This window comes from Dendrobates tinctorius, unplaced genomic scaffold (assembly GCF_039654945.1).
Source record: "Dendrobates tinctorius isolate UK_male_01 unplaced genomic scaffold, ASM3965494v1 ptg000320l, whole genome shotgun sequence".
NCBI lineage: Eukaryota > Metazoa > Chordata > Amphibia > Anura > Dendrobatidae > Dendrobates > Dendrobates tinctorius.
The window spans coordinates 799,075-871,163 of NW_027361987.1; the positions used below are offsets into that span (position 1 = coordinate 799,075).

General features: G+C 44.9%; 1 protein-coding gene across 1 annotated transcript; it reads left to right on the forward strand.

Annotated features, from left to right (window-relative positions):
• The first annotated feature begins 23,550 nt into the window (after nucleotides 1–23,550).
• On the forward strand, nucleotides 23,551–31,586 carry LOC141073906 (uncharacterized). The gene is made up of 2 exons (XM_073561444.1): nucleotides 23,551–23,614; nucleotides 29,935–31,586. The coding sequence occupies exons 1-2, from the start codon at nucleotides 23,551–23,553 to the stop codon at nucleotides 31,461–31,463; spliced, it is 1,593 nt and encodes a 530-aa protein (XP_073417545.1). The 3' UTR covers nucleotides 31,464–31,586.
• Nucleotides 31,587–72,089: the final 40,503 nt, after the last annotated feature.

Sequence of the window (72,089 nt, forward strand, 5' to 3'; positions counted from 1 at the left end):
ATGTAGCATGTAGTATGTATGTAGCATGCATGTAGTATGTATGTAGCATGTATGTAGCATGTATGTAGTATATATGTAGTATGTATGTAGCATGTAGTATGTATGTAGCATGCATGTAGTATGTATGTAGTTTTTTTTTTTTTTTTTTTTTTAACATTTAACACATTAGCCGGATGATGGGACTACTACTGTCCCATCATTGGCTAATGTGTCAATCACTGTCATGGTAGCAGGCATCGCCCGATGGGACTTGTAGTCCCATCGGACGATGCTTGCACAGACCCCCGGACATCAGCACAGCCCCCCGGCAGGCCGGCACAGCCCCCCGGCAGGCCGGCACAGCCCCCCGGCAGGCCGGCACAGACCCCCACAGGGTGCACAGACCACCGGCAGGCCGGCACAGCCCCCCGGCAGGCCGGTACAGACCCCCACAGGGTGCACAGACCACCGGCAGGCCGGCACAGCCCCCCGGCAGGCCGGTACAGACCCCCACAGGGTGCACAGACCACCGGCAGGCCGGCACAGCCCCCCGGCAGGCCGGTACAGACCCCGGGCAGTCCACACAGCCCCCCGGCAGGCCGGCACAGCCCCCCGGCAGGCCGGCAGAGACCCCCGGAAGGCCCGAAATGACGGCGCATCATGATGACGTCAGTCTGTCAATCAATTTTGAACTTCCGATTCCGATGCCGAATTCCGATATTGAAAAAATATCGGAAGTCGGTATCGGAATTCCGATACAGCAAGTATCGGCCGATACCCGATACTTGCGGTATCGGAATGCTCAACACTAATACTCACACATACATGTATGTGTATATACAGTATATATACACATACATATATATATATATATATACATACATACACATGCACATAAAAGAAAGAACTTTATTACAATTATTATAACATTCCCTTATCTTGTAATAAAATCATCTATCTGTACACATTGGGGACAGATTTCTTTTTGTCAGATTTCACAGAACATCTTCATATAATATAGATGGAGAGTAATATGTTCAGTATATTTATCATTAAGTCCCAACATTTTCATTCTTCCAAGGTCTCCATTCCTTGATACATAGTTTTTGTTATGGCAGAGTCAATCAGTCTTTGAACAAGTCCTCTAATGCATAGAATAGCACAGTGTCCACAAACAATCAGCACTCCGGCCACGATGGTAAGAGATGTCAACGCAGAAGTGAATACTCCGGACCATTTCCCAAACCATCCTTCAGTCCAGGAATATGTCGTCATATCCAGAGTTCTCTGCTAATTCATTAGGCAGTCAGTCCATCAAGAGCTTTGGAGATACTTCCATCAGGATCTGTATTAGGGATAAATGTGCAACAAAATCCTCCAAACATTTTATATACACCTCCCTTTTCTGCTAAGAACTTGTCTAATGCCATCCTATTCTACCAAGCCATGAGAGAAGTTGGTCCTAATTGCTCAGCTATCCCTTTAACTGCATCTCGGGTATAATTAGCAAATCTCTGCTGGTTATAGTATAAGTAGTTTATCCAATCTACATTTTTATTTATAATCACCCACCAAATTATGGATTCCCACCTGGCTGCTACCTGGATCCTAGCCTTGTACTCGTTGGTCACTCCCCTGGGAACTCCAATGTCATCTCTGTAGATACTAGAATGGAAGGATCCTTGCAGAGTTTCACGCTTCTGTCTCTTCCTCTACGTACCTTTGGCCATATCCCTGTTGACAACAGGTGGAACGGAATGATTAGCTGGACCACCGCACAATCCCCTCGGGAACCATGTGGTAGTCTGGCTCTTATCCTTTATCACCGCATAACCACCATATATCCGCTCTCAGGGTAGTGTGGTCTGACCATATGGCTGAGTACTTGGCCCTGTGGGAGACAATGATCCATTCTCTACAAGAGTCGCCTTGGAGCTCTCCGAAGTCGTGTCCATGCCCTGGAAGACTAAAACAAGTATAGTTACCAGGATTAGCAATCACCTGTGGTGGGACATCCGGTTTCTCTAGTGGAGGATATAAAAATGATAACATTTTACATTTTACTTCCCTTTCTGAGCAGTTATAAGTTTTACTATATAACTTAAATTTTTTTTAAGGTTTTTGCAATATATTTAAGCCATTCTAACCATTCATTCTTCTCACAGCCTCTCTCTAGAGCTAGTTTATCTTCATAAGTTAGGTTAGACAATCTAACTATGAACCCTATGGACTCTGTTATGGTTCTCTCTGACATACCTTCCTTGGGTCTATGTATGCTATTATTCTGAACTTCTATGTAGAAATATCCTATTGGGTCTGTTCCTGACATATCAGCTCTTCTAACCTTTGATCCCTCATCTTAGGGTTTTTTAAAAGTTCTCAGTAGCTGATTACAATTATTCTTATTTGTGTAAGGGGATCTCCTTTTTCCTAATGGAGAATCAGGCTTTAAATCTATGTAGCCATAAGGCTTATACCTATAGTCTCGGGCTATTATTGTCCATGCTGCTTTACTCCAGTCACACTCATCCATCCCCTCTGCTATTAGAGCTCATAACACAAACATACTTATCAGACTCGGCTAGTTTCACAGCTTGTTCCCTATCTCTGCATCATTTATACAACAGACAGAAATCCACTAACATGGCGGCCTCCTGCCCGATTTCAAAAGTAAGATTGAAAGTCCTAAATCTGAAACCATTCTACCACCCTGGACTTTCCTCTCCTGCTGGGTCTATTACCCTCCACTCTCCCATCACTATGGTCACGAAGAATATACCTGTGGCTAACCCTGATGTACACATCCTAGATCTGACCGTCTTGTCCGGGTAGGGGGATGAATGGGAGACTTCACCAGTTTGAGACAAGCTTTCCCTTGTGGAAAACCTCCCTTTGTAGCTGGACTTTGACAAGCAAGTCAGATCTTACTCTGTCCCTACCTGTCTGACAAGTTTACAGTATGAGAGATGGATCCAGGAATCTTGACCGCAGTAGGAGAAGTCCACAGGACTTGGTAAGGACCTTCCCACTTAGGATGGTGCTGGTGTTTCTTCTTTATCACCTTCACAAGGACCCAGTCTGCAGGTTTCATGATCTCAGGTTTTGTTAGTGGGTTTCCTGGAACAAAACTACGAGTAGAAACTTCTTTGTGAGTTAATATCTTAGCCATATATTCTGCTAATGTACAACCAACTTCCTCATCTATTCTTTTAAAGGATTTTAGCTGAGGTAACAGAAAAGATCTCCCATATATGACTTCAAAGCCTGTCAGCACTACAGATGTCCGTGTGACATACATGTTTAGTACAACCAATAGGAGACAGTGCAACCAATTTTTCCTGTTTCCTGCATGGTCTTTGTCAACCTATGTTTCAAGATCCCACTGTGTCTCTCCACCAGTCCGGCTGACTGAGGATGACAGGCACAGCGGTTTCCCAACTCAATTGACAATGTTTTAGGTAATAATATCATTACTTAGTTTACTATATATTTTCTGGAACCCCAAATCTGGGTATGATTTCCTTTAGAAGGGCCTTCGGTACCATTAATGCATCAGGGTGGACAGCTTCAATCCACCTGCTGAAAGCATCCATAATAACAAGGCTGGACTTTTTCCCTCACACTTGTTCAATAAAATCCATACAAATGTGTTGGAATAAGTATTCAGGGTGAGGACATTGTCCTCTCTCTGGTCTCAGGTTCCCTTAGGAATAATTTTTTTGCACAAGTAATGCAGATTAAACAAAAAATTTTTAATAGTTAGTAAAGCCATACATCATGAATACGTAAGATATGACCTCTACCATCCCTCCTGTTGAGACATAGCTTATGCCATGGCTCAATACTGTGACATATCTTAGGAGGTCACTGGGCAGTTTATACATATAGGTCATCTGTAAAGATAACCCCTTTTGTTACCAATTTGTTTGTATTCTTTTTTTAAATGCCAATAGCATGTCATCCACATATAAGAGCATCTGGCTCCCTTCTGGTGACTCACATTGAGCTAGGTTAGCCGATTTTACCTGGAAAACAATAGTAGGTGGTTCACAGTTCCCTTGTGGGATTCTGGTGAATGTATACCTGCTCCCCTTATATGTGAACACAAACCAAACCTGGCTATCTGGATGTACCAGGATGCTGAAGACATTACTGACATCACTGTAAAGACCTTATGTTCCGGCCTCCAGTCATTCAGCAGAGTATGGGGGTCTGGCCTTGTGGGGGCTCTTGTTATCACAGCCTCGCTTACAGATGGGGGCGCCCTCCCTACTGGAAACAAGGCCATGTTACAAGGTGAGCTGGACAGGGTATAATCACCCCTTTTATCGATCCCACATCTGCAGGTCCTGAGGACCACAAAGATTCTGGGTATGTGGTCAATTCTTCCTCTAATTGTAGGAAAGGATCAGCATTTCTCACTCGTTCCCCCGCCTTCCTGCAGGTGGACACTGGGTTTAGAAATGGTGTTCCACTTTAGTACTTGTGAACATGCCTGCAGTCTGGCATTGTAGAATGAGCCATCACCCAAATCCTCCCATCTTTACTTTCCTTACACTCCAACAAAATCACCAAGGAATTCCATGATCCACCTTCACATCTGGAGAGGGAAACATGTGGCTCGGGGCCTCTAAAAAGCAAAAACAACAATTTAATTTGTTCTGACAGATTACAACTGATAGTAGAAACAAAATAGGAGAGAGGAGGGGGCGCTCCTGGTGTGATACCCGGTGGTCAAATAGAGTAGGTTAAGAACAAAGTCCACTAACCTGCCGTGGTTATGCTGCCGGCATAACCACGTTTGCAGAGCCTGCTGTGCTTATCGTGCACCATTCGTCATCCTGGCTTCCAGGTTCCAAGGTTAGCCGGTCACAAGGGGCGTCACGTGATGCTGATGTCAACACAGGTCCTCCATCTTTCAGGCCTTGCAGGATGGTTGGAAGCCTGCTGGGTCCGTGCTGCACCAAGCCGCTCACCCAAGAAGGGTGTAAAATGATGCATCACCTGATAAAGGTGCATTCACTGCCGAAAAGCTTTGTGAGGACATAATGACCAAGTAAAGAAGTTTCTTTTCCATCCAACACAAGTGTCTGTCTTGGTCTGAGCGCCCTAATCAGCCATTCTTCTCTTTCCTTGTAGTTTACAACTGGCGACACAGTTCCCTTATGATCCCAGTATAGAGTGTCCAAGAACACTCCACAGGCAGACACACAGCGTCGGACTGGAGCACCTCGGGCCCACCAGAGAAAATCATTCTTGGGGCCCACTATGTAGCTACATAGAAATAAATACAAGACCACCAATTGTGTGGTAAGACACGCTAATATCAGGGTATAATATAAGGTAGTACACGTCTTAATTATGTAGCAGGGGTTGGGGTAGAATCATAGAGGGGTAGCCCTAGAATATAATGTAGCCTCCCTCATAAAATATAATGCAACCCCCTCATAAGGTATAACACAGGCCCCACTATAGAATATAACGTAGCACCCTCATAGGGCGTAATGCAGCCCCCCCATATAGTATAATACAGCACCAACACAGAATATAATGCAGCCTCCCCATAGAGAATACTGTAGCCCCCTAATAGGGCATAATGCAGCCCCCCCATATAGTATAATACAACACCAACACAGAATATAATGCAGCCTCCCCATAGAGAATACTGTAGCCCCCTAATAGGGCATAATGCTGCCCCCTAATATAGTATGATGTAGCCCCCCAGAATATAATGTAGTCCCCTGAGAGAATAATGCCGCCCCACCACAGAATATAATGCAGCCCCCCATAGAGTATACTGTAGCGCCCTCATATAGTATGATGTAGCCCCCCAGAATATAATGTTCCCTGAGAATAATGCAGTCCCCATCAGAATATAATGTAGCCCCCTCATAAAGTATATTGCAGCCCCTCTCCACCCCCATCATTGTCCTCACCACCTCCATCATTTCCTTCTCCCCCACCATCCCTATCATTCTCCCCCACCACTGCCTATTCCATCACCTCAATCATTGCCTCCTCCCCACCATCATTGTCCATTTTATCACCTCCATCATTGCCTCCCCCACCACCATCATTGCCCATCACCTCCATCATTGCTTTCCCCACCAATATCATTTTCCATCACCTCCATCATTGCCTCCCACCACCCCTCACACACACACACATACACACAGCACCGGTCCGCATCACTCACTCACATAGCAACTCATCACACACACAGCACCGCATCACTCTCACACACACACAGCACCACATACACACAGGCACACAGCACAACTCAGCTCCCCGCAGCAGCAGCAGCACATCCCGGAAGCCTCTTTCTCTCTGGCAGCTTTCCCTCTGATACAGAACGCTGGATGATGATGTCATCCTGCTGGGCTGTCACAGACAGGAAACGCCCAGAAAGCAGGAAGCCGGGAAGTGCTGCGGCTGCGGGGAGGTGTGATGTGCTGTGTGCCTGTGTGTGTATGTGGTGCTGTGTGTGAGAGTGATGCGGTGCAGTGTATGTGGTGCTGTGTGTGAGTGATACGGTGATGTGTGTGTGGTGCGGTGCTGGGGATGGGCTGCCCACTATTAACCCCTTCCTGACATGAGACGTACTATCCCGTCCACGGTACCCGGGCCCGTATGACCGGGGACGGGATAGTACGTCTACCGCGATCAGCGGCGCCCACGTGGTGAGCGCCGCTGATCGCGGCCGGGTGTCAGCTGATTATCACAGCTGACACCCGGCACAATGTGTCAGGGGCGGTCACGGACCGCCCCCGACACGTTAACCCCTTGCACACCGCGATCAAACATGATCGCGGTGTACCGGGGGTTAAAGGGAAGCATCGGCAGGGAGGGGGCTCCTTCCGTGCTTCCCTGAGCCCCCCACGGCAGCGCAATGTGCAGCGCTGCTGCGGGGGGCTCCTTTCCTCCAGGCCCCCGAATCCAAGATGGCGACGGGGGCCTTCGGGGGCCTGGGGAAGATGGCTTCCTCAGTGCCTGCAAAGCGCAGGCATGAGGAAGCCTTGTGCACTGACTGTGACAGATTGCTGATCTGTCACAGTGATCTGTGATGTGACAGATCAGCGATCTGTCACAGGACAGTGATGTCCTACCTGGGACTATGTAATAAAGTAAAAAAAAAATTAAAAAAAAGTGTAAAAATAAATTAAAAAAAATCGCCAAATAAATTAGTAAAAAAAAAAAAAAATATTCCCCAATAAATTCATTTTTTGAAAATAATAAAAAAAAAAAACAATAAAAGTACACATATTAGGTATCGCCGCGTCCGTAACGACCTGCCCTATAAAACTGTCCCAATAGTTAACCCCTTTAGCGAACCCCTTAAAAAACAAAAATAAAAAACGAAGCAAAAAATAATGATTTAATATCATACCGCCAAACAAAAAGTGCAATAACGCGCGATCAAAAAGACGCATATAAATATCCATGGTACCGCTGAAAACGTCATCTTGTCCCGCAAAAAACAAACCGCCATACAGCATCATCAGTGAAAAAATAAAAAAGTTATAACTCGCAGAATAAAGCGATGCAAAAATAATTATTTTTTATATAAAATAGTTTTTATTGCATAAAACCGACAAAAACATAAAAAAACGACCTAAATGAGGTATCGCTGTAACCGTACTGACCCGAAGAATAAAACCGCTTTATCAATTTTACCGCACGCGGAACGGTGTAAACGCACCCCCCCCAAAAGAAATTCATGAAACGCTGGTTTTTGTTCATTCTGCGTCACAAAAATCGGAATAAAAAGCGATCAAAAAATTCCACGTGCCCGAAAATGGTACCAATAAAAACGTCAACTCGTCCCGCAAAAAATAAGACCTCACATGACTCGGTGGGTTAAAATACGGAAAAATTATAGCTCTCAATATGTGGTGATGCAAAAACTATTTTTACAATAAAAAGCGTCTTTTAGCGTGCGACAGCCGCCAAACATAAAAACCGCCATAAATAGTAAATCAAACCCCCCGTTATTCCCTTAGTTAGGGAAAAATAATAAAATAAAAAAAATGTATTTATTTCCATTTTTCCATTAGGGTTAGGGCTAGGGTTAGGGCTAGGGGTGTGTTGGGGTAGGGTTAGGGTAGGGTTAGGGTTAGGGCTAGGGCTAGGGTTAGGGCTAGGGTTAGGGCTAGGGCTAGGGTTAGGGCTAGGGTTAGGGCTAGGGTTAGGGGCGTGTTGGGGTTCGGGTTGGAGTTAGAATTGGGGGTTTCCACTGTTTGGGCACATCAGGGGCTCTCCAAATGCAACATGGCGTCTGATCTCAATTCCAGCCAATTCTGAGTTGAAAAAGTCAAATGGTGCTCCTTCCCTTCCAAGCTCTGCTATGCGCCCAAACAGTGTTTTACCCCCACATGTAGGGTATCAGCCTACTCAGGACAAATTGCAAAACAATTTTTGGGGTCCAATTTCTCCTGTTACCCTTAGGAAAATAAAAAATTGGGGGCAAAAATATCATTTTTGTGGAAAAAAATGATTTTTTTATTTTCACGTCCGAGCGTTATAAACTTCTGTGAAGCACTTGGGGGTTCAAAGTGCTCACCACACATCTAGAAAAGTTCCGTGGGGGGTCTAGTGTCCAAAATGGGGTCACTTGTGGGGAGTTTCAATAGTTTAGGTACATCAGGGGCTCTCCAAACGCACATGACACCCGCAGACCATTCCATCAAAGTCTGCATTCCAAAACGTCACTGCTTCCCTTCCGAGCCCCGACGTGTGTCCATACAGTAGTTTTCTCCCACATATGGGAAATCAGCGTACTCAGGACAAATTGGACAACAACTTTTGGGGTCCAATTTCTCCTGGTACCCTTGGGAAAATAAAAAAATGGTGACTAAAAGATCATGTTTGTGGAAAAAATACGAATTTTTTATTTTCACGCCCGGGCGTTGTAAACTTCTGTGAAGCACTGGGGGGTCAAAGTGCTCACCACACATCTAGATAAGTTCCTTGGGGGGTCTAGTTTACAAAATGGTGTCATTTGTGGGGGGTTTCCACTGTTTAGGTACATTAGGGGCTCTCCAAAGGCAACATGACACCCGCAGACCATTCCATCAAAGTCTGCATTCCAAAACGTCACTACTTCCCTTCCGAGCCCCGACGTGTGCCCATACAGTAGTTTTCTCCCACATATGGGGTATCAGCATACTCAGGACAAATTGGACAACAACTTTTGGGGTCCAATTTCTCCTGGTACCCTTGGGAAAATAAAAAAATGGTGACTAAAAGATCATATTAGTGGAAAAAATACGAATTTTTTATTTTCACGCCCGGGCGTTGTAAACTTCTGTGAAGCACTGGGGGGGTCAAAGTGCTCACCACACATCTAGATAAGTTCCTTGGGGGGTCTAGTTTACAAAATGGTGTCATTTGTGGGGGGTTTCCACTGTTTAGGTACATTAGGGGCTCTCCAAAGGCAACATGACACCCGCAGACCATTCCATCAAAGTCTGCATTCCAAAACGTCACTACTTCCCTTCCGAGCCCCGACGTGTGCCCATACAGTAGTTTTCTCCCACATATGGGATATCAGCATACTCAGGACAAATTGGACAACAACTTTTGGGGTCCAATTTCTCCTGGTACCCTTGGGAAAATAAAAAAATGGTGACTAAAAGATCATGTTTGTGGAAAAAATACGAATTTTTTATTTTCACGCCCGGGCGTTGTAAACTTCTGTGAAGCACTGGGGGGGTCAAAGTGCTCACCACACATCTAGATAAGTTCCTTGGGGGGTCTAGTTTACAAAATGGTGTCATTTGTGGGGGGTTTCCACTGTTTAGGTACATTAGGGGCTCTCCAAAGGCAACATGACACCCGCAGACCATTCCATCAAAGTCTGCATTCCAAAACGTCACTACTTCCCTTCCGAGCCCCGACGTGTGCCCATACAGTAGTTTTCTCCCACATATGGGGTATCAGCATACTCAGGACAAATTGGACAACAACTTTTGGGGTCCAATTTCTCCTGGTACCCTTGGGAAAATAAAAAAATGGTGACTAAAAGATCATGTTTGTGGAAAAAATACGAATTTTTTATTTTCACGCCCGGGCGTTGTAAACTTCTGTGAAGCACTGGGGGGGTCAAAGTGCTCACCACACATCTAGATAAGTTCCTTAGGGGGTCTAGTTTCCAAAATGGTGTCATTTGTGGGGGGTTTCCACTGTTTTGGTACATCAGGGGTTTTCCAAATGCGACATGGTGTCCGATCTCAATTCCAGCCAAAAACGTCAAATGGCGCTGCTTCCCTTCCGAGCTCTGCCATGCGCCCAAATAGTGGTTTACCCCCACATGTGGGGTATCAGCGTACTCAGGACAAATTGCACAATAACTTTTAGGGTCCTGTTACCCTTGGGAAAATAAAAATTGGGGTGAAAAGATCATTTTTGTGGAAAAAATATGATTTTTTAATTGTATGGCTTTATGTTATAAACTTCTGTGAAGCCCATGGGGGTTCAAAGTTCTCACCACACATCTAGATAAGTTCCTTAGGGGGTCTATTTTCCAAAATGGTGTCATTTGTGGGGGGTTTCCACTGTTTTGGTACATCAGGGGTTTTCCAAACGCGACATGGTGTCCAATCTCAATTCCAGCCAAAAACGTCAAATGGCGCTGCTTCCCTTCCGAGCTCTGCCATGCGCCCAAATAGTGGTTTACCCCCACATGTGGGGTATCAGCGTACTCAGGACAAATTGCACAATAACTTTTAGGGTCCTGTTACCCTTGGGAAAATAAAAATTGGGGTGAAAAGATCATTTTTGTGGAAAAAATATGATTTTTTAATTGTACCGCTGTACGTTATAAACTTCTGTAAAGCCCTTGTGGGTTCAAAGTTCTCACCACATATCTAGATAAGTTCCTTGGGGGGTCTAGTTTCCAAAATGGGGTCACTCTGTAGGGGGTTTCCACTGTTTAGGTACATCAGGGACTCTCCAAACGTGACATGGCGTCCAATCTGAATTCCAGCCAATTTTGCATTGAAAAAGTCAAACTGCGCTCCTTCCATTCTGAGCTCTGCCATGCGCCGAAACAGTCGTTCCCCCCCACATATCAGGTATCTGCGTACTCAGGACAAATTGCACAATAACTTTTGCAGTTCAATTTCTCCTGTTACCCTTGGTAAAATAAAAAAAATTGAACCTGAAGTATTTTTTTTATGAAAAAAAGTTAGATGTTCATTTTTTTTAAATATTCAAAAAATTTCATGTGACGCACCTAAAGGGTTAATAAACTTCTTGAATGTGGTTTTGAGCACCTTAAGGGGTGCAGTTTTTAGAATGGTGTCACTTTTGGGTATTTTCTATCATATAGACCCCTCAAAGTGGCTTCAAATGTGATGTGGTCCTAAAAATAAAATGGTGTTGTAAAAATGAGAAATCGCTGGTCAACTTTTAACCCTTATAACTTCCTAACAAAAACAAATTTTGGTTCCAAAATTGTGCTGATGTAAAGTAATCATGTGGGAAATGTTAGTTATCAAGTTTTTTTTGTGCCGTATCTCTGTGATTTAAGGGCATAAAAATTCAAAGTTGGAAAATTGCGAAATTTTCAAAATTTTCGCCAAATTTACGTATTTCTCACAAATAAACGCAAGTTATTTGAATGAAATTTTACCACTAACATGAAGTACAATATGTCACGAGAAAACAATGTCAGAATCACCGGGATCCATGGAAGCGTTCGAGAGTTATGACCTCATAAAGGTACAGTGGTCAGAATTGTAAAAATTGGCCCGGTCATGAACGTGCAAACCACCCTTGGGGGTGAAGGGGTTAAAGAGGAATGGTATTCACGCCTCTCCACGCCCATAGGGGCGTGGAGAAGCGTGAATATTCATTTCGTTTTAGCAGCGGGGACAGGAACTTGTCTCCTGCTGCTGCTAGCTGGCACAGGGTGGGCCCCCTTGACTCAGGGGCCCTATACCCACTGACTTGGGGGCCCTCGAGCAGTGGGGGCCCTTGGAGCAGTGGGGCCCTAGGCATTTGCTGGCCAGTAAGCCAGCAGGTGTCAGTGCCTGGGCCCACCGGAGAATCCTCCGGTTCTCCAGTGGGCCAGTCCGAGCCTGCGTAGACAATGGTCCTCTGTGTCTTACCACTTGCTCCTTTTACCACTATGCAGGCAGCAGACAGTCCAATAGTCGGTATCTCTTCTGGATGTACTAAGGTTCTAGTGCTGCTGCTGAATCAACAAGAGAAGTGACCTCATGGCTTCCCACAAGGACGGTTACTTCTGGAAATACAGTGTTTTATAAATGTATTTCTACTTTAGCCAAATTAAATATTTCCTCTCATTACACATTTCTTGTACCAAATTTTCACATTTTATCAAAGTAGTTTACCATCAAATACAACCCATCTGTCAGGGGACACCCTCAGCTCTTCTAGTGGCCCCTTCTTATCTCAAAACCACAACCACATTCCACAACAATCCTCAGGCTCACAGCTTATCTCCCACCTCAGGACTGTTTGCTCTGGGTGGTGCCGTCTCCTAGTTTTTCAAGATTAAAAAGACATTGACAGGTATATACAATGTTTACTCTCTATTTGTTATAATATGTAAGAGTTGGGCCTATAAGTTACCAATAAGGACACATTGCACATCTGATCTGAAGACTGTTCTCTCTGGGTACCTGATGAGAAAGGACCATATCCGGTCTCATTCCAGGGATACCCTCTTGGTACAATCTTAATAACTTTCCAGCCATCAGATGAAATGGTCAATAACAATTCTGCCTTAAGGGCCTGTCACACTAAGCGATATCGCTAGCAATATCGCTATAACGTCACTGGTTTTTATGACGTTATAGCGATATTGCTAGCGATATCGCTATGTCTGATACTTACCTACAACCCGCTCCCCCGCTGGTTATCGCTGATCGCGCGAGAACGTCCTGGACCGTTTCTCGTCGTCAGCTTCCTGCTGGGCTTCCTGCTGGCGCCGACGAGCAACGCGTGGACGCGGGCGGGAGGACATCAGGATCGCCTCGTCTGACAGGTAAGTAACGACGCCCAACCCCAGCGATGTTGCTGGTGAGATCTGCCTGTGTGGCAGCTCACTAGTGACCACTTAGCGATGCACCAGCGATCCTGACCGCGTCATATCGCTGGTCGGGATCGCTGGTGCATCGCTAAGTGTGACAGTACCTTTACAATGAGGACAAGACCTTAAAATATAGCTATGGGACAAAGTCCCATAAGGATGTTACATGAAATTCTTAAATACAAAAGGCAAACAAGATGAGGACTATACACAATATAAACCCTGGAGCACAATGGATTTCTACCCACTTATAAGAAGTCTGACAGATATCAGTGAAATTCATAAGTCAACAAGAAGATAATAAACCAGTAGCAACAATACAATTACTGCTACTAATATCCAGGATCTAAATAATCCTCACTGATTACACTATGTCCTAGGTTCTCACCAGCTTGTATCTCTATATCGTGCCACCTCCGTCCGATGAAGGCCTGTAAGGGGCGAGTGTGACAACACAGTGTAATAATAACAAAGTGCCCCAAGGACTATGGCTACTGATATCACAAAGATACATATGCTCACAAGGACTTCGGACTAGTGCAAAGGCCCTTTACATTTAACGATGCACCAGTGATCCGACCTGCGATCCGACCAGGTCAGGATCGCTGGTGCATCGCTAAATGATCGCTAGTGAGCTGTCACACAGGCAGACCTCACCAGCGATGCAGCAGCGATGCAGTGGACAATACTTACCTTTCACACACAGCGATCCTGACGTCCACCCGCCTCCACGCGTCGCTCGTCAGCACCAGCAGGAAGCCCCAGCAGGAAGCTGACAACGAGAAATGGAGCCAGACATTCTCACGCAATCAGCGATGGACAGCGGGGGAGCCGGTCGGAGGTAAGTATCACACATAGCGATATCGCTAGCGATATCACTATAACGTCACAAAATCGGTGACATTATAGCGATAACGCTAGCGATATCGCTATGTGTAAAACCCCCTTTACAGTACAAACACACAATTTTCACAGTTAGGGACTGGACATACACACATACACTGAGACATATAAGACAAGAGAGTAAAGTTCCCTCATACTCCTACAACCTGAACTGCTGAGATAAAGTCCAATGACACCGCCTCTTTATATCCAGAGACGTTCCCGTTCTTAATATCAGGTATTCAGAGCACCACCGGCGCAGACTCTCCTCAGTGAAACGAGGAGGGTTCAGTCACTCTGTGTTATTAAAAGAAAAACATATAACAAAACAACATAGAATATTCTCTATGGGGATCAGGTGACATGTACCTAGGTGATTTATACCACTATAATATTCTATGATTTGTCTCCAGTCCATACATGACTGTCAACCACGCCTACTGGACTCCCTTATACAGTCAGGATTTTATATTCCAATCCTTATACATTCACTCAAGATAACATTCAAAGAGTCTCATGTGTAACATAAAACATATAGTTATGGCGTTTTAGTTCTATATAATTTTAAAAGACAGACAAAACAGCACACTTACCAGGAAACAACATTCAACAAAGTACAGAAGACAAAACAGAATACCGGCAAAAATTCATCTTATACTGGATTCTATTTTAGGTTAATCCAGCGGATTCCTTAATCCGACGAGAATCTCCCTTGATTCTCCCATCTAGATCAATTTAACGTGCACACACAGTTGCCTTCTCACACTGGCTTTGTATCCATTCTACAGAATTCTTTACAAGAACAAACCCCATTCCTATGGAGCTTCGCAACTTACAGGAGTTATTATAACTCCAATTGCATGTAAACAACTTCCAACTTACAGGAGCCTCTCACAAACCCCAATTGGAAAAGTCCACAATCACAGTCCCCATTCAATTCCTAGAATAACATTCATACTGGATTAACAAGGTTACTGAATATAATGAAAACTATTAAATGTTCTTACCTGTATTCAGATACAGACGATTCCCAGAGATCCTTAGACTATACGAAATCCGTCACTTTCCCTCAGACCGGGATAACTGATAATGCCCCTGTTGACGCCTACTGTCAAGGTGGAGGACTTACTTAAGGAGTCCCAGACTCCCCCGTGCACGGTTTACAGTACTCACCGGTGAGGGAAAGGTGTTGGATTTCTCAGCCAACGCACCAAATGTCAGTGGTTTTAGTCTTCCAATTAGAAATCGTCCAGACCTGAATAAATAAGATCCTTTATTTGTCATGCCGGCATGGAGAAAGATTGACAACCACACCAGCTGTGGGCAGTCATCTAAAGTAAACCCCGGCACTCAAATGAGGAAAAGAAGGAATGTATATGCAAAAGTGAATTTATTAATTGACACACTGCAAAGGGAACCTAACCAAAGCAACAGCACCAACGTTTCGGCATAGAGCCTTTCTCAAGGTTGTTGCATCACTGGTCAGAGCAGGGAAACATGGGTCTCAAGGACTACCGGATTATTCGAAGAGAGGTGAGGTGCCATACGGTTTGCAGAGTGTGCATGGGTGAGAGATGTGATAAGGTCACTATGGAGAGTGAATGGACGCCTGCAGTAGAGGTCCAGGACAAGCGCGGGTTGCGAGGGGAGCGGCTGCAGCGGCATGGTGTAATTGGCCTTGAGACCCATGTTTCCCTGCTCTGACCAGTGATGCAACAACCTTGAGAAAGGCTCTATGCCGAAACCTTGGTGCTGTTGCTTTTGTTAGGTTCCCTTTGCAGTGTGTCAATTAATAAATTCACTTTTGCATCTACATTCCTTCTTTTCCTCATTTGAGTTCCGGGGTTTACTTTATTGCCTATTTATGATTCTTTACCCCCAGAGCACCTTCAGTGTGTGGTAGAGCCTGGAATTTATATACTCTCGTGGGCAGTCATCTGTCTGACTCCTTACAGATTCTTAGAGTTTAAATAAGAAAAGAATAGGGCGTTCAAAATACTACATTTGCAAAAATAGTACATACATTGGAATATGCTTAGCTGTTAACAATCCTTATCTACGTTACCAGAGAAGTAAAGGTATGACATTTTATTTTTGTACGTTAGATAAGGATAGCAACCTAAGCATTACAGCCAAGTATTACATCAGCTGAAAAGAGTGTCTAGGCATAATAATGGCATATATGCAATCATGTATATACTGTACAGTATATATATATACTCACACACATACACGTATGCATATATATATACATGCACATAAAAGAAAGGACTTTATTACTATTATTATAACATTAGTAGTTTGGGGGACATGTAGGACTTGTTTTTAATCACTTTTTATTCTGCTGTTTGTGAGGTAGGATGTAGAAACAGACGGCAATTCTGCTAATGTTTTCTATTATGTGACTGTACGGCCCCTTCACACGACCTGTCATGTTTTTCACAGATGCCACGTGTCTCCTATTTGACATACGGTGCTGCTCTTATGTCTGCTCCGTGTTTACCCAGCAGCACATGTGGGTATACAGGTGTATATGGGTCGCCCCATCCCAGGGCTGTGGGGTACTCGGTACCGGTGTCAGCGGGATGTGTCACAGCGGCGGTGACCCGGTCTGTGGCCCTGGGCGCCCAAATCAATGGTGGTATGTAGTTAATGAAGTGGAATAGTTTGTGACGCCACCTGTGGTGTTTGGCAAGCAAGATGTTAAGCCAACGCTGCGTGCAGATCCTCTGGGGCTGATGGTGTGTTGCAGCATAGATGGTGTAGCTTCCCACAGGTGAAGCTGTAACCCCAGGGCAGTGTATAGGCGCAGGCGGTGTGAGGAATGTTGGTACCCAGATGTAGCAGTGCTGACGGTGTTGGCGCACAAAGGAATGGAAGACACCAGGGCTTGTAGTTCCAAAGCTTTACTCACAGTTCATGGTACACACTGGCACCTGCCTCCGTGCCGTGTCCTCCGGGGTAGAGACTCAATCAACCTCCCAGGCAAGTCAGGATTCTCCTCTCCAACACCCCGCCAACTTGTACCTCTCCTGAACAACTCCTCTATTGCGCCTTGTAGTGTGAAGAGCTCCAGTACCGTGGTACTCTGAAGTTCCTCCTGTCAGATGTTCCTAACAGCTCTCCTTGTACGGCAGACAGTTGTAGCCTACTTTGGGGACTCCCTTTATCCTGAGTCCCGGCTCTCTATACAGATGCTGTTGTGCCCCAAGTCTTGGATGGGAGTAGTGCATTTACAGCCAACTACTCCACCGGTGTCTGCTGCAGAACCATGTCCATACAACCTCGGGGACCGGGCCCCGGCCTTGCGCTGAGAACCTATAGGCAGGGTTCCTCTTCCAACCCACAACTCCTCTCTGTTCTCCTACTCCTTCGTTCCGTGCTGTTCCTTCTCTCTCTTATGGAAGCTTAGGTTGCAGTTCTATGTTTGCTCCTTCTCTTCCCTTCCCATGCCAGCTGGCTCAGATCACTGAGGCAGCTGCAGAACTCCTTCCTCTCTCTCTCGGACCCATACTCAGTCTCTCCTGACTGACTGTCCTTCTCCCGCCTGACCTTCCGTCAGACTGACCTGTCATTCTAAACCTTCCCAACCTTTTATGTATCTCAACTCCACCCACCTCCCAGCACATCTCGTGTTACAAAGCAAGGACCCACGAAAAGTGCTCTGCTATCCTCTAAGCGTGGAGCTGCAATCTGGTCCATTGCTGAACTATCCTGTGTGTGGGTGCAGGTTTTGGAGCGTGGAAAGGAGTTCCCAACTTACCTAGGTGGTGGGGCACTACACCTTAGGAGAAGATGCAGTACCTCTGTGGCGACCGAGCCCCAGGGGCGCCACATATACAGTGTACACAGAGGGGTCTGTGACTGAAGCTGTGGGTATACGGGTGTATACCGCGTACATGGGAGTCTGTGACTGAAGCTGAGGGAATACAGGTGTATACAGCATTCACAGAGGGGTCTGTGACTGAAGATAGGGGAATACAGAGTACACAGAGTGGTCCCCTCCGTACACACACGGCTCCGCTCCTTACACCTCGTACACACACGGCTCCGCTCTGTACACCTCGTACACACACGGCTCCGCTCCGTACACCTCGTACACACACGGCTCCGCTCCGTACACCTCGTACACACGCGGCTCCGCTCCGTACACCTCGTACACACACGGCTCCGCTCCGTACACCTCATACACACACGGCTCCGCTCCGTACACCTCGTACCCACAGGGATCCGCTCCGTACACCTCGTACACATGCGGCTCCGCTCCGTACACCTCGTACACACGCGGCTCCGCTCCGTACACCTCGTACACACACGGCTCCGCTCCGTACACCTCGTACACACACGGCTCCGCTCCGTACACCTCGTACACACACGGCTCCGCTCCGTACACCTCGTACACACACGACTCCGCTCCGTACACCTCGTACCCACAGGGATCCGCTCCGTACACCTCGTACACATGCGGCTCCGCTCCGTACACCTCGTACACGCGCGGCTCCGCTCCGTACACCTCGTACACACGCGGCTCAGCTCCGTACACCTCGTACACACACGGCTCCGCTCCGTACACCTCGTACGCACACGGCTCTGCTACATCCCCCCTGTAAACCCCTCCTGACCCCACACAGAAACTTCCCCTCATCCAGCACCATGACAACCAGCACAGCAGAGTCCTGCACACACTGAGGCCCCTGATCATGTGACCCCTGACTCCTCCCCTCCTGTGACCTCATCACAGGTCCTGTGTGCACAGAGCAGCTGTAGAAATCTCCGGCCTCGGGGGTCTCACCAGACTTCGCTCTTTTCTTGCAGGGGCCGCAGTGGATTTCATCCTGGATCCATAGAGCTGAATAGAGGAGCGATGTTCCTTCAGTCTGATGGTAATTGATGGTGACGTTTGTCCAACGTCGACGTTACCGAGTAAATCCCCCCAGGACTGCAGCCGGTAAAGACCCCGATATCCACAGGTGTCCCCTCTAATTGGGGGAAAGGGATAGAAAAGCCTCTTATCCCGAGGGGAAACCCTGTACATGGAGACATCGGCCTCAGATCTCTCCTGTCCTGTTCTTCCAGAAAAGCCTCAAACTTCTGTGTGTGACTCAGAGCTGAGATCTAACGTGATAGAAGATTCCAGTGCGGGGAAGACGGGAAACCTTCATATAGACGGCCGGTGGGGATGGAGGCAGTGACCGACTCTGGCCACATCTGTCTCTAGAGCCGCAGTAGAAGATGAAGATGTCGTCCTCATCATGAAGGAGTTATTTCTCATGTCGCGTGTAATGAATATCTCCTGCAGTATTGCTAATGCCGATTCCAGTGTCGGTAATGAGACGAGAATTAGCGTTATGGAAGATGAGTCTATGAGGAACGTGTTCAGCTGCCGACTCCGAGGAGGAAACTGCTTGTTGTCTGTGGCCTAAATATATAGGTTTTATTAGTAGATGTCAGGGAAGAAAACTAAACCCTGTAAGATAATAAATCTCCTCATATGTTTCCCTTATTATCTCCAGTAAGTGTATTATTACACAGGATTCTTATGATGTTACATCGGATCATCTTCTTCTCATTCAGGTCTCTACAATATCGGATCCTCTCAGTGAAGATCTTCTACAGAAGAGAATTTTCCTGATTTACCCATCAAGGATGGATATGGACAGAGACAAGATGGCGGAGAGGATGTTACACCTCACCCTAGAGATCCTCTTCCGTCTCACTGGAGAGGTGAGAGATTCTGATGACGTCACATTACATCATTATCTATGGGAATAACAGATGGACAGAACTGGAGAGGTGAGGACTCTGGAAATGTCTGTAGTGAGATTTATTAATGTGTCTCTCCATAACCAGGATTACACAGTGGTGAAGAAGACCTCTAGTGATCGCTGTCAGGACCCTGTGTCTGAGGGATGGGGAAGACCCCTGAGCCCAATCACGGGGTCTCCACCTCACCCCCTGATCCATGAGGACATCAATGACCAGAAGATCTTAGGCCTCATCTACAAGATGATTGAGCTGCTGACTGGAGAGGTGACACTGCTGGGAATGCTGGGACATTATACAGTAACACTATGAAGGGATCGGGGGATGACGGTATCATTGTATGTGTCAGGTTCCTATAAGGTGTCAGGATGTCGCTGTCTATTTCTCCATGAAGGAGTGGGAGTATTTAGAAGGACACAGAGATCTGTACAAGAACGTCATAATGGAGGTTCCCCAGCCCCTCACATCTCCAGGTAATAGACAGGACTAAATACACACGGCCTCTAATTATCTGTATGTAAGGAAGCAATTCAGTCCCTGTATGTGTTTCCTCCAGATCTATCCAGTAAGAGGACAACACCAGAGAGATGTCCCCGTCCTCTTCTTCCACAGGACTGTAACCAAGAAGATCCCAGTGCTCCTCAGGATCATCAGGTAGATGGAGAGAAGGTGTCAGGAGATCTCCCCTATGATGTGTATACGGCTGTGAAGGTCTTGTGCTCAGTCTTGTTTTATCCCCCAGTATTATATGTTTTATACTTGTGTAATGAGAACGGTGGAGATGGCAGGATTAGAGCTGATCATAGATGGGACTTCTCCATCTGTCTGTGACTTTTACAATATTTGTTTCAGGGTGAAGATCTGACCCATATTAATACTACAGAGACATATGTAAGGGGTGATGAGCGGTGTAAAGAGGAGATTCCCACATATGACTACCCAGGTGAGTAGTAACCACTGAATGCAGAGAAGTCACAGATTCCTCTCAGTCACCGGCTGTGGCTGCTTTATCGGTGGTGTAGTCCAGCCGTATTACCATGATCACCATTTTGCCTCTAGACCACAACATTCTCCTCCACCCAAAACTGTTCAAATGACTTTGGGCATTGAAAGCCCTTTTCTATAGAACTTGTCACCTAGAAGATCCACCTACCCTCTGAGATTAGGAGACGCTGACCGTTACCTGCCCAGATCTGTAACTATAAAGCCAAATGACAGCGTACGTAGAATGTGCTGACAAGTTAGAAAATCACTTGAAGAAAAGTATTATGATGGGCCTGTAAGAGAAAGCGGAGGGTAATGATGCTGTTGGCTTCCTAGATCCCTGAGATGTTATCGGATGAATCTTCTCTCCCTTCTGTGCTGCTGAATATCTCATGGTCCTGTAGTAATGGCCCGGATTGGGGGGTGGTCCACTGCTTTCCGCGACCAGACGACACAGACACCAGACGGAGGCAGATTTTGGTTGCAACAGGTCCGAGTTTATTGGCCATCCTCCTGACGACCGTAGCCATACACCGCAGCTCCTTTACAGCTCTCCGTATTCAGGCCCAGGTACCTTCACCTTCCTTCTGTTGTAGTGACGTTCCTTGCGGATCTTTTGCTGGGGCTGCCCTAGGCCTATCTACCGCCAACGCTTCACCAGTCCAAGGTCGTCGTCTGTCCTGCGGTTCTTTGTGTCAGGTCCACCCCCTGACTGTCTCTTCCTGTCAGTCCCCTGGTCGAGCTCTCCACCGTCGTCAGTCCTCCGTACTGAGTCTTCTCCTCCTGAGCTCCTCCCGGGACTAGCCTAGCCTGGAACCCTGTCCTGTCCTATTTATCCCCTTCCTCAGGAATTTCCCTCCTGGGTTTCTATCTCCCCGCCCCCATGACTAAGTATTTTCTAAAGCCCTAAGCTGCTGTCAAGTCCTGAACTACGCTCCCCCTGCCATCTTGTGGTCAAATCTAGGTATTGCACTCCTTTTCTATCTTCCCCAGCTGTTTCCCTTCTGTCATTGCCAATATCCATCTATAGTGCACAAACCGTCCCTTCTTCCTTCAGTCAAGTCTATCCTTCAAGTCACCTTCCCACACTCTCCCTTCCTTTGTGTATTGTCATCCCCGACAATCATACTCCTTACCTACGTTGTCCTGAAGCTTGTCCACCGTCTGTTGTCGGACTGGTTGTTGGGCCAAACCCGCCACACGCGGGGGGGCGCCGAACCAAACCGGGAGCACCATGCTCCGAGCAGCCTACTGCTACCCGCTGGCGCGCACGGCACGTGACAGCTTCTTTCAGGTTGGCGAGGTCCACCCGGACTACTCTACGGCATGTACCTCCCACTGCTCTCCGTTTCTGTTACCCTCTACTGTCCGGAACACCATGACCGAGGCCTTTCGCCTACCAGGCCTTCACTAGCGCCCGCCCATCCTTTTAGGGTGTCTGTGGTGTCGGGGACCCACTGACGGACCACTGTCTGGCTCAATATCTTCCGTCTCTTTGTCCATCAAATTAAAAAGAGTCATGGTCGGCGTTTTTATCCTACCCTGTACCCGGGACCTGTTACACTTTTTTATACATACTACACATTAAATCAACTTGTTAGCATACCATTACCTCTACTTTAATAACAGTATGAGTAACAACTTTTCTTTTTTTCCTGTTTTTCCTTTTTTTCTTTCAACACATTTTAAAACAGAACAGGAATACTCCCCCTTCCTTTAACATTAGCACTTTCTCCCTGCATCCCCACTTGGTCAGGAGAAAACAATAAACAGCAAAACATAAAAACATTTTCCTTCTCTGGAACACGAAACTGTCCTCTAGGCCTGCACAACGGTGCATCGAAATCCCGGTAGTCCGGGCCATCTCCTGATAGCCGGTGTTATGCCGATAGTAGGGGGCTTCACAGCCGTGGAGCTCCCGGGATCCTGGGAGTGTCTTTGGGGGTTCCTTTTTTTACGGGGGCGCGTGGCCTTCGGGTTCGACGATCACGGCTACTGCATAATAGCCGCGGGGACAGTATTCTTTATAGTATGACACAAGTCCCCCTCCCGCAAAGCCCGGCCGTGACGGATGGAAGTCACATTAAGATATACCTTTTGGCCGGTTGCGAGGTCTCGAATGAACCCGTATCCCTTCTCCAGGTTGGTATACACGAGCCACTGGTGGATCGGAAAGCCACCATGCCTGCCTCTCCTTTTTCGTGGAGCAGGCTCCAGATCTCCCACTCTCGGGCCTTCTTCTCTATGACTTCTGCTACCCATACGGAGGGTCCGTAGTAGGCCACGGAGTTCGGTGGGAGGGACGCGGCCGGGGTCGAGAGCGGGGGAAGAGGCGGCCACAGATTCCGGCGGCCCAGCAGCTGCTGGGGCCGGACGGTGGGCAGGGGCAGCCGTGGGTCCCGGTGGATAGGCTACAGAGCCCAACAAGTGGGCCGCAGCCAGCTTCGGGAGTGAAGTGGACGCGGCCGCGGGGCAGGCCGCAACTGGAGTCGCAGACGGAGCCGGAGTGGTGGCAGGCTTCGGTGGATAGGCCGCCGACTCTCGGTGGAACGTGGCAGGGACGGCCACAGGTGGGTTCCGCACTGGCGACACAAGACATGGCGCCGCCGGGCAGGGTGGCTCGGGGACATGGGCAGAGGCGTCACTCAGCCCAGCAGAGGCCGCAAAGCCCTCTCTCACCCCATTGCCACAGCCTCCGGCAGGCCACCCCGCAACCTCCAATCTTCACCCCGCCATACAGCAGGGTTAGCCTCCAGGCTTGTCGGTCCCACGGGGAGGCTCCCAGGCGATGTCTTCGGCGGCTGCTCCAGCAGGGCCCACAGTCGCTCCTCTTCTCCAACCGATGTCTGGGGTGCTGTCAGTGGCTCCCAGGGGCAGGTCTCCCGATGAGATTTGACCTCTTGACGCCACTGCCACTCCAGGCGTCCGAGATCGCGGCAGCTGCAATAGGTCTGAGTTTATTGGCCGTCCTCCTGACGAATGTAGCCATACACCGCAGCTCCTTTATGGCTCTCTGTATTCAGACCCGGGTACCTTCACCTTCCTTCTGTCGTAGTGATGTTCCTCGCGGATCTTTCGCTGGGGCTGCCCTAGGCCTATGCACCGCCACCGCTTCACCAGTCCAAAGTTGTCGTCCAATCTGTACCCCTGGGGCCTCGTCTGTCCTGCGGTTCTTTGTGTCAGGGCCACCCTCCTGACTGTCTCTTCCTTTCAGTCCCCTGGTCGAGCTCTACACCATCGTCAGTCCTCTGTACTGAGTCTTCTCCTCCTGAGCTCCTCCCGGGACTAGCCTAGCCTAGAACCCTGTCCTGTCCTACTTATCCCCTTCCTCGGGAATTTCCCTCCTGGGTTCCTATCTCCCCGCCCCATGACTAAGTAGTTTCTAAAGCCCTAAGCTGCTGTCAAGTCCTGAACTACGCTCCCCCTGCCATCTTGTGGTCAAATCTAGGTATTGCACTCCTTTTCTATCTTCCCCAGCTGTTTCCCTTCTGTCATTACCAATATCCGTCTAGAGTGCACAAACCGTCCCTTCTTCCTTCAGTCAAGTCTGTCCGTCAACTCACCTTCCCCACACTCCCTACAAGACCAGGTCCAGTCTTTCTGGCCAAACTTCCCTTTTATGAGCGACAACAGTAAATGTGCCGTGAGGCCAAGTGTGAATTTCTCTACAATAACAGCAGAGTTTCCCTTTATCCTGACTTTTACATTTGTATTAAAACCAACTAACTTCCAGGAGGATTGTGATAATCTACAGGACAAACATTCCACCTGTGCCCTGATAGATCTCTAAGCTGTGCGTGGCTGATGGCTGTAATATACATTTATTCCCGCCTGCAGGAGATGTGTTGGCTCCAGCCCTGGTGTCATGGATTCACTCCACGTCACAAATTCCATTATGTTTTCCATCCTAAAGAATTCAGATTACTGCACAATCTTTCCTCAAATGAGGAGAACTAATAGTTTCTCTACTCTTTTGGTCAGGACTCACAGTAGCTCAAATAGTTCACCAGAAATGAATGCAACTCTGGTTTAGTGTTCTCCCCTCATATTTACTGTACATTGTTGTTGGGGATGAAAAATAAGTTTTTACTCTGTCTTTTTCTACATCTTCATTCTGTATGATAGTTTGTGGTGGGATCGGCCTGTCTCACTTATGTAAGTCTGTAACTCCCTGAAAGTCTTAACAAAAATCTCTCCATCGCCTCTTCCAAATGCCAAAGGGCTAAATTTAAAGGGAACCTGTCAGCAGGATTGTGCTCAGTAACCTACAGACACTGTCAGGTCAGCGCCGTTATACTGATTACAATGATACCTGGTGATGAAATCCGTCTTGTGGTTGTTGTTTAATCTGTATTTGTAGTTTTCAGTTAATGAGATTCTCGTGCTCTGGGGCGGGGCTGTGGGCGGGGCTTTATGTGGTGCTCTGACTATATATTCATTTGTATTGGCTAATGACAGGTCGCTGACCCCTCACTGACCTGCCCCCCATTATTACATAATGCATATAATAGCATTGATATTATTGGTGATAATGCCTATAATATTGTGGCTATTGTGAGGCTTAGAAAAAAAATTACATCCAGCAAAATGTCACCGGCGATGGCGGCGCCTGCGCAGTAGCATCTATCTCTTATCAGGTGCTTCTGTGGTGTCAGATGGCAAGAAGAATAGTCAGGTAGCTGGGTCAGAACCAGAAGAACAGAATACAGAATCAGAAGACACAAGAGTAGTCAGTAAACGGGCCACGGTCACAGCAGGGAACAAATACACAAGCCGCAAGCTGAGCACAGAGGACTGAACCAGAGGAGAACAGCGCTGTATCTGGCAGATTCCGGCCATGTGCTTTGCGCTTTAGTAGGGTGTGGTACTTTCCAATTGGCTGAAGTAGGGAGCAGATTACTCCAGCTGGACAGCAGGAACAGATCCCAGAAGAGTTTGGACACACCATATGCAGAAGCCCTAATATAACTAAATGACAGAAAACCAGAATAGTAAAAATCCCCATAAAGTGATTCCATTTCATAAATTAATTCACTAAGGGTTATAATCCTTAGGAGGAGTGAATATTGTGACTCCACAGCCACTTTCCGGAAATTAACACGCAGTGGATGTTGGAGAATGAAAATTACACATTTGCCATTTTCTTACCCAGCACTAGTGTTGAGCATTCCGATACCGCAAGTATCGGGTATCGGCCGATACTTGCTGTATCGGAATTCCGATACCGACTTCCGATATTTTTTCAATATCGGAATTCGGCATCGGAATCGGAAGTTCAGTTGATTGACGGCCTGACGTCATCATGATGCGCGGTGTGTGCGCATCATGATGCGCCGTCATTTCGGGCCTTCCGGGGGTCTCTGCCGGCCTGCCGGGGGGCTGTGCCGGCCTGCCGGGGGGGCTGTGTGGACTGCCCGGGGTCTGTACCGGCCTGCCGGGGGGCTGTGCCGGCCTGCCGGTGGTCTGTGCACCCTGTGGGGGTCTGTACCGGCCTGCCGGGGGGCTGTGCCGGCCTGCCGGGGGGCTGTGCTGATGTCCGGGGGTCTGTGCAAGCATCGTCCGATGGGACTACAAGTCCCATCGGGCGATGCCTGCTACCATGACAGTGATTGACACATTAGCCAATGATGGGACAGTAGTAGTCCCATCATCCGGCTAATGTGTTAAATGTTAAAAAAAAAAAAAAATACTACATACATACTACATGCTACATACATACTACATACATGCTACATACATACTACATGCATGCTACATACATACTACATATATACTACATACATACTACATACATACTGCATGCTACATACATACTACATACATACTACATACATACTACATGCATGCTACATATATACTACATGCTACATACATACCACATACATATTACATACATACTACATACATACTACATACATACTACATGCATGCTACATATATACTACATGCTACATACATACTACATACATACTACATATATACTACATACATACTACATACATACTGCATGCTACATACATACTACATACATACTACATACATACTACATACATACTGCATGCTACATACATACTACATACATACTACATACATACTACATGCATGCTACATATATACTACATGCTACATACATACCACATACATACTACATATATACTACATACATACTACATACATACTACATGCATGCTACATATATACTACATGCTACATACATACTACATACATACTACATATATACTACATACATACTACATACATACTGCATGCTACATACATACTACATACATACTACATACATACTGCATGCTACATACATACTACATACATACTACATGCATGCTACATATATACTACATGCTACATACATACCACATACATACTACATATATACTACATACATACTACATACATACTACATGCATGCTACATATATACTACATGCTACATACATACTACATACATACTACATATATACTACATACATACTACATACATACTGCATGCTACATACATACTACATACTACATACATACTACATGCATACTACATATATACTACATGCTACATACATACCACATACATACTACATGCATGCTACATATATACTACATGCTACATACATACCACATACATACTACATACATGCTACATATATACTACATGCATGCTACATACATACTACATATATACTACATGCATGCTACATACATACTACATATATACTACATGCATGCTACATACATACTACATGCTACATGCATGCTACATACATACTACATACATACTACATGCTACATACATACCACATATATACTACATACATACAATACATTCATACAATACATACATAGACATACAGTACATATAACATAGAGTAACATACTTACCAATACTTGTCACATTGTTCCCCGAAGCCATTGTCTTTCCGGAATAAATATTAACATAACAAACCACAAAAATACTCACCCACGATCCGAAGCAGTCCACGAGTGTGTCCCACGACGATCTTGGGTAGAGAACTGCAGCATCAGCTGTTGCTGCCGTTCTCTACGGGCTGCAGGAATCCAATGACGGAAGGTAGGTATCCTTCCGCACTGTATTCCTCCGCCACTTAAAAAAAAAAAAGTCCCTAGTCTCACTTTATGCCATTGCTGTGTGGGAAATTCCCACACAGCAATGGCATAAAGTGAGACTAGGGACTTTTTTTTTTTTTAAGTGGCGGAGGAATACAGTGCGGAAGGATACCTACCTTCCGTCATTGGATTCCTGCAGCCCGTAGAGAACGGCAGCATCATCTGATGCTGCAGTTCTCTACCCAAGATCGTCGTGGGACACACTCGTGGACTGCTTCGGATCGTGGGTGAGTATTTTTGTGGTTTGTTATGTTAATATTTATTCCGGAAAGACAATGGCTTCGGGGAACAATGTGACAAGTATTGGTAAGTATGTTACTCTATGTTATATGTACTGTATGTCTATGTATGTATTGTATGAATGTATGTATGTAGTATATATGTGGTATGTATGTAGCATGTAGTATGTATGTAGTATGTATGTAGCATGCATGTAGCATGCAGTATGTATGTAGCATGCATGTAGCATGCAGTATGTATGTAGCATGCATGTAGTATATATGTAGTATGTATGTAGCATGCATGTAGTATATATGTAGCATGTATGTGGTATGTATGTAGCATGTAGTATGTATGTAGCATGCATGTAGTATGTATGTAGCATGTATGTAGTATATATGTAGTATGTATGTAGTATGTATGTAGCATGTAGTATGTATGTAGCATGCATGTAGTATATATGTAGTATGTATGTAGCATGCATGTAGTATATATGTAGTATGTATGTGGTATGTATGTAGCATGTAGTATGTATGTAGCATGCATGTAGTATATATGTAGTATGTATGTTGCATGTAGTATGAATGTAGCATGTATGTAGTATGTAGTATGTATGTAGCATGCATGTAGTATATATGTAGTATGTATGTAGCATGTAGTATGCAGTATGTAGCATGCATGTAGTATATATGTAGTATGTATGTTGCATGTAGTATGAATGTAGCATGTATGTAGTATGTATGTAGCATGTATGTAGTATGTATGTAGTATATATGTAGTATGTATGTAGTATTTTTTTTTTTTTTTTTTTTTTTTTTTTTTTTACATTTAACACATTAGCCGGATGATGGGACTACTACTGTCCCATCATTGGCTAATGTGTCAATCACTGTCATGGTAGCAGGCATCGCCCGATGGGACTTGTAGTCCCATCGGACGATGCCTGCACAGACCCCCGGAGCCTGCACAGACCACCGGCAGGCCGGCACAGCCGCCCCGGCAGGCCGGCACAGCCCCCCGGCAGGCCGGCACAGCCCCCCGGAGCCTGCACAGCCCCCCGGCAGGCCGGCACAGCCCCCCGGCAGGCCGGCACAGCCCCCCGGAGCCTGCACAGCCCCCCGGCAGGCCGGCACAGACCACCGGAGCCTGCACAGACCCCCTGGCAGGCCGGCACAGCCCCCCGAAAGGCCCGTACAGACCCCAGAGAGGCTGTACAAGGGCAGGAAAGGGTTTTTCTTATTCCGATACCGGAAGTCCCATAGACTTGAATGGGACTTCCGGTATCGGAATCGGCGATACCGATACTTTTTTTAAAGATCGGCCGATACCATCCGATAAGATACTTTGAAGTATCGGATGGTATCGCTCAACTCTACCCAGCACATAGTGCCCAGATTGTGCTCCAGGAGACACACATCACAAATTAAGTGGGTTCTTCTCACTATAATATTGCTAAATACAGGGATCCTAAATGTTGTTTGCGCACACTGCAAGACTCCGAAGTGAGAGCGGATTTTGCCGGATTGGTTTATAGAAACCTTGTTGCTTTTCAACAGCCTTTGAGCCACTAATAGTGTGGGAACCTCTGTTTTTCCATTGACAGATGATGGACCTGAGTGGGGACTTGTTTTTTGTGAGATGAGAATTGGTATTATTTTCGCCTACATAACATTGATTGGTTTCTTTTTATTTGATATTTGGGAGGCAGAATGAACAAACAGTTGAACACCGCACACTACTGGTTCATCCAACAAGGTTTTCTATTAGACTGTGAACTGTCATTGTCTTGGTAAACAAGTAAAGTTTTTTTTACATAGCTTGCCATTTTTATGGACAGTTTAAATAGAAATGTTCAAAAATATAAAACTCAAGGATATTTTATTAAAAAATAATAATTATTTTTTATCTTAGCAGATGACTGTACCAGGAGATCAGAGGGACAGCTGACATCTTCAAATTTTAAATCTGATGATCTTGAGATCCTACAAGATACAACTGAAGTGATTGCTATTACTCCAGATATATCATCATCCATTCACAGCAAAGATCTGTCATCTGATGCTATGAAACAGGTCCCATCTTCTGATTCATTACTGACTAATAAGGGAAATCAAAGTCACAAAAGAGGCAATAAAAAACAAACTGCTCCTAAAGCAAAGAAGTCATTTTCATGTTCAGAATGCGGGAAATATTTTATCCAGAAATGTAATCTTGTTATACACCAAAGAACTCACTCGGGGGAGAAGCCTTTTTCCTGTTCAGAATGTGGGAAATGTTTTAAATGGAAATCGTTTCTTGTTAGGCACCAGAGAACTCACACAGGGGAAAAGCCTTTTTCCTGTTCAGAATGTGGGAAATGTTTTAACCGGAAATCAGTTCTTGATAGCCACCAGAGAACTCACACAGAGGAGAAATCTTTTTCATGTCCAGAATGTGAGAAATGTTTTGCACAAAAATCACATTTTGTTAACCACCAGAGAACTCACACAGGGGAGAAGCCTTTTTCGTGTTCAGAATGCGGGAAAGGTTTTATCCAGAAAGGAAATCTTGCTAAACACCAAAGAACTCACACAGGTGAAATATTGAAGCCTTTTTCATGTTTAAAATGTGGGAAATGTTTTAAACAGAAATCAGACCTTGTTATTCACCAGAGAATTCACACAGGAACAAAACCTTTTTCATGTTCAGAATGTGATAAATGTTTTGCACAGAAATCAAATTTTGTTACCCACCAGAGAACTCACACAGGGGAGAAGCCTTTTTCCTGTTCAGAATGTGGGAAATGTTTTAACCGGAAATTGATTCTGGTTAAGCACCAGAGAACCCACACAGGGGAGAAGCCTTTTTCCTGTTCAGAATGTGGGAAATGTTTCAAATGGAAATCGTTTCTTGTTAAGCACCAGAGAACTCACACAGGGGAGAAGCCTTTTTCCTGTTCAGAATGTGGGAAATGTTTTAACCGGAAATCGGTTCTTGATAGCCACCAGAGAACTCACACAGAGAAATCTTTTTCATGTCCAGAATGTCGGAAATGTTTTGCACATAAATCACATTTTGTTAACCATCAGAGAGTTCACACAGGGGAGAAGCCTTTTTCCTGTTCAGAATGTGGGAAATGTTTTACCCGGAAATCAGTTCGCGATAGACACCAGAGAACCCACACTGGGGAGAAACCTTTTTCCTGTTCAGAATGTGGGAAATGTTTTAACCGGAAATCAGTTCTTGATAGCCACCAAAGAACCCACACAAGGGAGAAGCCTTTTTCATGTTCAAAATGTGGGAAATGTTTTAAATGGAAAAGAAATCTTGATAGGCACCAGAGATCCCACACAGGGGAGAAGCTTTTTTCTTGTTCAAAATGTGGGAAATATTTTAACCGGAAAGCGCTTCTTGATCAACATCAGAGCAGTCACACAGGGGAGAAGCCTTTTTCATTTTTTTAATGTGGGAAATATTTTACCTTGAAATCAACTGTTAATAAACATCAGAGTCATCACATAGGGGAGAAGTCTTTTTTATGTTTATAATGTTGGAGTAGTTTTAACTAAAATTGGATTTTCTTAAAAGGGTTGTCTCTTGTCATTCCTCATGTTTGCTGACAAAAGGATAAAACTAAACTTTATTAACTCAAAATATAAAACCATACTCATTATTCACCCCCTGAAGGTCAGTCAGAAGATGACTAATAGGAAAAACATATACCCCACATGTCAGTATATAGGGTGATTAAATAGCAATTTGTATAGCAATTTGGTTATGGACATTCTTAATGATGTTGATACTTATAGGAAAGTAACAAATTACCCTACTAGTGTTTGTAAAAATGTATTGGAATCTTTTGTAATGGAGGGAGAAAATTTAGGGGCAATTAATAAAAAAAAAAACTTTTTGAATAAAGATTTTCCTGTCACTCTGGTGTTTTACGGTCTCCCGAAAATGCACAAAAAAATTTTTCCCCCTCCATTTCGTCCAATTATATCAAGTATAGGATCACTTAACGAAAGTTTAAGTGTTTGGATTGACAGACATCTACAAACCCTAGTTTCCTAGGGGAGGGAGGTGCCGGAAAACGGCCGTTTCGCGATTACTCGCTTCTACGGGTCCAGGTGAGGGGATTAGCTAAAGGTGATTCCCTTTATAGGATCACAGACCTTACTAATTAACATACATAACAAGTTGTGAACAAACATTTACAAAAAAATATATTGCTATACAATATACAGAGTGCAAGATACTAGTAAAGAATAAATCTTTCCATATCGATTTACAAGATAATCTATATTTTTACAATATCATAGGAAGATTATAATCTAAATAACTTTACATACAATTTTTTATACAACATTTTTTATAAAAATACTGATAGTCTCAAAGGACTAAATGACCGGATCGATCTATCAGTATTTTTATAAAAAATGTTGTATAAAAAATTGTATGTAAAGTTATTTAGATTATAATCTTCCTATGATATTGTAAAAATATAGATTATCTTGTAAATCGATATGGAAAGATTTATTCCTTACTAGTATCTTGCACTCTGTATATTGTATAACTATATATTTTTTTGTAAATGTTTGTTTCACAACTTGTTATGTATGTTAATTAGTAAGGTCTGTGATCCTATATAGGGAATCACCTTTAGCTAATCCCCTCACCTGGACCCGTAGAAGCGAGTAATCGCGAAACGGCCGTTGTCCGGCACCTCCCTCCCCTAGCATTCCTCCACGTCCTGCATGTCCACACATTTGATGGAATTTATGTGAAATAAAGACGCACAGTTTTTCAGCTATATCGGTGAGTGCTGCATATTTCTTCTTTTTTTGCTTCACATTGAAATATTCATGTTTTTTCATGCAAGCACCTCCGTTTTTTGACTGAATCATATGCCGCAATACTTCAGATAAAGAGCTCCGTCTGGTAATGTGGTGATGTGTGCCCTAGTATGCCGTTCATCTGTTTGCTCTTTGCTGGGATCATTCAACTTGTGTAATTGAACTGAGCACAGGGTTTATTTCACTCACTTTTTATCCATACAATGGACACAGATGAAAATATGGAGCTTTCTGATATGAATGCGGTTGAACAGGGACTTTTAGCAGGACGAGAGGATGCAATCGTAAGGAAGAGCTGCATATTATCAGCACAAGATCACTTGAATTTAAAATACAATCATTAGCTGAGAAATCTGATCATTCTGGACTGTAAAATCATTGAAATCATACACTGAATGCAAGAGAGTCCCGAGAGGTTTACGTATCTACAAGGAAATTTCACAATTTCAAGATGATCCTATTTTCCAAAAGAAATGGACTGATCTCCTTCACCAATGTTCTCTCAATTTATTACAATTGGTAGCAGAGAAAAATGAGCAGGAGTATGATCATCTGACTGAACAGTTGGAGAAAGCGAAATCAGAATTAAAGTCACACTACACAGAAAACCAAAATACACATTTTTACAAAAAATTGGATAAAAATCTCGTATTACAACAAATCGATATTAAGAAGAAGAAAAAAGAAAAATGTTTGCGAGATAAAAATGACTACGAAAATAACATGATTTTTTCCTGGAATAAAAATCGTTCCTCTTTTTCTAAAAAACGGAGATACAACATGGCTCATAAAAATAACTATGAAGGATGGACCACGGATTCGGACTCAAGTGTTGCAGACGATCGAGAGGACTCAAGCATGCTTACTGTTCCTTCTACCTCTAATAATACGCTCCCTTTAGGAAAAAACAAGACGAGGCCGGAAAATTACAAAATCAAGGAAAGAAACGCAAGCAAGTATCATGGAGGAAATAACACCTCCAAGGACAATCTACGTATAATAAACCTTTCAAAGCGCCAATTATCCAGTGAACATACTGAAGTTCTATCTAAAGGCTTACATTTTTGTATTCCAGAAAAATTTGATTATGTCGATTTTAGGATTGAATTGTTTAAAAGTATAAGAAAGCTACATCTTAAAAAATCTTTTTCCAGTGTTTCAGCTGCAGTTTCTGTTCCTATACATGAAGGTGAGAAACCTCCAACTATTGGTCCTTTAGGCTTTATGCTAAATTCAGATATCTGTCCCAGACAATTCTTAAGTGATGTTGAAATGTTAATGAGTATAACTGAACCAGATTTCTCCCTGGAATCAGTTAATTCCAACAAAGAAATACCAATACCTTTTAAAGGAGGAATAAAATCAAATTTCATGCCTCCTATATCTCCTGGGAACAGTATCGATCTTTTCCATGATCTGGTCATCAAGGATGTAGAAGCTTTACTCTATCCCATGTCAGAAAAAAATTTGAGAGCATCTGAGATGAAAGCTTTGCAAGAAATGAAGGGATGGAGTGATACTGTTTTCAGGAGATCTGATAAAGGAGGGAATTTGGTTCTTTTGGATAAGACATACTATATACAAGATGCCGTAAATCACTTGAATGATAGTAATACCTACTGTATGCTAAATGACAACCCTGTGCATAAATATAAGGACAAATTAAGATCTCTTTTAAGAAAGTATGTTCAATTGGGGATATTATCAAAAAAGAGAGCAGAAAAACTCTTTCCAGAATACCCAGAAATTCCCTATTGGTGTAGTGTGCCAAAAGTGCACAAGTCTTTAAAAGAGCCTCCGGGTCACCTTATAATTTCAGGGGAAACTCTTTGACTGAACCACTTTCACAATACTTAGACTGGCTACTAAAACCTTTACTAAAAGCTGTGCCATCTTTTGTAAAAGATTCAGGAGATTTATTGAAAAAATTGAAAGATTTTCATTGGCAACCACATTTCTCCCTTGCATCTATTGATGCTGAGAGTCTATATACCCGCATCCCCCATGATAAAGGCATAGCAGCAATAAAGGAGATTTTACACAAACAAATCACAGGATTTTATTTCCTTTATTATCGAGTCACTTGATTATGTTTTGACACATGCCTTCAAATTTCTGGATAAGTGGTATATACAAAGGGTGGGCACAGCAATGGGCACGCCAGTCTCTTGTGTCATACAAAGGGTGGGCACAGCAATGGGCACGCCAGTCTCTTGTGTCATACAAAGGGTGGGCACAGCAATGGGCATGCCAGTCTCTTGTGTCATACAAAGGGTGGGCACAGCAATGGGCACGCCAGTCTCTTGTGTCATACAAAGAGTGGGCACAGCAATGGGCACGCCAGTCTCTTGTGTCATACAAAGAGTGGGCACAGCAATGGGCACACCAGTCTCTTGTGTCATACAAAGGGTGGGCACAGCAATGGGCACACCAGTCTCTTGTGTCATACAAAGAGTGGGCACAGCAATGGGCATGCCAGTCTCTAGTGTCATACAAAGGGTGGGCACAGCAATGGGCACACCAGTCTCTTGTGTCATACAAAGGGTGGGCACAGCAATGGGCACGCCAGTCTCTTGTGTCATACAAAGGGTGGGCACAGCAATGGGCACGCCAGTCTCTTGTGTCATACAAAGAGTGGGCACAACAATGGGCACGCCAGTCTCTAGTGTCGTACAAAGGGTGGGCACAGCAATGGGCACACCAGTCTCTTGTGTTTATGCAAATTTATTCCTAGCACGATTTGAAGAGTTTTATATAAAAACAGCCCTAAATCCACACTTAAGACATTTACAAGCATATTTTCACTTTGTGGATGATATTTTTATTATCTGGGGGGGTTCTCTGGAAGAATTTGCAGATTTTGTAAAATACCTGAACAATGTGAACAGTGACAACATGCGCTTCACATTTTCATTTGGGGGAAACACAATAGATTTTCTTGATGTCAAATTTAAAATAAAAAATGGCTCTTTAAAAACAGAAGTGTTTAGAAAAGAAACCGCAACAAATAATTACTTACATTATAAGAGCGCTCACCCATTACACACTAAAAAGGGACTTCCATATAGTCAAATGCTAAGAGTAAGAAAACTGAATAACGATGATGAAACCATTTTTAATGAACAAATTTCTGAGCTGAAACATCGTTTTTTGCAAAGGGGATACCCTATGACTTTTTTAAATGAAGCATATGAAAGGGTAAGGCTGGTTTCACACTTGCGTTTTTTTTCGCGGTATTTTAGCGCTAAATAGCGCATGCGTTTTTTTTTCCTATACTTTGCATGGGATGCGCTTATGTGCGCATACACATGCGTTTGTACGCGTTTTTCCGCGCATGCGTTTTTTTGCGGTATGCGCTCGGGCGCACAAAATGCAACCTGTTGCATTTTTTGGGCGTCCGACTTGCCTCAAAAAAACGCATGCGCGCGCAATGCGTTTTTTTACAGCAAGACACCCATTATAAGTCTATGGTGAGCATATGTGCGCATTGCCATGCTTATGTATGCGTTTTTTTGCACATGCGTTTTTTTTTTTACCATTAGTTTAGACAATGGAATTTAGGGGTTTGGGTTAGAGTTAGGGTTAGTTAAGGGGGTTTAGGGTTAGGGTTAGGGTCAGGGTTAGGGTATGGTTTGGTTAAGGGTTAGGGTTAGGGTCAGGGTTAGGGTTAGGATCAGGGTATGGTTTGGTTAAGGGTTAGGGTCAGGGTTAGGGTCAGGGTTAGGGTCAGGGTCAAGGTTAGGATCAGGGTATGGTTTGGTTAAGGGTTAGGGTCAGGGTTAGGGTCAGGGTTAGGGTATGGTTTGGTTAAGGGTTAGGGTCAGGGTTAGGGTCAAGGTTAGGGTTAGGATCAGGGTATGGTTTGGTTAAGGGTTAGGGTCAGGGTTAGGGTTAGGGTATGGTTTGGTTAAGGGTTAGGGTCAGGGTTAGGGTTAGTAAAGTCATGGTTTGGGTTAGTGTGAGGGGCCACCTAATGTTTGGAAAAAACGCAAACGCGGTAAAAACGCACTAAAAACGCATACAAACGCATAAAAACGCTGCGTTTTTTTCATGCATGCTCATAAAAATGCTTGAAAAAAACGCAGCAGTTGTATGCTTTTGTATGCATTTTTTCAATGCGTTTTTTTGCGGGAAAAACGCGCTGCAAAAAAAAGCAAGTGTGAAACTAGCCTAAAAAAAATTTCTCAGATGGATTTATTAAAGGAAAGGACTAAAAAATTAAATAGTGTAGTCAAACCTACAAAGAAAATTAATTTTTGTTTCAAACATAGTGCAATGGATAGAGCAATACAAGCAGCAGTGAGAAAACACTGGCATCTCATTGATGCAGAAAAAACCTTACACACAGATGGTAAATTAGTTCCTCAATTTGCATACAAAAGGGCACATAATATAGGGGATTTATTAGTACATCATAGACTGCGTCCCCCTCAAAAAAATTGACTACGAGATTTATCAATAAAAGGAAATGATAAATGTGGTCACTGCAAATACTGTCATCTTCACCTGACAGGGAATTCTATACATTTTGGCTCTATTGAACATAAGGTACAAAACTACATTTCTTGTCAAAATAAATTCGTGGTTTATATTTTTTGTCCATGTGGTTATTTTTATATTGGAAAAACTATAAGACCACTTACGATACGTTTTGGTGAACACTATAGATCTATTACATCAGGAAAGGGCTCACTGCGATTAATCAAGCATATTCAAGATGTGCATAAAGCTAACCCAGAAATTTCGAGTTTTGCAGGGATTGAAAAGGTCAATTTTCCACCTCAAGGAGGCAACTGTTATGACTGAGTCACCGTAGGAGGCAGGCACAAAAATAGAAGCTATGTCCAGAAAACCAGAGAAGTTGGCAACTATCAGATTGCAGACCCCTGAACCTATCAACACAACTAGCAGTAGCCGTGGGGGGTCCCTACGAGCCCTAGACCCCTCACAGCCGGAGCGCTAAATAGCTTAAAGACAGAAAAGGAAATCTAAACTGCCCCAGAGCAGACCCCAAAGTAAAAGGCAGCCCCCAACATATAATGACTGTGAAGCAAGATGAAAAAACACTCACACAGATAGAAAGATAGGCTGAGCAAATGATGGGGCCCAAGCTAACTAAACAGAAAAGGAAAGGAAGGTTGCTGTCTGCAATCTGCCAAAACCCTATCAAAGACATAAGCCAACAGCTGATATGGAAAAAGACCCTGAAGCAGCTAGGCTTCAAAAACTAAATCAGCACAAAGGTATCTTCAGAAGACAGAGCTAAAGAAAGGAATTCAGCTCACCCCAGCAGGGAATGGCAGAAATCCAGAAAAACAAAGCAAAACAAAGTCAAAGCACCAATGCAAAAAGCCGAGCAGAAAACTTAGCTTTAGAAGAGAAGGAATTCAGACTGGTCTCCAAGGATCCCACAGAGAAATCACCCGCAGGGCAGAAGGGCGTCGGCAGCCTTATATCCAGTCAGTAACTCCACTCAGCCAGTCATCATCATCAAACTCAGGTGTTTGATAATCAGGCTCACTACCTTTCTCTACCAGAAGAGGGAGTTCCTCGGGCCTCAGTAGTGAAGGGGAAAATGAACTCACAACAGTACCTCCCCCTTGAGGAGGGGTCACCGAACCCTCAACCACGCCACCAGGGCGATCAGGGTGAGCCCGATGAAAGGCATGCACCAATCTTTTGGCATATCAGAGGCAGAGACCCAGGAATTATCCTCCTGACCATAACCCTTCCACTTAACCAAATACTGGAGTCTCTGTCTAGCCAGACGGGAATCCAGTACTTTCTCTACCTCATATTCCATGTTACCTTCAACCAATACGGGGTCTGGAGGTGCCACCCCCGGAACAACAGGTTCAACAAATTTCTTCAACAAAGATCTATGGAACACATTATGGATTTTAAATGTGACAGGAAGAGCCAAACGAAGAGAGACCGGATTAATAATCTCCAAAATCTTGTAAGGTCCAATGAATCTAGGCTTAAACTTAGGAGAAGCCACCTTCATAGCAATATTTTTTGATGATAACCACACTATATCACCAACCTTAAACTGGGGACCAATGGTCCTATGTCGGTTGGAAAACCACTGGGCCTTTTCCTGGGAGAGAGATAACTTATCCACCACTTGGTCCCAGATCTGGTGCATTCTCTCCACCACAGTGTCAACACCTGGGCAGGCAGAGGGCTCCACCTGCCCTGAAGAAAATCGAGGATGAAACCCAAAGTTACAAAAAAAAGGTGACATCAAGGTGGCAGAACGAGCTCTATTATTTAAAGCAAATTCGGCCAAGGGCAAAAATGAAACCCAATCATCCTGATCAGCAGAAATAAAACATCTCAAATATGACTCCAAGGTCTGGTTTGTTCTCTCTGTCTGCCCATTGGTCTGAGGGTGAAAAGCAGAGGAGAAGGACAACTGAATTCCCAGCTTGGAACAGAAAGTTCTCCAAAATCTAGACACAAACTGGACTCCTCTGTCAGATACAATGTTCTCAGGAATCCCGTGCAAGCGAACCACCTGTTGTATAAACAGGGGCACCAACTCAGAGGAAGACGGCAACTTAGGGAGTGGTACAAGATGAACCATCTTAGAGAACCTATCACAAATCACCCAAATAACAGTCATCCTTTGAGAGACAGGCATATCAGAGATTAAATCCATTGAAATATGGGTCCATGGCCTCTTGCGGACAGGCAAAGGCATCAACAACCCACTAGAGCGAGAACACGATTTAGACCGGAAGCACGTCCCACAGGACTGCACAAAATTCCTGACATCACGAGACAAGGAGGGCCACCAAAAAGACCGACTCACCAGATTTCTAGTACCAAAAATACCTGGATGACCAGCCAAAGCAGAGCAATGAACTTCAGACATCACTCTCTTCCACTGGTCAGGAACATACAAATTTCCACTGGGACAACGCTCAGGTTTGTCCTCCTGGAACTCTTCCAGAGCACGTCTCAAATCGGGCGAGATGGCAGAAAGAACCACCCCTTCGCCTAAGATGGTAGCAGGCTTGGTCACCACAGGAGAATCAGCAAAGAAGCTCCTAGAGAGGGCGTCTGCCTTGACATTCTTAGTTCCAGGAAGAAAAGAAACCACAAAATCAAAACGTGTAAAAAACAAGGCCCACCTAGCCTGTCTAGGGTTCAAGCGCTTAGCCGACTCTAGGTAAATCAAATTCTTGTGGTCAGTGAGGACCACGACTTGATGCTTAGCTCCCTCCAACCAATGTCTCCACTCCTCAAATGCCCATTTCATGGCCAACAGTTCCCGATTCCCCACATCATAGTTACGTTCAGATGGAGAGAACTTTCGGGAAAAGAAAGCACGGGGATTCATTTTAGATGTTACAGGATCCTTTTGGGACAAAACAGCTCCTGCCCCAATCTCAGAAGCATCCACCTCTACCTGGACCGGAAGTGAGACATCAGGTTGCTGCAAAACTGGGGCGGAGGTGAATCTTTGCTTCAGCTCCTGAAAGGAAGAAACAGCCTCCGGAGACCAATTTAACACATCAGCACCCTTCTTAGTCAAATCAGTCAATGGCTTGGCAATACTAGAAAATTTTGCTATAAATTTCCGATAAAAATTAGCAAAACCCAAAAACTTCTGGAGGGCCTTCAAAGAAGTGGGCTGAACCCAATCGTAAATGGCCTGTACCTTGGCCGGGTCCATTTCAATAGTAGACGGGGACGAAATAAATCCCAAAAAAGAAATCCTCTGTACTCCAAAAAGGCATTTAGATCCTTTGACATACAGGGAATTCTCCCTCAAGATCCGGAACACAGTCCGAATATGTTCCACATGAGAATCCCAATCCTTGGAGAAGATAAAAATATCATCCAGATAGATAATCAAAAATTTATCGACAAAATCTCAGAAAATATCGTTCATGAAGCACTGGAAGACAGAAGGGGCATTAGTGAGCCCAAAAGGCATCACCAGGTACTCAAAATGTCCCTGCAGAGTATTAAACGCCGTCTTCCATTCATCCCCATGCTTAATGCGAATAAGATTATACGCCCCCCTGAGGTCAAGCTTGGTAAACCAGCAAGTACCCTTAACTCTGGAGAATAGATCAGAAATCAGGGGTAACGGATACTGATATTTAACAGTAATTTTGTTGAGGGCACGATAATCAATACAAGGTCTTAATGATCCATCCTTTTTGGCTACAAAAAAAAAAAACGGCACCTAAGGGTGACGAGGATGGTCTAATATGACCCTTCCCCAACGCCTCCTTAATATAGGATCGCATAGATGCTCGGGTACAGATAAATTGAAGAGCCGACCCTTGGGAAATTTACACCCCGGGCTCAGTTCAATTGCACAGTCTTAACTCCTATGAGGAGGCAGAGACGCAGACTCATTCTCACTAAACTAAATACATCATAAAAGTCCGCCAAATAATCAGGAACATCATGCGACTGAGGAGAGGTGGAAAACACCGGAGCCTCACTAAAGGCACACCGACAACCCCAACTCACCACAGACACATATTTCCAATCCAAAACTGGATTATGAATCTGCAACCAGGGAAACCCCAGAACAATAGTATCATGCAGATTATGCAACACCAAAAATCTGCCATTTTCTTGATGGTCTGGGGCGACCCGCATGACCACCTGGGTCCAAAACTGAGGTTTATTTTTAGACAAAGGAGTAGCATCAATCCCCCTCAAAGGAATAGGCGTCTGCAGAGGTGTCATCGGAAATCCACAACGTTTAGCAAAATCCAAGTCCATTAGGTTTAGAGCTGCTCCCGAATCCACAATCCTTGGCGGAAAATGTGGACAGGGAGCAGATCAGAGTAATAGCCAGAAGAAACTTAGGTTGAACACCACCAACAGAAAACGTGTGTGCAAAGCGTTTCTCTCGTTTAGGACAGACAGAAATAATATGCGAGGCATCTCCACAGAAAAAACACAACTTATTACGCCTTCTGAACTCCTGACGCTGCTCTCTGGACAAAACTCTATCACATTGCATAGGCTCAGACACTCGTTCAACAAGTGGCAACACCACTCGTGCAGTTTTGCGTTCGCGCAAACGCCGATCAATCTGAATGGCTAATGACATAGAATCGTCAAGACCAGAGGGAACAGCAAATCCCACCATAGTATCTTTTACGGCTTCTGACAACCCCTTCCGAAAGAGAGCAGCCAAGGCATTATCATTCCAGGTAGTAAGTACTGCCCACTTTCGGAATTTTTGACAGTACAATTCTGCAGAATCAAGACCCTGGTTCAATGCCAGCAGGGTCTTTTCAGCCTGATCAATGGCATTAGGTTCGTCATACAACAACCCCAAGGCCTGAAAAAATGCGTTCACAGTAGTCAGAATAGGATCATCTGGTTTCAAAGAAAATGCCCAATCCTGGGGATCGCCATGCAAGAAAAGAGATGACAATTTTAACCTGCTGCGCGGAGCTCCCTGACGAGTTAGGCTTCAAGGCAAAAAATAATTTACAATTATTTTTGAAATTCAAAAATTTAGACCGATCCCCAAAAAATACATCAGGTGTAGGAATCTTTGGTTCAGCAGCATGTGAATGAGCAAGGTAGGCGGAAATTCCCCGCACTTCCGCAGCGAGCTGCTCCACACGATCAGACAATTGCTTTATCTCCATTGAGAGAAAAAAAAATTCCCCCTACGGCCTCAGAGATATAGAGGAAAAAATATACACACTTTTTTTTCAATTCTTTCCTGCTATTGAGTACCCTAGGATCTGCGGTATGGCGGGTGATTCTGTTATGACTGAGTCACCGTAGGAGGCAGACACAAAAATAGAAGCTTTGTCCAGAAAACCAGAGAAGTTGGCAACTCTCAGATTGCAGACCCCTGAACCTATCAACACAACTAGCAGTAGCCGTGGGGGGTTCCTACGATGCCCTAGACCCCTCGATTACAGCCGGAGCGCTAAATAGCCTAAAGACAGAAAAGGAAATCTAAACTGCCCCAGAGCAGACCCCAAAGTAAAAGGCAGCCCCCAACATATAATGATGGTGAAGCAAGATGAAAAAACACTCACACAGATAGAAAGATAGGCTGAGCAAACGATGGGGCCCAAGCTAACTAAACAGAAAAGGAAAGGAAGGTTGCTGTCTGCAATCTGCCAAAACCCTATCAAAGACATAAGCCAACAGCTGATATGGAAAAAGACCCTGAAGCAGCTAGGCTTCAAAAACTAAATCAGCACTCAGGTATCTTCAGAAGACAGAGCTAAAGGAATTCTGCTCACCCCAGCAGGGAATGGCAGAAATCCAGAAAAACAAAGCAAAACAAAGTCAAAGCACCAATGCAAAAAGCCGAGCAGAAAACTTAGCTTTAGAAGAGCAGGAATTCAGACTGGTCTCCAAGGATCCCACAGAGAAATCACCCGCAGGGCAGAAGGGCGTCGGCAGCCTTATATCCAGTCAGTAACTCCACTCAGCCAGTCATCATCATCAAACTCAGGTGTTTGATAATCAGGCTCACTACCTTTCTCTACCAGAAGAGGGAGTTCCTCGGGCCTCAGTAGTGAAGGGGAAAATGAACTCACAACAGGCAACCATGACAAAGCTTTATTGCAACAAGAAGCAAAATGGATCCTGAAAGCAAAAGCACAAGGTCCTTTGGGACTAAATGACCGGATCAATCTCTCAGTATTTTAATAATAAAAAATGTTATATAAAAAATTGTATGTAAAGTTATTTAGATTATAATCTTCCTATGATATTGTAAAAATATAGATTATCTTGTAAATCGATATGGAAAGATTTATTCCTTACTAGTATCTTGCACTCTGTATATTGTATAACTATATATTTTTTTGTAAATGTTTGTTTCACAACTTGTTATGTATGTTAATTAGTAAGGTCTGTGGTCCTATAAAGGGAATGACCTTTAGCTAATCCCCTCACCTGGACCCGTAGAAGCGAGTAATCGCGAAACGGCCGCTGTCCGACACCTCTCTCCCCTAGCATTCCTCTAACGTCCTGCATGTCCACACATCATATTGATGGAATTTATGTGAAATAAAGACGCAGTTTTTCAGCTACATTGGTGAGTGCTGCATATTTCTTCTTTTTTCGCTTCACATTGAAATATTCATGTTTTTTCATGCAAGCACCTCCGTTTTTTGACTGAATTATATGCCGCAATACTTCAGATAAATAGCTCCCTCTGGTAATGTGGTGATTTGTGTGCCCTAGTATGCCGTTCATCTGTTTGCTCTTTGCTGGGTACATATTGGGCCGTCTGAAAACTGAGTTTAGTCTAGGATAATTTGTCTGCAATACTAATTAACAGCAGTTACATTACCAAACTAGGGCAGTCCCTATAGGAGGAAAACACAAGAATTATACTGTATTGTCACATACTATCTATTCCTGACACTGGAGTGGCTTATAGACTTACACAGTATATAGTCTTAGTTCTGGGATCTGCCGATATGGGGCTAGTTTTCTGACTGTTTCGGATAACATGATACATGATTTTATTTTTTTCTTTTGTCCAGTCTCACTTGAATATAGATCAATATTAAATAGTCTCCTGATGAGTCGCCTTTGGTGAGAACGATTAAACACGCAGAAATGGGAGGCTTGGAGAGTGAGTGTGTATACGTCACCTCATCCTATATACTGAACTGTGGGGTACATGTTTTTTCCATTAGACACCTACTGACTAACCCTAAGGGGGTGAATTATGGATATAGTTTTACATTTGGAATTAATAAAGTTTAGTTTTATCCTTTTGGCAGAAAACATGAGGAATGACAAGAGACAACCCCTTTAAGAAGATTCAATTTTGGTTAAAACTATTCCAACACTATGAACACAAAAAAGGCTTCTCCCCTATGTGACGTCTATGATGTTTATTAACAGTTGATTTCCAAGTCAAATATTTCCCAGATTAATAAAATGAAAAAGGCTTCTCCCCTGTGTGACTGCTCTGATGTCTAACAAGAAGCGCTTTCCGGTTAAAACATTTCCTACATTCTGAACAGCAAAAAGGCTTCTCCCCTGTGTGGGTTCTCTGGTGAGTAACAAGATTCCATTTCTGGCTAAAACATTTCCCACATTCTGAACAGGAAAAAGGCTTCTCTCCTGTGTGGATTCTCTGGTGCTTAACAAAATCTGATTTCTCGTTAAAACATTTCCCACATTCTGAACAGGAAAAAGGCTTCTCCCCTGTGTGAGTTCTTTGATGGCGATCAAGACTTATTTTCCATTTAAAACAGTTCCCACATTCTGAACAGGAAAAAGGCTTCTCCCCTGTGTGAGTTCTATAGTGAGTAACAAAATGTGATTTCTGGATAAAATATTTCCCACATTCTGAACATGAAAAAGGCTTCTCTCCTGTGTGACTGCTCCGATGGCGATCAAGACGTGCTTTCCAGCTAAAACATTTCCCACATTCTGAACATGAAAAAGGCTTCTCCCCTGTGTGAATTCTCTGGTGAGTAACAAAACGTGATTGATGTGCAAAACATTTCCCACATTCTGAACATGAGAATGACTTCTTTGCTTTAGGAGCAGTTTGGTTTTTAATGCCTCTTTTGTGACTTTGATTTTCCTTAGTAGTCGGTAATGAATCAGAAGATGGGACCTGTTTCATAGGATCAGATGACAGGTCTTTGCTGTGAATGGATGATGGTATATCTGGAGTAATAGAAATCACTTCAGTTGTATCTTGTAGGATCTCAAGATCATCAGATTTAAAAATTGAAGATGTCAGCTGTCCCTCTGTTCTCCTGGTACAGTCATCTGCTAAGATAATAAAACAAAGATTTTTAATAAAATATCCTTGAGTTTTATATTTTTGAACATTTCTACTTAAACTGTCCATAAAAATGGCAAGCTATGTAAAAAAACTTTAACCCCTTTCTGCCATATGACGTACTACCCCGTCCATGTGCCCTGGGACTTAATTCCCAAGGACGGGATAGCACGTCATAGAGATCAGCGGCGCTCACAGGGTGAGCGCCGCTAATCGCGGCCGGGTGTCAGCTGATTATCACAGCTGACACGTTAGCCCCTGGCACACTGCGATCAAACACGATCGCAGTGTACCGGGGGTTTAGGGAAGCATCGACAGGGAGGGGGCTCCCTCTGTGCTTCCCCGAGACCCCCAGCGCAGTGCGATGTGCTGCGCTGGGGGACTCTTTACCTGTAGGTCCCTGGATCCAATATGGCTGCGGGGACCTTCAGGGGCCTGCAGGGAGGCGGCTTTATCAGTGCCTGCAAAGCGCAGGCATGATGAAGCCTTGGGCAATGCCTATGTGAGATCGCTGATCTGTCACAGCGATCTGTGATGTGTCAGATCAGCGATCTCACACATGACAATGATTTCCCCCCTGGGACAGTATAATAAAGTTAAATAAAGAAAAATAAGAGTAAAAATAATTGATAAAAAAATCGCTAAATTTAAAAAAAAAAAAAAAATATTCCCTAATAAATTCATTTTTTGGAAATAAAAAAACCCAAAACAATAAAAGTACACATATTTAGTATCGCCATGTCCGTAACGACCCACCCTATAAAACTGTCCCATTAGTTAACCCCTTTAGCGAACCCCTTAAAGAAGAAAAATAAAAAAATTATGCTTTATTATCATACTGCCAAACAAAAAGTGCAATAACGCGCGATCAAAAAGACGGATATATATATAACCATGGTACCGCTGAAAACGTCATCTTGTCCTGCAAAAAACGAGCCACAACACAGTGTCATCAGCGAAAAAATGAAAAAGTTATAGCTCACAGAATAAAGTGATGCAAAAATAATTATTTTTTATATAATAAAGACATAAATGAGGTATCGCTGTAACCGTACTGACCCGAAGAATAAAACCGCCTTATCAATTTTACTGCATGCGGAATGGTGTAAACGCACCCCCCAAAAGAAATTCTTGAAATGCTGGTTTTTGTTCATTCTGCGTCCCAAAAATCGGAATAAAAAGCGATCAAAAAATGTCACGTGCCTGTAAATGGTTCCAATAAAAATGTCAACTCGTCCCACAAAAAATAAGACCTCACATGACTCGGTGGGTCAAAATATGGAAAATTATAGCTCTCAATATGTGGTAATGCAAAAACTATTTTTACAATAAAAAGTGTCTTTTAGCGTGTGACAGCTGCCAAACATAAAAACCGCCATAAATAGTAAATCAAACCCCCCGTTATCACCCCCTTAGTTAGGGAAAAATAATAAAATTAAAAAAATGTATTTATTTCCATTTTCCCATTAGGGTTAGGGCTAGGGTTTGGGTTAGGGGTGTGTTGGGGTTAAGGTTGGAGTTAGAATTGGAGGTTTCCACTGTTTGGGCACATCAGGTGCTCTCCAAACGCAACATGACGTCTGATCTCAATTCCAGCCAATTCTGCGTTGAAAAAGTCAAACAGTGCTCCTTCCCTTCCAAGCTCTGCCATGCGCCCAAACAGTGTTCTACCCCCACATATGGGGTATCAGCCTACTCAGGACAAATTGCAAAACAACTTTTGGGGTCCAATTTCTCCTGTTACCTTTGGGAAAATAAAAAAATTGGGGACTAAAAGATCATGTTTGTGGAAAAAATATGATTTTTTTATTTTCACGCCCGGGCATTATAAACTTCTGTGAAGCCCTGGGGGGTTCAAAGTGCTCACGACACATCAAGGTAAGTTCCGTGGGGGGGTCTAGTTTTCAAAATGGTGTCATTTGTGGGGGGTTTCCACTGTTTAGGCACATCAGTGGCTTTCCAAACGCGGCATGGCGTCCAATCCCAATTCCAGCCAAAAAAGTCAAATGGCGCCGTTTCCCTTCCGAGCTCTGCCATGCGCCCAAATAGTGGTTTACCCCCACATGTGGGGTATCAGCGTACTCAGGACAAATTGCACAATAACTTTTAGGGTCCTGTTACCTTTGGGAAAAAAAAAATTGGGGGTGAAAAGATCATTTTTATGGAAAAAGTATGATTTTTTAATTCTACGGCTGTACGTTATAAACTTCTGTGAAGCCCTTGTGGGTTCAAAGTTCTCACCATATATCTAGATAAGTTCCTTGGGGGGTCTAGTTTCCAAAATCGAGTCACTTGTGGGGTTTCCACTGTTTAGGTACATCAGGGGCTCTCCAAACGTGACAAGTCGTCCAATCTGAATTCCAGCCAATTTTGCATTGAAAAAGTCAAATGACGCTCTTTCCCTTCTGAACTCTGCCATGCGTCGAAAGTGGTTTCCCCCCACATATCAGGTATCAGCGTACTCAGGACAAATTGAACAATATCTTTTGCAGTCCAATTTCTCCTGGTACCCTTGGTAAAATAAAAAAATTGGACCTGAAGTAATTTTTTTGTGAAAAAAAGATAAATGTTCATTTTTTTTAAACATTCAAAAAATTCCTGTGAAGCACCTGAAGGGTTAATAAACTTCTTGAATGTGGTTTTGAGCACCTTGAGGGGTGCAGTTTTTAGAATGGTGTCACTTTTGGGTAATATATATATATATATATATATATATAGAGAGAGAGAGAGAGAGAGAGAGAGAGAGAGCCCTTAAAGTGACTTCAAATGTGATGTGGTCCCTAAAAATAAAATGGTGTTTCAAAAATAAGAAATCTCTGGTCAAATTTTAACCCTTATAACTTCCTAACAGAAAAAAATTTTGGTTCCAAAATTGTGCTGATTTAAAGTAAACATGTGGGAAATGTTACTTAAGTTTTTTGTGTGCCGTATCTCTGTGATTTAAGGGCATAAAAATTCAAAGTTGGAAAATTGCGAAATTTTCAAAATTTTCACCAGATTTTCATTTTTTTCACAAATAAACTCAAGTTATTTGAATGAAATTTTACCACTAACATGAAGTACAATATGTCACGAGAAAATAATGTCAGAATCACCGAGATCCATGGAAGTGTTTCAGAGTTATTACCTCATAAAAGGACAGTGGTCAGAATTGTAAAAATTGGCCCGGGCATTAACGTGCAAACCACCCTTGGGGCTTAAGGGGTTAATTATTTACCAAGACAATGACAGTTCACAGTCTAATAAAAAACCTTGTTGGATGAACCAGTAGTGTGGTGTTCAACTGTTGGTTCATTCTGCCTCCCAAATATCAAATAAAAAGGAACTAATCAATGTTATATAGGCGAAAATAATACCAATTCTCATCTCACAAAAACAAGTCCCCACTCAGGTCCATCATCTATCAATGGAAAAACAGATAAGGCAGGTTACAGTTAGTGCCATAGTTAGGGTTAGTGTTGGGGCTAAAGTAAGGGTTTATTCTAAAGTTAGGGTTAGGCAAAAGAATTAGGCTTTTCTCTATTGTCTCCCAAATAATTTGGTCACATCAGAGTTTTGTATTTCCGTAAAAAAAATTAAAAAAAATAAAAATGGCCCGTCAGTGTTATAGTGCAGAGGAGGCTTATCCACTTTCATGTTCTGACAGTGAAGAAAGTGCAGTGTCAGATGGCGATGTGGATTTCGAGGACTTTAGTAGCAGCGACAGTGATAGCTCAGAAATGAGCAGTGATTCTGGTCCATCCTCACACACAAGGACCAGTACAACAAGAAGGACAAATAGCGCTTCTGGAGAAATGTCTCCAACTCAGGGAACAATGCCCAGTACTAGCGCTGTCCCTAGTGCTCGTGAATTGGCGCACACCAATGTCCAAGGGGCTTTGCCTCTTGATGTAGCATTTCCCAGATGGGAGGCTTCGGATTCGGCTAAACCATTCATTGCTCATTTTAATGCCATTCCTGGTATAAATGTGGAGGTGGAAAATTTTGGACCAATTATTTCAAAGAGGGCAAGGTTCAGAATAAAGCTCTATAAAATGTGTGAGAGTTCAACCGGATACACATCAGCTTTTCACATTTATGAGGGGAAAGATAGCCAACTAAACCCACCAGGATGTCCTACTTATCTGGGGACATCTGGAAAAATCGTTTGGGAACTGATCACTCCATTTTTACAAAAAGGCTACAATCTGTATGTTGACAACTACTACACCAGTATACCCCTATTTAAAAGTCTTATTGTACATAACATAGGGGCTTGTGGGACCATTCGCAAAAACCGTCAGGGGTTTCCACAATCAGTGGTCAAAAAAATTTCTGAAAGGGGCAGTCAGGGGTTTTACGCAATAGAGAGCTGCTTGCCCTTAAGTATAAGGATAAAAAAGATATTTTTATCCTGAGCTCGATCCACACAGATGCCACAAGAGCCACTGCAGACCAACAGGGATCCACTACTCCAAAACCTGTGTCTGTCATTGACTACCACAAATATATGGGGGTGTGGACCTTGCAGATCAGGTTCTACAGTCATACCAGGTATCAAGAAAATCATATATCTGGTATATAAAGTTAGTCATTTATTTTTTTCAGGTGGCCACATATAATTCTTTTGTGTTATACAAAAAAGCCGGAAATGCAGATACTTTCCTTGATTATCAGGAAAAGGTCACTGAAACAGGGATTTTTGTGATAAACTCACCGTAAAATCCTTTTCTCCGAGACGCTCATTGGGGGACACGGGTACTGTGGGTGTATGCTACTGCCTCCTGGAGGCTGACACTAAGTGAAAAAAAGAGGTTAGCTCCTTCTCTGCCATATACACCCTCGCCCGGATTGCGGGCGGAAACCAGTTTGGTGCAAAAGCAGTAGGAGAACAACAAAAATCAGCCTTAATGCAGGTAACAATATGTCTAGAAAAGAAACACCCTAATATCATCGAAAATGCATATTAATTAAATAAACAAGAGCCAACTGGCTATCAGGGTGGGTGCTGTGTCCCTCAATGAGCGTCTCGGAGAAAAGGATTTTACGGTGAGTTTATCACAAAAATTCCTGTTTCTCCCTCGCCTCATTGGGGACACAGGTACTGTGGGACGTCCTAAAGCAGTTCCTGGGTGGGAAGTTGACTCACCGATCCAAGCTACATGCACCTCCTGTCTAAAAGGTGCGCCACCGTTGCTTGGTGAATCCTTCTACCTAGGCTTACATCCACTGAAGCCTGAGTATGGGTATTGTAATGTTTGGCAAACGTGTGCAGGCTGGACCAGGTTGCTGCCTTGCAAATCTTTTCCATCGAAGCCTGGTGCTGAAGCGCCAAAGAGGCGCCCACTGCCCGAGTAGAGTGTGCTCTGATCCCTGCTGGAACCGGCGCACCCCTGATGCGGTAGGACTCCTGAATAGTCAAATGAATCCACCTCGCTATGGCTGATTTTGAGGCCGCGAGTCCCTTCCTGCGCCCCTCGGGGAGCAAGAACAGCGTGTCTGTCTGCCTAAAGGGTGCGGTCCGTGACACGTACCTCCTGAGGACTCTTACCAGGTCCATCGTGTGAAGGGGCTTTTCCACTCGGTGTGCCGATGCTGGACAAAATGAAGGCAAGACAATATCCTCATTAATGTGAAACGAGGAAACGACCTTCGGCAGAAAGGGGGGAGCTGGTCTGAGAACCACCTTATGCCTGTGGAAAGTGAGAAACGGGGCTCGACAGGATAGGGCCGTCTGCTCTGAGACTCGCCTGATAGACGTTAACGCTACAAGGAATACCACCTTCCAGGAGAGGTATGACAAAGAAACATCCTGTAGCGGTTCAAATGGAGCTTCCTCCAGAATGCTTAGGACCAGGTTAAGGTCCCAGGCGTCCAGGGGCGCACTATAGGGAGGTACCAAGTGGGAGACCCCCTGGATGAAATTCTTTACCTGCAAATTTACAGCAATTCTGCGCTGGAACAGGACGGATAAAGCTGATATCTGTCTCCTGAGGGAGCTCGGGGCCAACCCTGAGTCTTGGCCAGACGGGAGAAAGGCCAAGATGTTGGGAATAGAGAATCTCAGCGGAGAATAACCACGGTCTCGACACCAAGAAAAGAAAACCTTCCAGGTTTGATGGCAAATTCTCGCCGAGGTAGGCTTCCGGGCGCTAACCATTGTAGCAACCACCTCGCGCCAAAACCCCACCTGGGTCAGAATCCAAGATTCAACGGCCATGCCGTCAAACACAGGGACCCTGAGCTCGAGTGGAAGATCGGGCCCTAGGACAGTAGATCTGGGCGCTCTGGCAGTCGCCAAGGAACGTCGGCGAGCAGCTGCACTAGATCCGCGTACCAAGCTTGACGGGGCCAGGAGAATCACTGGAACCCCTTCTGTTTTGATCTTTTTGATGACTCTCAGAAGTAGTGGCAGCGGGGGAAATAGATATGAGAGGCAAAACGGGTTCCATGGCAGAACCAACACATCCAAAGCGACTGCCTGCGGGTCCCTGGACCGAGCGACAAACAGGGGCACCTTGGCATTCGCCCCTGAGGCCATCAGGTCCCTATCCGGTGTCCCCCACCACTGGAAAATCTGGTGGAAGATCTCAGGGTGTAGTGATCACTCCCTGAACGCAAGACACTGCTGGCTGAGGAAGTCTACCGCCCAGTTCTCCACGCCCGGGATGTGGACTGCCGATATCACCGAGTGGTTCCTCTCGGCCCAATGCAAAACGTGCCCTACCTTGTGCATGGTTGCTCTGCTGCGGGTGCCCCCTTGATGATTTATGTAAGCCACCGCCGTGGCGTTGTCCGATTGAATCCGGACTTGGCGGCCTGCTAGAAGGTGATGAAAATGTTGCAGAGCCAGCCAGATCGCTCGTATCTGCAACAAGTTGATCGGGAGGCGTGCCTCCTGCGGCGACCACCGTCCTTGGGTCGTTGTTATGATTGAGTCACCGTAGGAGGCAAAAGCAGAAATACAAGCTAAGTCCAGAAAACCAGAGAAGTTGGCAACTATCAGATTGCAGACCCCTGAACCTATCAACACAACTAGCAGTAGCCGTGGGGGGTTCCTACGATGTCCTAGACCCCTCGATCACAGCCGGAGAAATACATAGGCCTAAAGAAAGAAAGGGGAAATCTAAACTGCCCCAGAGCAGACCCCAAAGCAATAGGCAGCCCCCAACATATAATGACGGTGAAGCAAGATGAAAATACTAACACAGACAGAAAGATAGACTGAGCAAAGACGGGGCCCCAAAACTACCTAGATAGGAAAGGACAGGAAGGCTGCTGTCTGCAATCTGCCAAAACCCTATCAAAGACATAAGCCAACCAGCTGATATGCAAAAGGCCCTGAAGCAGCTAGGCTTCAAAAACTGAATCAGCACTCAGGTATTTTCAGAAAACAGAGCTAAATGAATTCAGCACACCCCAGCAGGGAATGGCAGAAATCCAGAAAAACAAAGCAAAAACAAAGTCAAAGCACAAAAGCAAAAGGCCGAGCAGCAAACTTAGCTTTGGAGGAGCAGGAATTCAGACTGGTCTCCAAGGATCCCACAGAGAAATCACCAGCAGGGCAGAAGGGCGTCGGCAGCATTATATCCAGTCCGTAACTCCACTCAGCCAGTCACAATCATCAGCCTCAGGTGTTTGACAATCAGGCTCACTACCTTTCTTTACCAGAAGAGGGAGTTCCTCGGGCCTCAGTAATGAAGGGGAAAATGAACTCACAACAGGTCGTGTGGTAACGAAAAACCGCTCCCCAGCCGAGGAGGCTGGCGTCGGTTGTGACCACCAACCAATAGTCTGGGGAAAGGGTTTCCCCTGAAGCAGGGAGGAACTGGTTATCCAACACTCGAGTGACTGTCTGACCTGAGAGGACAACCGGCACCGATGATCGAGCGAGAATGGGTTCTTGTCCCAGGATGACAAGAGGGCGTGCTGCAGGGGGCGAAGATGGAACTGGGCGAACGATATTGCTTCCATCATTTTTCCTAGAATCCTCATCCCGAAACGGATGGTATGAGGGACTGGTTGGCGAAATGTCCGGACTCCCTGCCGGAGAGCTAGGACCTTGTCCTGATTGAGAATTACCAACCCTCGAAAGGTGTCGAAGATCATCCCTAAAAGGAAATCCTCTGAGCTGGAGCAAGAGATGATTTCTTCACGTTGACCAACCACCCTAAGCGGGAAAGAGTAACTAGCGTGATGTTGACACTTTCCTCGCATGCCCAAATTGAAGGGCCCTTGACCAAGAGGTCATCTAAGTAAGGCAAGACGACTATGCCCTGGGAGTGCAGGATGGTCATGACGACTGCCATGACCTTTGTGAACACTCTGGGGGCGGAGGCTAGCCCGAAGGGAAGTGCTGCGAGCTGAAAATGTAGACCGTTGATGGCGAAGCATAGAAATCTTTGATTCGGAGGAAAAATGGGCATATGTAGGTAAGCATCTTGGATATCGATAGTGGCCAAGTATTCTCCCTGCCCCATGGCCGATATGACTGAACGGAGAGCCTCCATTTGGAAATGTCTGACCCTGATGAATTTGATCAGGAGCTTCAGGTCCAAAACAGGTCTGACAGTCCCGTCCCTCTCGGGGACCGTGAATAGGTTGGAATAGAAGTCATGAGCCTTTTCGTGTTCTGACACGGGAATAATGACACCATTGCGATGGAGCAATTCGATGGCTCCTAGCAAAGCCCTTGCCTGGGTATCCACCTTGGGAAAGAAAAAACCGTCTTGGGGGGGTACCTGACAAACTCTATCTTGTACCCTGAGGACACCAACTCTCTTACCCATGTGTCGTGTGCGATGGTGAGCCAGACATGGCGAAACCAGAGTAGGCGTCTGCCTACCATGCTGCTGTCACCTGGCCAATGGGGCAGCACGGTAGCTCAGTGGATAGCACTGCAGCCTTGCAGCGCTGGATTCCTGGGTTCGAATCCCACCAAGGACAACATCTGCAAGGAGTTTGTATGTTCTCCCCATGTTTGTGTGGGTTTCCTCCCACATTCCAAAGACATACTGATAGGGAATCTAGAATTGTGGGCTTCATCGGCGACAGTGATGATAATGTGTGCAAACTGTAAAGCGCTGCGGAATATGTTAGCGCTATATAAAAAAAATAAAGAGAAGATCTTTGGGACCTGGATCCCCTCGACCTGGGCTGGTGAGTACGCATTCTTCCCAAGGGGTTGGCTCTATATGAGACCTGTCGATCTCTATCCTGGTTGGGGCGACCTCAAGCAGCGGAATTGGCCGCTGTAGTCCACCCGGGGTTGCGAGAAGCCCGAAAACGTGCCTGAAACTGGTGACGAACTGGTGGTTTGACCTATTGTTGAGGGAGAAAACCGCTCTTCCCTCAGGTGGGATCAGAGATGAGCTGATCTAACTTCTCTCCGAAAAGGCGGCTGCACTGATAAGGTAGAGAAGTCAAGGACTTCTTGGAGGCTGAATCGGCCCGCCATGTCCTTAATCATAGAGCTCTCCTAATGGAAATTGTGCTTGCGGCAGCAAGTGCCGCGCAATTGGCCGCATCCAAAGATGCATTGATTAAGTAGTCCCCAGCCATAGCGATCTGACTCGCGATCTCTGATAGTTCTGCAGGTAGGGCCCTATCCTGCAAGGCTTTGTTTAATGATTCTGACTAAGAAATCATGGCCTTGGCCACCCACGTTGCCGCGAACGAGGGAGAGAGTGAGTGCTGACCCTGATGCCTCAAATACTGAGTGAGCCAAGCTCTCTATGAGACGATCTGTGGGATCCTTCATAGAAGAACCACTAGGTACAGATAACAGGGTTTTAGAGGCCAAGCGTGACACGGGCGAGTCCACCGTTGTGGATTCCGTCCATCTTTTACAGAGGTCCGGGGCAAACGGATACCTCGCGTCGAGCGCCTTCTGGCCTGAGAAGCGTCTGTCCGGCCGTTCCCTGTGTCGTTGCACTATGTCCTCGAATTCTGGGTGAGTGCAAAATACTCTATGCGGCTGCTTAACTCGCTTAAATGACACCATATGGCCAGAAGCCAAGGTGGAATCATCCTCAATCCCCAAAGTCTGGTTGACGGCTTCAATGAGGCTATCCACTGTTTCTCGACACCCCGGAGTATCTAGGTCAAGGGGCTCGTCCGAGCATTGCTCGCTATCGACTACTGGTGAAGGAGAGCGAGAAGCAGAACTCACGGATGCCGAGGCACCGGATGAACTAGGAGACGCCGTGTGGGTTCGTTTCCCCCGCGTCTGCCTGGAGGGCGGCCCCTGCAGGCCGGATGCTCTTGTGAGGTAAAGGACCCCTCTAACACAGGCGAGCCACTGTCCCTGCCCCTATCTGGGGCGCGAAGGGACTCGATTGCTCTCGTAAGCGACGCCATGGACTGCGACAGTGATAGGGCCCACTCGGGGGACTTGCACTGGGCTCAGTCGCAGGGTAAGGCTCCTGGGCGCGTTCGGAATCACAGGCTTCGCATAATTGCTTGCTCTGCGCCTGCGGAAACGCGGCCCGACAAGAGATGCATGCAGCGTATAGAAACGTGTGCGTCTTCGCTTTTTCAGACATGCTGTATCTGCCCGGCATCAGCACTGCAGACCGCTGGGGGGCACTCCTCATTTTCCCGCAGTGTGGCCTCTCGGGTTGGGGGGCAGCACTTACCCCAGTCCTGTGCCCCCACGTGTCCTGAAAGTGCCGGGCATTGCTCCAGCTCAAAGAAGCGCGCGCCACAGCTGCGGGAGGGCCGTCAGAAGAAGAGGCATCCTTCGGACAGTCCTTCCAGTTTTGCAGCCTAGCGCTGGTCTGAAACCGGGGCCTCAATTTCTTCGGCGTCCGCCCAGGCCACAGGAGGCAGGCCACCGGAAGTGACGCGAAGGAGGGACTTCCGCCTGCGGCCTAACGCCAACCGAAACCGCGGGTTAGATTTACATCGCCTGCCCGTGACGGGGGGTGGGCGGACCCGTCTCCCACAGAGTCCCAGGCCGAGGATACATGGCTGGACGTCAGGAGCCGCCATCGTGCGCGACGGGGGTGCTATCTTCGGATGCTGCCGCTCTGACCCCCGAGGAAAAGGCTAAGGGCTCCATCCCTGTGGACCCTGCTGCAGGAGCCCTCCCCGGCCATCCCCCTCCGTGACGATGCTTCAGCTTTCCAGCTCAGGTAGAGGGGAGGGGGGCCACATATAGGACAGTGCAGGCACCCTAGCTCCATCTTTCCCTCCAGGGATGAGGAGAGGGACCGTCCGCTGCCTTGCAGCACCGCAGTCTAGCATTGGTGGAGCAGTGGGAGCCGCACAGACTATGCTTGCGCCTCTGTACAGCCTAGGGTTTCAATACCTTAGGGAGGTCAGGGCTAAGTCCGGCATCATGTCCCACGTTGCGGGACAGGATACGTGGAGGCGACACTCGCACGTGCTCGCCCGTTGATGGTTTGGGGAAATCGGACCCTTTCAATAGGATCCATTGCCCCCATCTCATCTTCATGGAAAAAATAAAAAAGTCTGGGAAAAAAGGACCAGACGTGTCCCACGTTTCGGGAGAGGATACGTGGAGGCGACACTCGCACGTGCTCGCCCGTTGTTGGTTTGGGGGGATCGGACCCTTTCAATAGGGTCCGTCGCCCCTGTCTCATCTTCATAGAAAAAGGGAAAAAAAAAAAAAAATAAGTCTGGAGAAAAAACAGGCGTGTGCCTCCAACGGACACAAAACATGAACTGGTTTCTGCCCGCAATCAGGGTGAGGGTGTATACGGCGGAGGAGGAGCTAACCTCTTTTTTTCACTTAGTGTCAGCCTCCAGGCGGCAGTAGCATACACCCACAGTACCTGTGTCCCCCAATGAGGGGAAGGAGAAAATCTTGTTTTTGAAAATTTTGTCCCCGCCAATCCTTTAGAATGTGAAGATGTCTGAAGACTCACTGAGCGACATTTTATTGCACTCATCCCAGTAACTGAAACAAGAAAGAACCCCCAGAGAAGATGTCGTGTATGTTCCTAGAGAGGAATGAGGCATGATACCCGCTATTATTACCACAATGCCCATCACTGCCAGCCTTATGCCTCCATGACTCCTTTACAATCTTCCACACAGAACCAAGTTTTTGAACTGTTTTGACATTCAAGCATTTGGATTATTTAGTGACAGACACATTTGAGTAGAGCTGACTTAACAATTTCCGGGGGTAGGTGGGGGGAGGTCTCCAGAGACACAAGCTCGGCACAATATATTGGGCACTACAATGACATTTTTGCAATTTTTGCTCTGAAACTTCCACTACGTGTTTCTGGAAATCATCCTTGTAGTGAAAATGGTCACTATATCCATAGATGAATTCCCAGAGGGGTGTCATTTCCAAAATGGGGTCACTTCAGAGGGGATTTCAGGGGGAAAATTTTTGTGAAAGAAAAGTAAATGTTTATATTTTCATTCCACATTCCATTCATTCCTGTGAAGCATCTGAAGGGTTAATAAACTTCTTGAATGTGGTTTTGAGCACCTTGAGGGGTGCAGTTTTTACAATGGGGTCATTTTTGGGTATTTTCTGTAATTTTGACCCCACAAACTCACTTCAAATGTGAGGTGGTTCTTTAAAAAAATGGTTTTGTAAATTTTTTTGTAAAAATGAGAAATCGCTGTTTAACTTTTAATCCTTATAACTTCCTAACAATAAAAATTTGATATAGTTGATATAGATGCTGCTGCGCAGGCGCCACCATCACTGGTGTCATTGTGCTGGATGTAATTTTTTTTCTAAGCCTCACAATAGCCACAATATTATAAGCATTATCACCAATAATATCAATGCTATTATATGCATTATGTAATAATGGGGGCAGGTCAGTGAGGGGTCAGCGACCTGTCATAAGCCAATACAGAGGAATATGTAATCAGAGCACCACATAAAGCCCCACCCACAGCCCCGCCCCAGAGCACGAGAATCTCATTACCTGAAAACTACAAATACAGATTACACAACAGTAAACCAGAGTTGCCCTCATTTATGGTGGACCATTGGAGCTACTATGAATCCTGAGCAGAAGATTAGAGAAAATAATATTGCTCCCCATTTCAGGAGAGATTGTGCAGTAATCTGAATTCCTTAGGATCAAAAAAAAATGTAATTGGTTGTAAGTTCTATAGAAAAGGGCTTTCAATGCCCAAAGTCATTTGAACAGTTTTGGGTGGAGGAGAATGTTGTGGTCTAGAGGCAAAATGGTGATCATGGTAATGTGGCGCCCCTGAGGGTTCAGTCGCCACAGAGGTACTGCACCTCCTCCTGAGGTGTGGTGCCCCACCATCCAGGTAAGGTGAAGACACCTGACCACACTCCAACACCTACAACACCACGCCACAAAGTAGTGTAGCAGAGCACCTTCGGCAGCTCCCTGCTTGGAGTGTAGCATAGCACCCCTTGATGGCTCCCTGCTTGGAACATGAAACGTGCTGGGAGGTGGGTGGAGTTAGTTCACATAAAAGAGCGAGAAGAGTTGAGTCAGTCGTTCAGTCAGTCTTTCATTCAGTCAGTGAGTGAGGATGTAGAAGGACAGAGTATGAGACACAGAAGATCCCTGGGAGAGGGATGGAAGAAGGAAGTGCTGCAGCAGGCCACAGTGATCTGGGTCTGCTGGCACAGGAAAGAGACAGAGAAAGGAAGCTTGATTCTCCATTGGGAAGAAGGATTAGCACGGAATGTGAGGAGAATAAGAGAAGAAGGACCAGGGTTAGAAGAGAACCCTTTTCAAGTTCTAAGCGCAAGGCCGGGGTCCGGTCCCCGAGGTTGTACGGATACTAATGGTCCTGCAGCAGACACCGGAGGAATAGAAGTAGTGACCACTTTATTCCCACTCAAGACTTGGGGGCACAACAGCAACATATTAGTGAGCCGGGACTTAGTAGCAAGGAGTCCCCGAAGCAGGCTACAGCTGTCTGCCGTAAAAAAATAAAAATAAAAAACAAATCTGAACTGAGAAAGTAAGTTAATGTGTATGCACAATGTAAGTGCATATTAACACATGACCATTAACCAGAGAAAACAAAAAGCAAAAACCACAAATATCCTGAACTAAAAAGTAAAAAATATACTGCAAATAATGCATAAAGGTAATAATAATAATAAGGGTATTTAGTAAACATAATTTTGATCAAAATAATGCACAAGCCATCCCGCCACGTCACGGCAACCCTTGTGGGACAGTCCCTACTCTAGTATTTAAAACCTTTTCACTTGCCAAGTGACGTGAATGTTAACAAGGATCGAGCAGCTGAACCACTAGTAACAGCTTAGGCCAGACTGGATGGTTTTCCCAGCTCAGAAGCTGCCGTACAAGTAGAGTTCATAGGAACATCTGATAGGAGAAACTCCAGTGCAATTCAGTACTGAGAGTACTTCACTCAAAGGCGCTATAAGAGGAGACGTTCAGGAAAGGCACATATGTTGGCGGAGTGTTGGAAAGGAGTACTTCATCTTGCCTGGAAGTTGGCTGAGCTCCTGGCCCGGAGGACACGGCACGGATGCGGGCACCTGTACCTGCAACAGACTGTGAGTAAAGCTTTGGAACTACATGCCCTGGTGTCCTTATTCCTGCGCCAACCCGCTCCGCACTGCTACATCTCTTGCGCCTGACACTACACCATCTAAGTGTCACTTCACCTACACTGCCCTGGGACTACAGCCCTGCCTGTGGAGGGCTATAACATCATTGCTGCACCACACCATCTGTCCCAGAGGATCTGTCTGCAGCGTCGACTTACATCTCTATTGCCGAACACCACAGGTGGCGTCACGAATCACTCATCATAAGCACACTGAACATTTCCCTTTACAATGGGCACCCAGGGCCACGGGCCAGGTCCCAGCTGCTGTGACATCTGCCATTGAAGCTCATCGGGCCCGGTACCCCACAGCCCTGGGAGGGCGTCCCAGTAACACGGCCGGACTACACCACCAATAAAGCAGCCACAGCTGGTGACTGAGAAGAATCTGTGACTTCTCTGCATTCAGTGGTTACTACTCACCTGGGTAGTCATATGTGGGAATCTCCTCTTTACACCACTCATCACCCCTCACATATGTCTCTGTAGTATTAATATGGGTCAGATCTTCACCCTGAAACAAATATTGTAAAAGTCACAGACAGATGGAGAAGTCCCATCTATGATCAGCTCTAATCCTGCCATCTCCACCGCTCTCATTACACAAGTATAAAACATATAATACTGGGGGATAAAACAAGACTGAGCACAAGACCTTCACAGCCGTCTACACATCATAGGGGAGATCTCCTGACACCTTCTCTCCATGTACCTGATGATCCTGAGGAGCACTGGGATCTTCTTGGTTACAGTTCTGTGGAAGAAGAGGACGGGGACATCTCTCTGGTGTTGTCCTCTTACTGGATAGATCTGGAGGAAACACATACAGGGACTGAATTCATTCTCTACATACAGATAATTATAGGCCGTGTGTATTTAGTCCTGTCTATTACCTGGAGATGTGAGGGGCTGGGGAACCTCCATTATGATGTCCTTGTACAGATCTCTGTGTCCTTCTAAATACTCCCACTCCTCCATGGAGAAATAGACAGCGACATCCTGACACCTTATAGGAACCTGACACATACAATGATACCGTCATCCCCCGATCCCTTCATAGTGTTACTGTATAATGTCCCAGCATTCCCAGCAGTGTCACCTCTCCAGTCAGCAGCTCAATCATCTTGTAGATGAGTTCTAGGATCTTCTGGTCATTGATGTCCTCATGGATCAGGGGGTGAGGTGGAGGCCCCGTGATTGGGCTCAGGGGTCTTCCCCATCCCTCAGACACAGGGTCCTGACAGTGATCACTAGAGGTCTTCTTCACCACTGTGTAATCCTGGTTATGGAGAGACACATTAATAAATCTCACTACAGACATTCCCAGAGTCCTCACCTCTCCAGTTCTGTCCATCTGTTATTCCCATAGATAAGAATGATGTAATGTGACGTCATCAGAATCTCTCACCTCTCCAGTGAGACGGAAGAGGACCTCTAGGGTGAGGTGTAACATCCTCTCCGCCATCTTGTCTCTGTCCATATCCATCCTTGATGGGTAAATCAGGAAAATTCTCTTCTGTAGAAGATCTTCACTGAGAGGATCCGATATTGTAGAGACCTGAATGAGAAGAAGATGATCCGATGTAACATCATAAGAATCCTGTGTAATAATACAATTACTGGAGATAATAAGGGAAACATAGGAGGAGATTTATTATCTTACAGGGTTTAGTTTTCTTCCCTGACATCTACTAATAAAACCTATATATTTAGGCCACAGACAACAAGCAGTTTCCTCCTCGGAGTCGGCAGCTGAACACGTTCCTCATAGACTCATCTTCCATAACGCTAATTCTCGTCTCATTACCGACACTGGAATCGGCATTAGCAATACTGCAGGAGATATTCATTACACGCGACATGAGAAATAACTCCTTCATGATGAGGACGACATCTTCATCTTCTACTGCGGCTCTAGAGACAGATGTGGCCAGAGTCGGTCACTGCCTCCATCCCCACCGGCCGTCTATATGAAGGTTTCCCGTCTTCCCCGCACTGGAATCTTCTCTCCCGTTAGATCTCAGCTCTGAGTCACACACAGAAGTTTGAGGCTTTTCTGGAAGAACAGGACAGGAGAGATCTGAGGCCGATGTCTCCATGTACAGGGTTTCCCCTCGGGATAAGAGGCTTTTCGATCCCTTTCCCCCAATTAGAGGGGACACCTGCGGATATCGGGGTCTTTACCGGCTGCAGTCCTGGGGGGATTTACTCGGTAACGTGGACGTTGGAGAAACGTCACCATCAATTCCCATCAGAGTGAAGGAACATCGCTCCTCTATTCAGCTCTATGGATCCAGGATGAAATCCACTGCGGCCCCTGCAAGAAAAGAGCGAAGTCTGGTGAGACCCCCGAGGCCGGAGATTTCTACAGCTGCTCTGTGCGCACAGGACCTGTGATGAGGTCACAGGAGGGGAGGAGTCAGGGGTCACATGATCAGGGGCCTCAGTGTGTGCAGGACTCTGCTGTGCTGGTTGTCATGGTGCTGGATGAGGGGAAGTTTCTGTGTGGGGTCAGGAGGGGTTTACAGGGTGGACATAGTGGAGCCGCACGCGTACGAGGTGTACGGAGCAGAGCTGTGTGTGTACGAGGTGTACGGAGCGGAGCCGCGTGTGTACGAGGTGTACGGAGCGGAGCCGCGTGTGTACGAGGTGTACGGAGCGGAGCCGCGTGTGTACGAGGTGTACGGAGCGAAGCCGCGTGTGTACGAGGTGTACGGAGCGGAGGTGTGTTTGTGTGGACCCCTCTGTGTACTCTGTATACCCCATCTTCAGTCACAGACCCCTCTGTGTACGCTGTATACCCCCATCTTCGGGCGCAGACCCCTGTGTACGCTGTATACACCCATATACCCCCAGCTTCGGTTGCAGACGCCTCTTTGTACGCTGTATACACCCGTATACCACCAGCTTTGGTTGTAGACCCCTCAGTGTGCTCCTTATACACCCATATACCCCCAGCTTCGGTCGCAGACGCCTCTGTGTACACTGTATACACCCGTATACCCCCAGCTTCGGTCGCAGGCCCCTGTTCACACTGTATACATCCATATACCCCCAGCTTCAGTCGCAGACCCCTGTGTATACTGTATACACCTGTATATCCCAAGCTTCAGTCATAGACCCCACGTCTCTCACACTATATACACCTGTATACCCCCAGCTTCAGTCTCAGAACCCTGGGTTTATGCTGTATACACCCGTATACCCCCAGCTTCGGTCACAGACCCCTCTGTGTACGCTGTGTACACCCGTATACACCCAGCTTCAGTTACAGACCCCTCTGTGTATGCTGTGTACACCCGTATACCCCCAGCTTCGGTCACAGACCCCTGTATTCACTGTATACACCTGTTTATCCCCAGTTTTGGTCGCAAACGCCTGTGTACACTGTATACACCCATATACCCCCAGCTTCAGTCGCAGACCCCTGTGTATACTGTATTCACCTGTATACCCCCAGCTTCAGTCACAGACCCCGCGTCTCTCACACTGTATACACCTGTATACGCCCAGCTTCAGTCTCAGAACCCTGTGTGTATGCTGTATACACCCCTATACCCCCAGCTTCTGTCACAGACCCTTCTGTGTATGCTGTATACACCCGTATACCCCCCAGCTTTGGTCACAGACCCTTCTGTGTATGCTGTATACACCCATATACCCCCAGCTTCGGTCACATACCCCTCTGTGTATGCTGAATACACCATATACCCCCAGATTCGGTCACAGCCCCCTGTGTTCACTGTATAGTATAACAAAAAGACACGTCACTCCGATAATTAGATAAGGGGTAAGCACCCCTTATCTAATTATCGGAGTGACGTGTCTTTTTGTTATACTGTAGTTGACCATACACACGGGCACCCGCTACTACTGGTTTTTCGAAGAAAAATTATTTTTGTGAGATGTCTGCCAATAGTTTCTCATTTAATGAGACAGAAGTAGCTGACATAGTCTCACAGGTTACTACATCAAGTGAATTTTTACAAATTCCTGGAAGTGAATTCAAGATGCGAGACCTTGAGAGGGAATCTCGACATCTTATTGGTCTGGAGTTACATAGCGCAACTATAGCAGAGTATATTCGAACACAGCGAATACCAAGAGGCCTTAGGGTATCACTGCGACCCACTCTGTTTCAGAATAATACTGACTTCTGTGAAAAATTTGAACGGATTTTGAATAAATGCTCATTGGATTTGATGGCCTTGACTCTCGAACATCTGAACAAGGATATAAAGAGTGGACAAGAGAAGGTTGTTAATATTGAAAGACAACTTAAGGATACACTATCGAAGGAAGAATTTGATAATATTGCAAGCCGTACCAAGGAGAGTCTAGAAACCTTTAGACAAGAGACCGAGAAGCGTAAACGCCAGAAGTTTATTCGTGATACACAAGATTACCTACAAAAAAGAGTCTATAGATGGCAGGGCTCTACCGGCTCTTCTCGTCCGAACTATCGCAATTACAGATTTACAGACGGCTCCTCAGCCTCAAGCTCGGACAACGAGAAAACAGGCACAGGCAGATCTTCTTTTTTAGGCCAAGACAGGAGATACAATCTAAGAAGAGGACGAGGAGGGGGGGCCAGTGCCACAGACACCAATCGCCACATAATGAGCACGAGACAGGTAACATAACAAATCTGGTTGTGAATATTTCTTCTAAATCTCTAGATCCCTCACAAATAGCTTTATTACAAAAAGGACTGTCTTTTTGTCCTACATATAAATTTAACACCTTCCAGTTGGATCTAGATCTACAAAGGTTCTATAGGAACCTGAGGTTAAAGGCTCATTTTGGTACACAGTTACCCACTCCATCTAGGGGATTAGAATATGATAAAACACCGGTAAACATTACTGATTTGGGCCTTAGACTACAGAGTACCTTTAATCCACCTAGAACAAGTCCACCGGTCGAAACTTTTATTTCCCTGATAGAGAAGGAAGTTTTATTATATACTAAACAGATCACCAAGGGTGAATTGAGTTTCCGCTCTAATTTGAATCAGACAGAACGGGATGCCTTACAAGCCCTAATCCATGATCACGACATAATTATCAAACCAGCGGATAAGGGGGGAGCCACGGTCGTTATGGACCGCTCAGCTTATCGCAACGAGATTCTATCACAACTTATGAATAGGGAGGTTTATTTACCACTACCTCATAATCCCACAAGATCTATTCGGGATAAAGTTGAGGAGACATTGACACGTGCATTGGGGGAAGGTACGATCGATAAGAAGACGAGAGATTTTCTATCTAAGATAGAGCCGATTATTCCTGTTTTCTACACACTCCCAAAGATACACAAAAGGCTTTATAATCCCCCAGGTAGACCGATAGTCGCATCAACTGACTCCATTTTATCCCCTTTGTCCCAACTTCTAGAGAGAACACTTACTCCACTAGTTAAGGATACTCCCTCTTTTATTTTGGACACTGGGGCGTTTCTGGAGATTATAAAGGGTTTTGGTCAATTACCAGAAGGCACCTTATTGGTGACCTTTGATGTTAACAGCTTGTATACTTCTATTCAACATGAGAAGGGAATGAGAGCAACTAAACTTCTATTAGAGAGGTCTACAATTGAGCCTAATGCCATTAATTTTTTGATGGATTTATTGAGAATGGTACTGACAGAAATTTTTTTTCTTTTTGAAGATTCTTTTTATCTTCAGATACAGGGGACAGCTATGGGGTTGCATATGGCACCCCCCTATGCCAACTGTTTCATGGCTCAGTTTGAGTCAGAATTTATATATCCACATGACATCTACCAATCTCATTGTTTACTTTGGCGTAGGTACATCGATGATGTATTTTGCCTTTGGCATGGATCACTTGACTCATTAGAGGAATTTCATATATACCTCAATAGTGTTTGGCCTGAATTGACCTTTACCTTGAATAGCCATAAAACTAAGATCAGTTTTTTAGATACCGTGATTATACAAGATTCCTCTGGTAATCTCTCGATAGATTTGTTTACAAAGGAAACGGACCGGAATAACTTGTTGCTATACCAAAGCTGTCATCCAGTGGCAGTGAAAAAATCAATTCCCATTTCACAGTTTGATAGAGTTAAAAGGATTGTTAGTGATCCCCTAATATGTTCCACACGATTAAGCAGTATGGAAGATAAATTTGTGGAGAGGGGTTATCCCCGCCGTTTGCTCAAGAAATGCCGGGATGACAACCGTTCCCGCAATAAACCGAGTATGGGTTCTAGAATTCCCTTCGTGCATACTTTCCATCCTTTCATGTACAGACTGCACAAGAAAATCCGTAAACATTGGTCTATACTTCGGGATAGTTTCCCGAAGATACCCGATTTTCAGGTCCCTTTTCTCCCATGTTTTAGGAGACCCAATAATCTGAGAGATAAGATCGTTCAAGCAGATATTGGCTCTGCATTAAAAATTTCTAGGCAAAGTTTTCTCCAAACACAGAAAAGAGGGACCTTTCCGTGTCTACAGTGTGCACAATGTGCTAATGTCTTAAAAGGTTCCTCTATTTCACATCCACAGACAGGTGTAGACATCCCTATCAAGGGGTACTACACCTGCGATTCTAAATTTGTGGTGTATGCGATTAAATGCCCTTGTGGCAAATTGTATGTAGGTGAAACGACACAGAACGTGAAGGATAGGATTTCTCACCATAAGTCAGATATACGTTGTGGACGCCATCATCTACCCATACCATTTCATTTTCATAATGCGGGACATGCTATAGCCCAATTAAAGTTTCTTGTCCTCGAACACGTTCCAGCACATAGAAGAGGGGGCAATCAGGTTAAATCATTAAAGCTCAGAGAGGCCTTTTGGATTCATTCGTTACAAACTTTGGAACCCAAAGGGTTGAATAGAGAATACGATGTTATGAGTTTATTTTAAGGTTGATATCATGAGATCTTTTTTTTAACCCTCTCTTTTTTTCTTCCCTCCCATTTTTTCTTTTTTTCATTTTTTACAGCAGCAGCAATCTCGTTAGAAAATATCTTTGGAGGGCTATGGTGGTTATAATATTTTGTTATTTTTTAATTTTCATTTTTGTTTTTTCTGATTCCCATCGTATAGTTATATTTTTTATTTTTATTTTTTCTTTAGTTATTTGTCTGTTTTTTATGTAGTTATTTTCTAATTTTTTTCTAGTTTTATGCATATTTTTACTTTATATTTTTTTCTTTATTCCCTTTTTTTTCCCTTTTAATCCTTTTCCCCTATCCTTCCTTTTGTTTGAGTATGATAATAAATTAATTTTCCTTTTTTTCTTTTATTAACATTGTACATTACGCTACATATAAGTTGCTGCCATATAACGCGCATTTGTTTCTTTCTACCTAGTGTCACTGCATTGAGGGATTAGCCACATTGAAGGAACGAGTCACCATTGAATATACCGCCGCATCTATACTGCGTTCCACTACTTCCGGTCACGGGCAGTCTCTATGACGCACTTCCGGTTTGCGCTCCATGGAGCGTTTCACTCCTCACTCTCGGCCTTTCCCCAGTTGTGAGTTTACACTAGTGCGCATGTGCGCGCACTCCCGTCGGGTATTTATCCCGGCGGCATACAACCGCCAGTAGCGCACTTCTTCTTATGGCAGCATACAACTGACAGCGCATGTTTTCCTGCACGTGGCGATCCTCACAGCTCCACATGGTAAGCACTATTGCATTACTTTTTTTGCACTTTTTTGGCGTCTATGGATGTCAGTTGGACTGTTCAACGTCTGTTTTTTGAAGTAGTGGAGTCTATTCAGATTAATCAACATGATTGTGACTTATTGGGTCACTTTGAACCTTAATAATATTATTCAACTTGTTAGACATATGCTAGGTCATTGAGTATTTCTGCTCTACTAGCTATTTATCCTTTTTTCCTTATTTTTTTTTTTTTTTTTTTATCTCTGATGTCAGTCTTTTGGGCATTTTATCACTTGCTTTCGTTAATGATATTAGCTAAATGACGATTTGATAGCTATATGGAAGATCTCTTCAGTAACCCGTGTATTGGGAGTTCCATCTGTATTTGTATTTCTCTATATTATGCTGTATGATAATTTTGGTGTTGTTTCATATGGGATACTTTACCTCTCTAAAATGTGTATATGATTACTATGTGTTCTTATTTCTGTGACCACTAGATAAATATGATGCGCATATGATTCACTCTTATATAATCTGGTTTCCTGTGCAGATCTAGTCTTTATTGACAGTATTTGTATTTTGATAGGTGTTTTGAGAACCAGCTTTGTTTTATTAATTTTATTTATGTAATTTTTTATTTTCTTTTTTCTTTCGTTGTGTCACTTTCAGTCTGAAGAAGGTCCATTATAGAGACCGAAACGTTATTGAATGTACATCATGTGGATTATTAAGCTGTGAAAAATAAAAAGGAACTTCTTTTTGCATTTGGGAGTGCCGGATTTTTTTCTTATATGTGTTCACTGTATACACCCGTATATCCCCAGCTTCGGTCACAGACCCTTCTGTGTATGCTGTATACACCCGTATACCCCCCAGCTTCGGTCACAGACCCTTCTGTGTATGCTGTATACACCCGTATACCCCCCAGCTTCGGTCACAGACCCTTCTGTGTATGCTGTATACACCCGTATACCCCCCAGCTTCGGTCACAGACCCTTCTGTGTATGCTGTACACACCCGTTTACCCCCAGCTTCGGTCACAGACCCCTCTGTGTATGCTGTATACCCCCAGATTCGGTCACAGACCCCTCTGTGTATGCTGTATACACCGTATACCCCCAGATTCGGTCACAGCCCCCTGTGTTCACTGTATACACCTGTATACCCCCAGCTTTGGTCGCAGACCCCTGTGTATGATGTATACACCCGTATACTCCCAGCTTCGGTAACAGACCCCTGTGTATACTGTATACACCCGTATACCCCCAGCTTTGGTTGCAGACCCCTGTGTATGCTGTATACACCCGTATACCCCCAGCTTCGGTCACAGACCCCTGTGTATGCTGTATACACCCGTATACCCCCAGCTTCAGTCACAGACCCCGCACATCTCACACTGTAGTACTGACGCCGGACACACACGGTAAATCTCCGGTCGTCGGTCTCTCAGCTATCACACTTATACTGATAACATAAGATGGAGTCAGACGAACCCTCCTACAAAACGTGAGAACAAAGTCATTACTACAGGACTGTGTGAGAAAGGGATTTATTCTACAAGAAACGCTGGGGCCACAAATGAGAATAACATAAAGTCGTTCATCTTCTCTTTCACCATAGATATTGGCAGTGAGGGCGACTTCCACTTTGCCGCAATGTGGATTTAGTGGCCATACATAAGTAGTTTACTAGCTTCTGAAAGGTTTTTGTAAGCCGGAAAGGCCTGGTTCCCAGTAAAAGGGTAGAAGGTTCCAGATCAACCGGTCCACCATACATCTGTGCTATCAGAAGCTTCACCTTCTCCCAAAGCCCAGAAACCACCATACAAGACCACCAAATATGTCTCATGTCACCAGATATTCCACAGCCCCTAAAACAGTCTCCCGAGATTTTAGGAAAAATGCTGTGAACTTTTTCCTGTACACAATAGACTCTGTACAATAGTTTTAAGGAGGTCTCCACAAGGGAAGTCTGGTGACTACCTCTTGATAGGGAGTCACAGCTACGATACCATTCATCAATTGACTGTTCAAACCCCAGATCCTCCTCCCACTGTAACATATACTTCAATTTTTTTATCATTTTGTGGAGAATTTATAGCATAGTAGATCAATGAGATCGTTCCCCTGCCCAAAGGGTCATTTAGACATTAATTTTCAAAACTGGTTGCCCTGAGAGTAGTACCGCTCGGGAGGATCTGCTTTGCAAAGTGGAAGATCTGGTTCAATCGCATTACTTCCCTAACTGGGGGTTCAAATTTTTGAACAAATTCCTGTCTGTCAAGTAAGATATTACATAGTAACATAGTTATTAAGGTTGAAGGGAGACATTAAGTCCATCTAGTTCAACCCATATCCTATCCTAACTTGCCCTAACATGTTGATCCAGAGGAAGGCAAAAAAACCCCATGTGGCAACAAGTAAGCTTCACATTGGGGAAAAAAATTCCTTCCTGACTCCACATACGGCAATCAGACTTGCTTAAATGGGGAACACAAATGTTTAAGTATATGAATACCTTTCAGCTTCCACCAAGAAAACATTTGTGGCTCAAGGCCTGGCGGGAACATGGGGTTTTGTAATATAGCTGTCAGGGGAGAAGGGCTTGATTGTAAGTTATATTTAAACCGGACTTTCCTCCAAAGAAGCAACGAGTGGACTGTAAAAGGAGCCACATTCATTAACCCCCGTGGAAGTCGGTCTGTGGTCCACATGAGGCCTGATAAAGAGAATGGTTTGGAGAGAAATGATTCCAGAATAACCCATCTCGGACTATTGGGATATGAACACGCACTTATTAATGGAGCAATCTGTGCCGACTTGTAATAAAGTGTAAAATTAGGGAGGGATAAACCCCCATCTTTTCTGTGACGGAACATCAGTTTTTGCCCAATTCTGGGTTGTTTTCCTAGACAAAGAAACTTAGACATCATAGAGTGTAACTGAGTGAACGTTCTGGCTGGTACCATAATTGGGAGGGACCTAAATAGATATAAGAAGCGAGGCAGTGACACCATTTTTAATGCATGTATTCTGCCGAACCAGGATAACTTTGAGGAAGTCCATCTATCCAGGTCCCGATGGAAGTTTTGGATCAGTGGAGTGTAATTCCACCTAAACAGAGGTGACCTGTTGGCTGTTAAGTTGATACCCAGGTATGTTAGACAATGTTCTTTGTGTATAAACCCAAAATGGGAGGCTATATTAGTTTGCTCTGTCTTAGGAAAATTTACAAATAATGCTTCGGGTTTATCAATGTTAATCTTTAACCCTGAGATCTTCTCAAATTTGTGAAGGAGGGAAAACAAGTGAGGGAGTGTAGTGTGGGGACTTATTAATGTTAGCCGGAGATCATCCGCAAAGAGGCTGACTTTATATTGGTCTCCCATATTCTCAGGGCCCAGGATATTCTGATCTCTCCTTATTGCTTCCGCAATGGGTTCCATTGCAAGTGCAAAAAGATCCGGAGATAGAGGACAGCCCTGCCTGGTACCCTCTGAATATTAATTGGAGGGGGATGTGGTGACGGGAGTTTTACATAAGCGATAGGGCTATCATATAACAATTGGAGGCACTTTATAAGTTTAGGGGAGAATCCGACTTCCGATAGAACCGTAAAGAGATATGTCCAGGACACCGAATCGAAAGCCCTCTCAATATCTAATGCAAGCAGGAGAAGTCGCTTTCGCTGTAGGTTAGTTGTATGAATAATATTTAACGCTCTCCTAATATTATCTGGGGCCTGTCGCGCTGGTATAAAACCAACCTGATCCCGATGGATGAGGTGAGGGAGGATTTTATTGGTCCTGTTAGTCACAATGGATGTAAAGATTTTGAAGTCAATGTATAAGAGGGATATAGGTCTATAATTTGTTGTGAGATGATCTTTCTTAGGATTAGGGATTACGGTTACATGCGCCACGTAGAGCTCAGGGGGCAGCTGTGAGCCATTTAGTAGTGAATTACAGAGGTTTTTATATGTGGTGTCAGCACATCGCTGCATTTTTTATAATATATTGCTGTAAGACCATCCGGCCCCGGGGCCTTTCCTCTTTTTAGTTTTTTGATTGGTGAAACTATTTCCTCCTCAGAGATGTGTAAATGGAGTTGTTGTGCCGCGGACTCAGTCAGGTTAGGTAGATGTAGTGTGTGAAGGAATGACTCCAGTAGTGAGGGGGGTGATTGTGGGGGGAATACAAACTCTGGGGGTATTCATTATAAGTGCTATACATGACATCGGGGTGGGCTGAGGTCTGACCCTT

Coding starts and splice junctions, on each gene's coding strand:
- LOC141073906 (XM_073561444.1), top strand. CDS start 23,551: ATGAGATTTGACCTCTTGACGCCACTGCCACTCCAGGCGTCCGAGATC. Junction 23,615..29,934: donor GATCGCGGCAGCTGCAATAG/GTCTGAGTTTAT, acceptor TTATCTTAGCAG/ATGACTGTACCAGGAGATCA.